The sequence below is a fragment of the Mustelus asterias genome, unplaced genomic scaffold (genome assembly GCF_964213995.1).
Source record: "Mustelus asterias unplaced genomic scaffold, sMusAst1.hap1.1 HAP1_SCAFFOLD_94, whole genome shotgun sequence".
Taxonomy (NCBI): domain Eukaryota; kingdom Metazoa; phylum Chordata; class Chondrichthyes; order Carcharhiniformes; family Triakidae; genus Mustelus; species Mustelus asterias.
Window position 1 is genome coordinate 43,608 of NW_027590142.1, and position 50,650 is coordinate 94,257.

A 50,650-nucleotide genomic window follows, 5' to 3' on the forward strand; every position below is an offset into this window, starting at 1 on the left:
AGTCATCAGGCCGGACAACCATTTCTCCTCGATTCAAAGGCCAATGATATTCAGGTCCCAAGGAATGTGACTGTCAGATCTAGATGTGACGTTTGAGATTTCAGCCTGTGATTCCTCTTTCAATATCCTGTAAAACAAGTTTAGAGAAGTCATCAGTGTCAGTGCAGGATAGAAATTCAGAACACACAATTCTAGTTTCTATGGAACATTCTTTCCTCTCTCCAGACTCGAAACATTGGCTCTTTTCTCTCTCCATCTGGTGGATAGCGTGGGAAATGATGCTGTGGTAGATCAGCCAATTCTCAATGAATGGTTGAGGCAATTCGATGGGCTGAATGGCCAACTGCAGCTCCTGTTTCTTATGATTTGTGTGTGGTGGACAGGAAGCAGTGAGCATGGATCCGTCAATCAGCCTCAATCAGCACCTTCAGGAGAATTGGGAGGGTGGATATTAGATACAGCAGAGTGAGAATGGAGGGAGAGTGTGTGGAATGGAGATTTACAGCTTTTGGGGAATGAGAGAGGAAAGAATGTTCATTAGAATCATAGAGTTCTTACACCTTATCAACCGTCCCTGAGCTTTCACAATGAATCTCTCTTCTCAGGACACTCTTATCTCTGACTTGTCTGTGCTGCTCGCAGTCTCACAAAGCAGCTGCCTGTGTGTTGATACAAGGGGCCCTGCGAGGCAAGTTTAATGCTCCATGACTGTGTCTTTAATGACTGAATAACTATAGGAATATGGTCAAGTCAGCTAAATCACATGATGCTTTATATTTCGGTTAGTAACGGTCCATTTTGTTAACATAGCACATTTGGATATATAAATACATATAAAAGCAAAATATTGCGGATGCTGGAATCTTAAACCAAAACAGAAAATGCTGGAAAATGTCAGCAGGTCTGACAGCATCTGTGGAGAGAGAATAGAGCCAACATTTAAAGTCTGGATGACCCTTCATCAGAGTTCTGACAAAGGGTCATCCAGACTCGAAACGTTGGTCTATTCTCTCTCTATAAATATATATAGGACAGCTGCCTCAGCCTTGGCCCACTCTAACACATGCACGAAGCAGGGCTGACTATGTGGAAATGCTCAGATTATAGTTTCCTGCCTTCTCTGTAACAGCGAGTGAAAATGTTTTTCGGCTTGCAGACCTTCAAAGGAGTCAGTGTCTGCTATTTCAGCACGAACAGGCTAATCTTCACCTACGTAGGCCCCATAACATTCTGCTTTTCGGCCTTCACCAGAGGGTGAGCAAGACCAGATTTCTCCATAACAAATACCAAAGGCGAGATATGGGGATATGCTATGCAAATAAAAGATGAGCAGAAGTCAATTTTGAATGTGAAAGAGTGAAAAGCTAGGATTTAATTGGCGAATATGTCCGTCAATGAAGGATTAGAAACATTCCTGGTTTCTGATTTGCTGTAATTGACTATTATTGCCAAGTTATTTTTCTGTAACATCAGAACCACTTGCGGGACAGCTGCACAGGGTTTCTCATTGTGCACAAGTTATTAAAGGCCCCACATTGGATTGTGCGTGGTGTCCAGTGCTGTTTGTACTCAAGTCGACTAAGAATGCCTAAAGTTGCTGTGACCCAGGATCTTTGACAACTCTCCCTAACCAGACCTTGACTATCCAAAGGTTGGTCAGAATCCTCTCCAGTAACTTACCCGCCACTGTTGTCAGGCTCACCGGCCTGTAATTACCAGGCTTCTCTTTGCAACCCTTCTTAAACAATGGAACAACATTAGCCAATCTCTCGTCTTCCAGAACTTTGTCAGTGGAAAGGGATGAAGCAAATACCTCTGCAAGACCCTCTGCAATTTCTTCCCCAAACTCCCACAAGATCCAAGGATGTACTTGATTTGATTTATTGTTGTCACACGTATTAGTATACAGTGAAAAGAATTGTTTCTTGTGGCTATACTGACAAAGCATACAGTTCATAGAGAAGGAAAGGAGAGAGTGCAGAATGTAGTGTTACAGTCATAGCTAAGGTGGACAGAAAGATCAACTTAGAGCGAGGTAGGTCCATTCAAAAGTCTGATGGCAACAGGGAAGAAGCTGTTCTTGAGTTGGTTGGTACGTGAGCTCAGACTTTTGTATCGTTCCCTCAAAGGAAAAAGGTGGAAGAGAGAATCTCCGGGGTGCGAGGGTTGATTATGCTGGCTGCTTTTCCGAGGCAGCCGGATGTGTACACAGAGTCAATGGATGGGAGGCAGGTTTGGGTGATGGACTGGGCTTCATTCACAATCCTTTGAGAAACACTTTGTTGAGAAAAGCATGGATATTAAGGAACTCGAGGAAATAAATCGTGATGACTTGAGGAGTGCACATATAACAGAGGTGGTGCTGAACGTTTTAAAGCGCATCAAGGTAGATAAATCCCCGGGAACTGATGAAGTGTATCCCAGGACATCGTGGAAGGCTAGGGAGGAAATTATGGGTCCCCTAGCAGAGATATTTGAATCATCAATAGTCACAGGTGAGGTGCCTGAAGATTGGAGGGTGGCAAATGTTGTGCCTTTGTTTAAAAAGGGCTGCAGGTAAAAGTCTGGGAACGAGAGGCCGGTGAGCCTCACATCTGTAGGGGGTAAGTTGTTAGAAGGTATTTTGAGAGTCAGGATCTGCAGGAATTTAGAGATGCAAGGACTGATTAGGGGCAGTCAGCAAGGCTTTGAGAGTGGAAAATCATGTCTCACAAATTTGATTGAGTTTTTTGAAGAGGTAACTAAGAAGGTAAATGAGGGCAGTGCAGTTGATGTTGTCTACATGGATTTTAGCAAGGCCTTTGACAAGGTACCATATGGTAGGTTGTTGCATAAGGTTAAATCTCACGGGATCCAGGGTAAGGTAGCCAAATGGATACAAAATTGGCTTGGTGACAGAAGACAGAGGATAGTTGTGGAGGGTTGTTTTTCAAACTGGAGGTCTGTTATTTGTCATTTATATTAATGATTTGGATGAGAATTTAGGAATGATTTGGATGAGAATTTAGTAGGCATGGTTAGTAAGTTTATAGATGACACCAAGATTGGTAGCATAGTGATCAGTGAGGAAGGTTATTGAGGATTGCGATGGGATCCTGATCAATTGGGCCAGTGGGCTGACGAATGGCAGATGGAGTTTAATTTAGACAAATGCGAAGTGATGCATTTTGGTAGATTGAACCAGGGCAGGACTTACTCAGTTAATGGTTGGGCATTGGGGAGAGATACAGAACAAAGAGATCTAGAGGTACAGGTTCATAGCTCCTTGAAAGTGGAGTCACAGGTGGACAGAGTGGTGAAGAAGGCATTCGGCATGCTTGGTTTCATTGGTCAGAACAGTGAATACAGGAGTTGGGACGTCTTGTTGAAGTTGTAAAAGACATTGGTAATGCCACACTTGGAATACTGTGTACAGTTCTGGTCACCCTATTATAGAAAGGATATTATTAAACTAGAAAGAGTGCAGAAAAGATTTACTAGGATGCTACCATGACTTGATGGTTTGAGTTATAAGGAGAGGCTGGATAGACTGGGAATTTTTTCCTCTGGAGTGTAGGAGGCTTAGGAGTGAACTTATAGAGGTCTGTAAAATAATGAGGGGCATAGATCTGCTGGTCAATATCTTTTCCCAAAGGTAGGGGAGTTTAAAACTAAAGGGCATATGTTTAAGGTGAGAGGGAAGAGATATAAAAGGGTCCAGAGGGGCAATTTCTTTCACACAGAGTGTTGTGAGTGTCTGGAATAAGCTGCCAGAGGTAGTAGTAGAGGCGGGTACAATTTTGTCTTTTAAAAAGCATTTAGACAGTTACATGGGTAAGATGGGTATAGAGGGATATGCGCCAAACACGGGCAATTGGGACTAGCTTCGGGGTTAAAAAAAGGGGCAGCATGGACAAGCTGGGCCAAAGGGCTTGCTTCCATGCTGTAAACCTGTATGACTCTATGACTTTGTAGTTTCCTATGGTCTTGGGCAGAGCTGGAGCTATACCAAGCTGTGATACAACCAGAAAGAATGCTCTTGATGGCGCATCTGTAAAAGTTGGTGAGAGTCGTAGAAGAAATGCCAAATTTCCTTCGTCTCCTGAGAAATAGAGGCATTGATCAGGCCCAGAAGATTTATCCACCTTAACGCACTTCAGGGCTGCAATACCTCCTCCCTAGTAATATGCGTGTGGCCCGAGACATCACCACTTGTTTCCCTTATTGCTTTAGCACCCATCATGTTTCCCTCAGTAAACACCAAGGAGAAATATCCATTAAAAATCTCACCCATCTCCTGTGGCTCCATGCTCAGATGGCCATGCTGATTTTTAAGGGGACCTATTCTCTCTCTCTCGAGCCACCGTTTTACTCTCAGTATAGTTACAGAACCTCTTGGGATTTTCTTCAACCTTACCTGCCAGATCCATATCATACCCTCTTTTTGCCCTTCTGATTTCTTCTCAAGTGTTCCCTTACACGTTTTATAGTCATAGAGGTTTACAGCATGGAAACAGGCCCTTCGGCCCAACTTCTCCATGCCACCCTTTTTTTAATGACTCAGCAAATCCCAATTGCCTGCGTGTCACCCATATCCCTCGATAGTCATCTTACTCATGTCACTGTCTAAATGCTTTTTAAAAGACAAGTGTACCAGTCTCTACTATTACCTGTGGCAGCTTGTTCCAGACATTGAGGGATTTACTTGTCCCCGATTGCCTAAACCCAATGTATGCTTCCTTCTTTTACTTGGCCAGAGCCTCAATATCCCTTGTCAGCCAGGGATCCCTATATTTATCATTCTTTCCCTTCACTCTAACAGGAATATACTACTCTTGGACTCTTTATCACACTTTTAAAAGCCTCACATTTGCCAGTCATTCCTTTCCCTTCAAACAAACTCACCGAATCGAAATCTGCTGGATCCTACCTAATGCCGACAAAATTGGCCCTCCTCCAGTTTAGGGTTTGAACCTGTGGACACGCCTTATCTTTTTCCAGAACTATTTAAAAACTAATGGTGTTTTGCTCAGAGTCTGCAGCCTCCCTGGATTCACTTCCTTTTCTTTCCCTTCAGTTGCTGCAAGTCCCCAATTTCCCCCAGAATGAGAAAAGAAATGGAAAGGGGGGACAAAAGAAAGTGTTTTACTCACAGGATAAAAGCAAATTACTGCGGATGCTGGAATCTGAAACCAAAAGAGAAAATGCTGGAAAATCTCAAAGCTTGGACTCGAAAGGTCAGGTCTTTTCTCTCCTTACTGATGCTGCCAGACCTGCTGAGATTTTCCAGCACTTTCTCGTTTGGTATTTTACTCACAGATGTTGGAGAGGGGAGGAAGTTTCAGTCTGTCTGAAGCTCAATCTTCATTCACACAAAGCCTGCGCTCTGATTGCTGGAGGACCAGAGTCCTTCCGGTCCTCCAACTCTTTCCATTGGTCAACACTTCAAGCATAAAGGTCGGGGGGGTGGGCACTCCCCGGAACATGCGCAGCTTCCCCTCTCCCTTGCACAGTCCAGTTTTTTGGGTGGGGAGGGGGGGGGGGGGGGGGGGGCGATCACCGAGCAGCTTCTCGCTCTGGCTGGAGCCGCCAACCGGTTGCCTGGAAACCTTGGCTCGAGTCGGTGGAGGGGGAGGGGAACAATGGGTGGGGGCGGGGCTCCCGGGTCCGCGCGCCCGGGCCTGCGCACTGGAACCCGGAGACGTCACCGCGGAGCACAGTGATTCCTATTGGCTGATTCAGGCATGCTCCATTGTGATGTCACAATACGGAAGTTGTCCAATGAGCTTCAGAGTGAAATTTCCTCCTCTGGGCAACATCTGGGAGGAAATCAATGTTTCCCCCTTTCCATTTCTTTTCTCATTCTGGGGGAAATTGGGGACTTGCAGCAACTGAAGGGAAGGGAAAGGAAGTGAATCCAGTCTGTATATTCCACACATTGTTCGGCCGGTCAGGTAGACATGTTCCTGTTTGGCAGCCTGCATGGAGATTTCCAGCTCTCTGTGTCCAGAACAGGAAGCAGTGAGCATGGATCTGTCAATCAGCCTCAATCAGCACCTTCAGGAGAATTGGGAGGATGAATATTAGATACAGCAGAGTGAGAATGGAGGGAGAGTGTGTGGGATGGAGATTTACAGCTTTTGGAGAATGAGAGAGGAAAGAATGCTCCATAGAAACTGGAACTGTCTGTTCTGAATTTCTGTCCTGTACTGACACTGATGAATTTTGTAAATTCCTTTTGCAGGATATCAGAAGGCGAAAATTTAAAGACGAATATCAAACCAAACTTCACATCGAAATCTAACATCGTCACTCAGTTCATTGGGACCTGAATATCATCAACCTTTGAATCTAGAATGGAAATGTTTCTCTGCTTCAGGAGATTTTGAACATGTGTGACTGGAAAAGCACCGAGACACACACACTGAAACATGCACACACCTGAGTGACTGTGGAAAGAACTTTAACCAGTTAAACAGCCTGAAAATACATTGCAGCAGAGAGACCGCACCCATGTTATGTTGTAACTGAACTGATTGTCAAGCCTGGAGAGTCACAAGGACACCCGCACCATGGAGAAATTGTGTAAATGTGGGAACTGTGGGAAAGGATTCAGGTACCCATCTGCACTGGAAACTCATCGGTGCAGTCACACTGGGGAGAGACCATTCGCCTGCCCTGTGTGTGGGAAGGGATTCAGTCAGTTATCCCATTTACAAACACACCAGGGAGTTCACACTGGGGAGAGGGCATTCACCTGCTCTGTGTGTGGGAAAGGATTCACTCAGTTATCCAACCTGCTGAAACACAAGATGTCAGAAGCACTGGAATCAGAGAAAAATTGCAATCTTCAAATATTCAAACTCCCTGCAAAAGGAGATTACAAGAGTCATGTGTCAATTGTGGCTTGAAATTAAGAAATACACATTTTTTGGGGGCTTGAGATTGCTGTAAAAATCCTCTTTTTCTAACCATCTGTAAAAGGAGATTCCAAAACCACAGAATCTCTGCAATGCAGAAGGAGGCCTTTTAGCCGATCGAGTCTGCACCAAGTTTCTAACAGAGCACCTTTACTCAGGCCCTATCCCTGTAACCTGATGTACGTACATCACTAATCCTTTCCTTCCCCCTCATCTTGGGACACAAAGGGACAATTTAGCATAGTCGATCAACCCACTCTTTGGAGTGTGGGAGGAAACCAGAGCACCCAGAGGAAACCCACACAGACAGAGGGAGAATGTGCAAACTCATACAGACAATCACCCGAGGCTGGAATTGAACCGGGTCTCTGGCGCTATGAGACAGAAGTGCTAACCACTGTGTCACCCCCAACAGTCATTTGTCAGTCCCGAATATAAATCCATAACATTCTCCCCTCCTGTTTTCTAGCATAAGATTACTTAAGATGGAATATACTTACATTGGAAGCAATTCAGACAAGGTTCACGAGCTGATTTCGGGCATGAAGGGGTCTGTTTTATGAGGAAAGGTTCGGCAGGGTACATCTATGCTCATTGGATTTTAGATAAATGAGATGTGATTGTTGGAGTGAAATTAAGACTGTGACCTTTGAAAGTTAATGCGTGCGTGACTACAGGGACCGGCTGCACCCAGCACTTATCCTGTGGTTAACAAAGATCATTCTGTTGCTGACTAAATAACGAACTAACCTTTGAGCTACATCCTGTTATTGTATAAAAAATACGGAACAGACTAAAAAAACCAGACCGCGAGGTCCAGATGGTCCGTTTAGCTTCAGATAAAGCGGAACCGAAACAAGAAGTTGTGGGTTTTTGCAAACGGCTGTTTTTGAAGGAATGTGATTGGAGGTCAGTTGTTGCTAGGGGAGCCCAATTGGCTAAATACATGTAATCACCCAAAGTTAACGACGAAGTAACCGCTAATGTCTGTATGATTAAAGTGTATAAAAGACGGCGAGCCGCCGCTCCAAATTGAGAAGGTGAAAGGCAGCATCCATGAACCCGGCCTGTCAGTCAATGACTCAAACATTGTCTCTCCTGGTCACCCAAATCTTGAAGCTCCGCCCACTGGCCGCGCATGCGCTCTGCTCCCCGCTAAACAAAGATGGCGGCCGCGGCACTGGGCCTGATCCCGGATAAAATCCCCGCAGCTGCAAACCCGGGACCGGAAGGCTCTTATTCAGACCTTGCAGCCTACAGCAGATGTTTATGAAGCCTCTGCTCCCTCCCCACCCCAACTCCCGGCTCCATTCCTCCCTCCGCCCCACCGACTCTCACCCCTTGAAATAAGCATCTCCACACTCGCAGGGCTCCGAGCAAAGTGACTATGCGCATGCCCCAGATACAACGCTGCGTCTGCGTACTGGGCTCCTGTAGCGTGAATAGGGCACTTTCACACCCGCAACGGATGCTGGGTAATAACCGCCATTGAAACTACATACAGTTAATTCAAAATAACATTGTTAGCATTTGAGGTAAATTAATGAAATATTGAGAATTGGTGATCTGCTGTGCTCCATTTCTTAAAGTTCTGCTGCAGGACCATGCAATGGTTTCAAAGCTTTTATAACGTTTCCCCTCTCACTCCTTTTATGGCACTGATTCTGGCTGGGTTCAATCGCACAGTCACTGGTACTTCTCTCTGTCCCTGATACTGAATATTCACTCTTTTCGAGAATGATACAGCACAAATAGAAACCATTTGGCCCATTGTGTCTCTGCTGGCTCTCTAGGAGATCTATCCAATTAATTCCACAGCCCAGCTGGTCGAGTCAGAACAATGCATATCTGCTGTAGTAATCTGAGACCTTAATGGAAAAGGGTTTCCACAGTTAAGCATATCAGGTGCCTGGTAGAATTTAGTTGAATGTTTCTGCAGATCCCATATACTGCAGTGACATTATCCTAAAGGGCCAAGGGAGTATTCCAGTGTGTTAACCAGAATCATCCAGGGCACAACCTCAGGCGAAAGAGGGCACAACCTCAGGCGAAAGGGACGATCCTTTAAACAGAGATTAGGAGGAATTTCTTCAGTCAGAGATTGGTGAATCTGTGGAACTCTTTGCCACAGAAGGCTGTGGAGGCCAGGTCATTGAGTGTCTTTAAGACAGAGATAGATTGGTTCTTGATTAATGAAGGGATCAGGGGTTATGGGGAAAAGGCAGGAGAATGGGGATGAGAAAAATATCAGCCATGCCTAAATGGCGGAGCAGACTCAATGGGCCGAGTGGCCTAATTCTGCTCCTATGTCTAATAGTTTTATGGTTAAGAGTGGATGAATGTTAGAATTACAAAGAACAGGCATTCATATCCTGAATTTTCATAATTATCATTTGTCTGGTATGTTTCAGTATGAAAGAATTCCATGTACTTATCAGGTGAGAGGTCGTGTCCAAATGACCTGAAAAAGACAAATCACTGTTAGATTGCACTGGGGTTTATGTGATCAGGTTTTGGTTTTATGAACAAGGTCTGTATCAGACTGGAGCTGTGTCTTTGATTCTCCACAACAGTTGGAGTATCCTTACTAAATATCCACCACAACCACAACAGTCCGGAAGACTGAGGTTATTGTGATCACAGCCCTTCAAATTGGATGCACAAATTCTTTCCCACACGGAGCAGGTGAATGGTCTTTTCCCTATGTGTGTACATTTAGGCAGTGGCATAGTGATATTGTCACTGGAGCAGTAACCCAGAGACCCAGGGCAATGTTCTGACCATGAAACCATTGCTGATTGCTCACTAACATCCTCTGGGGAAGGAAATCTGCAGTCCCTCTCCCCACCCTATACCCGTAATCCCATACATTTACCATGGCCATTCCACCTAGCACATTTTTGGAGTGTGGAAGAAACCGGAGCACACGGAGGAAATCCACACAAACACAGAAAGAATGTGCAAACTCCACACAGGTTGAAATTGAACTCAGGTGTCTGGATCTGTGAGGCAGCAGTGCGAACCGCCATGCCACCGTGCTGCCCAAATAGGAGACCAAAAGTCTCCTTGGGAGACACCAAGTTCAAAGACTTTGGAGAGGAAAGGGAGGCTGGAGATGGGGCCATAATTTGCAAGCAAAGTGGGATCAAAGGGTTTTTTTTCAGAAAGGGTGATGTTTGTGTATTTAAAAGTGAGAGGAACAAAACCAGAAGAGAGAGAGAGAATCATTAACAATATCAGCCAATATGGGGAAGTTGGATGGTCGGCAATTTAGTGGAAATAGAGTCAGGGCAAAACAGGAAAGAAACTGTTGAAAGATGTGGGTTTGGGGCTCAGACAGGGAAAGGCTTTAGATACATTAGTTTGGCTCAGTGGGAGGGTGGAAGAGAGGGAAGCAGCAGGGGCAGCTGAATGGGTTGGCTCAATCCGAGTGACAAAGAAGCTCCATGACTTCATCATACTTTTTGTTGGGGGTCAGGATGGAGGAGACAGGGGAGAGGGAGAGCCATTCGAAAGGAATGGACTTGAGTCAGAGATAAAAAAAGTTTCAACAGATTGTTTAACATAAAAGCAGATTTATTTGACTTTCATCCAGGACATTAGTATTTATATGTGGGCTCAAATTTATTTACATCAGAGGCAAATTACCACAATCAACATGTTTGTGATTTGTGATAAACAGCAGAATCAAACTCCAGCAGTCACTTGTCAACTCGCTGATGGCTCAACAGGTTGTATTTCTGAGTGAATCCCTTTCCACATTTGGAGCAGGTGAACGGCCTCTCCCCAGTGTGAATTCGCTGGTGGACAGTGAGTTGGGATGGTCGCCTGAACCCAGTCCCGCAGTGAGTGCACTTGAACGGTCTCTCATCAGTGTGACCACATTGATGAGACATCAGATCACTGGAGCTTTTATAGCATTTCCCGCAGTCTGGACATTTAAAAGGTCTCTCCTCACTGTGAACACGTTGATGGGACACTAGATTGCTGGAACTTTTACAGCACTTCCCAAAATCTGGACATTTGAACGGTCTCTCATCGGTGTGAACTTGCTGATGTGCCATGAGGTGTGATGTCCGAGTGAATCCCTTCCCACAGTCGGTGCAGGTGAACGGCCGCTCCCCAGTGTGAATTCACTGGTGTTCAGTGAGTTGAGATGACCACCTGAACCCAGTCCCGCAGTGAGAGCACCTGAACGGTCTCTGGTGTGTCAGCAGGGTGGATGACTGAGTGAATCCTCTCCCACACTCAGAGCAGGTGAACAGCCTCTCCCCAGTGTTACTGTATTGGTGAATTTCCAGCTCAGACAGGTCTCTGAATCCTTCCCCACATTTCCATGGTTTCTCCTCAGTGTGACTGCACTTGTGTCTTGACAGGCCAGATGATTGTCTAAATCCTTGTCCACACACACAACACATGTACAGTTTCACCCCATTGTGAACCGTGGTTTTTCCTTCCATGCTCAAGGTTCAGTTATATTCAGGTTACAATAAGTTGGGCGACTCAGTCAAATCCTGATGTGATGTTTGGTTTGAGTTTCCTGACTGCAAATCCTCCACTTCTAAAACCCTGTGAAATTGATTTAAAACAGTGAAAAGGGAGTGAGAGAGATCCCACAAAAACACAAAGGCAGGTTGTGAAATTGAGCTGAATGAATCTGGTCATTTGTGGGGCCGGCACCAGAAAAAAGTGACCATGGAAACTGCTGGATTGTCATAAAAACCCAACTGGTTCACTAATGCCTTTCAGGGAAGGGAATCTGCCATCCAGTCTGGGACTCCACAAGGCTCTGGCCTCAATGGATGGAGAGAGAGGTGGGGGCAAAGGAGGGACTTTATGTATCTACAACTCAACCAGTGGTTTGAACCTTAAAACCGTTAACCTGCACACCGAGAAGGATCAGGGTAAGAGGTGTATGTGAACACCATCATCTCCAAATTCCCTCCAATTTTACACACCATCCTCCCTTGTCTGACATCCAGGACTGGATGAGCAGTAATTGCCTTTGTTAAATATTGGAAGATGAAGGCTGTCATCATCAGCCCTGCAACAAATCCCACTTCCTAACCACTGACTCCATCTGTCCCCATTGCGACTGTCTGAGGCTGAACCGGAATATTCACAACCTCAGTGACATGTTTCACTTCAAACTGAGCTTCCAAACATATCCTCATAGAATCTACCGCACGGAGACAGGCCCTTCGGCCCAAACTGGTCCACGCTCACCAAAAATGCCCATGTGAGCTAACTCCATTTGGCCCATATCCCTCTGAACCTTTCCTATCCATGTATCTGTCCAAATGCCTTTTAAATGTTGACAATGGCCCTGCCTCAACCACTTCCTCCGGCAGCTCATTCCACATACGTACCACCCTCTGTGTAAAAAAGCTGCTCCTCAGGTTCCCATTCATTCTTTCTCCTCTTAACTTAAACTTATGCCCTCTAATTCTTAATTCCCCAACCCTGCGAAAAAGACTGAGTGCATTCAACCTATCCATGCCTCTCATGATCTTACACACCTCTATAAGATCACCCCTCAGTCTCCTACGCTCCAAAGAAAAAAGTCCTAGCCCGTCCAATCTCTCCCTGTAACTTGAGTCCTGGCAACATCCTTGTAAATCTCTTCTGCACTCTCTCCAGTTTAATAACATCTTTCCAAATCAAGGTGACCAAAACTGAACACAATATTCCAGGTGCAGCCTCACCAAAGTCCTGTACAACTGCAACATAACTTCCCAACTCCTATACTCAATGCCCTGACTGATAAAGGCCAGCATGCCAAAAGCCTTCTTCACTGCCCTATCTACGTGTGACTCCAACTTAAGAGAACCGTGTACCTGAACTCCAAGGTCCCTCTGTTCCACGATACTCCCTGAGGTCCTCCCATTCACCGTGAAAGTTCTACCTTGGTTTGACTTTCCATGATGCAACACCTCACACTGATCTGTATTTAACTCTATTTGCCACATCACCATCTACACTACCTATTTCCACCTCAGTGACACCGCCCCACTTTGTCCTGGCCTCAGCTCACCTGCTGCTGAAACCGGGTGGAGGAAGAAATTGCTAAGCAGATTATGGATAGGTGTGGGGGTCACAGGGTAGTTGTCATGGGGGACTTTAACTTTCCAAATATTGATTGGAACCTATGTAGGTCGAACAGTTTGGATGGGGCAGTTTTTGTGCAGTGTGTGCAGGAGGGTTTCCTGACACAATATGTGGATAGGCCGACAAGAGGTGGGGCCACATTGGATTTGGTACTGGGAAATGAACCGGGCCAAGTGTTAGATTTGGTTGTGGGAGAGCACTTTGGAGATAGATATAAAAGCAGGGATGTCTTGATATAAAAGCAGGGATGTCTTGATGCACCTGTACAGGGCATTGGTGAGGCCGCAGCTGGAATACTGTGTGCAGTATTGGTCCCCTTATATGAGGAAGGATATATTGGCATTGGAGGGAGTGCAGAGAAGGTTCACCAGGTTGATACCGGAGATGAGGGGTTTGGATTATGAGGAGAGGCTGAGGAGATTGGGTTTGTACTCGTTGGAGTTTAGAAGGATGAGGGGGGATCTTATGGAGACTTATAAGATAATGCGGGGGCTGGATAGGGTGGAGGCGGAGAGATTCTTTCCACTTAGTAAGGAAGTTAAAACTAGAGGACACAGCCTCAAAATAAAGGGGGGTCGGTTTAAGACAGAGTTGAGGAGGAACTTCTTCTCCCAGAGGGTGGTGAATCTCTGGAATTCTCTGCCCACTGAGGTGGTGGAGGCTACCTCGCTGAATATGTTTAAAGCGCGGATGGATGGATTCCTGATCGGTAAGGGTATTAAGGGTTATGGGGATCAGGCGGGTAAGTGGTACTGATCCACGTCAGATCAGCCATGATCTTATTGAATGGCGGGGCAGGCTCGAGGGGCTAGATGGCCTACTCCTGCTCCTATTTCTTATGTTCTTATGATAGTGACCACAATTCGGTGTCTTTTGTTATTGCAATGGAGAGGGATAGGGCCTTACGGCAGGGCAAGGTTTATAATTGAGGGAGAGGTCATTATGATGCGATTAGGCAAGAATTAGGGGGCATAAAATGGGAACAGAAACTGTCGGGGAAAGGCACTAATGAAAAGTGGAACTTTTTCAAGGAACAAATACTGTGTGTCCTTGATAGGTATGTCCCTGTCAGGCAGGGAGGAAATGGCCGAGTGAGGGAACCATGGTTCACAAAAGAGGTGGAATGTCTTGCAAAAAGGAAGAGGGAAGCTTATGAGGAAACAAGGTTCAGATGGCTCGATTGAGGGTTACAGGTTAGCAAGGAATGAGCTGAAAAAGGGGCTTAGGAGAGCTAGGAGGGGGCATGAGAAGTCCTTGGCGGGTCGGATCAAGGAAAATCCCAAGGCCTTATGTGAGGAATAAAAGAATGACCAGGGTGAGGTTAGGGACGGTTAAGGACAGTAGTGGGAACTTGTGTATGGAGTCAGTAGAGATAGGAGAGGTGATGAAAGAATACTTTTCTTCAGTGTTCACCAAGGAGAGGGGTCATGTTTTTGAGGAAGAGAAGGTGTTACAGGCTAATCGGCTGGAGGAAGTAGATGTTCGGCAGGAGGGTGTACTCGCAGTTTTGAATAAACTGAAGGTCGAGAAGTCCCCCGGGCCTGATGAAATATATCCTCGGATTCTTTGGGAGGCAAGGGATGAGATTGCAGAGCCTTTGGCTTTGATCTTTGGGTCCTCACTGTCCACGGGGATGGTGCCAGAGGACTGGAGAGTGGCGAATGTTGTTCCTCTCTTTAAGAAAGGGAATAGAAATGACCCTGGTAATTATAGGCCGGTTAGTCTTACTTCGGTGGTTGGTAAGTTGATGGAAAAGGTCCTTAGGGATGGGATTTACGACCATTTAGAAAGATGCGGATTAATCCGGGATAGTCAGCACGGATTCGTGAAGGGCAAGTCGTGCCTCACAAATTTGATAGAATTTTTTGAGGAGATAACTAAGTGTGTTGACGAAGGTAGGGCAGTTGATGTCAGAAACATGGATTTTAGTAAGGCGTTTGATGAGGTCCCCCATGGTCAGCTTATGATGAAAGTAAGGAGGTTGGGATAGAGGGAAAGTTGGCTGATTAGATAGGTAACTGGCTGTCTGATCAAAGACAGAGGGTGGTGGTGAATGGAAAATTTTCGGACTGGAGGCAGGTTGCTAGCGGAGTGCCACAGGAATCAGTGCTTGGTCCTCTGCTATTTGTGATTTTTATTAATGACCGAGAGGAGGTGGCTGAAGGGTGGATCAGTAAATTTGCTGATGACACCAAGATTGGTGGAGTAGTGGATGAGGTGGAGGGCTGTTATAGACTGTAAAGAGACATAGATAGGATGCAAAGCTGGGCTGAAAAATGGCAGATGGAGTTTAACCCTGATAAATGTGAGGTTTTTCATTTTGGTACGACAAATTTAAGTGTGGATTACAGGGTCAAAGGTGGGGTTCTGAAGACTGTGGAGGAACAGAGAGATCTTGGGGTCCATATCCACAGATCTCTGAAGGTTGCCACTCAAATGGATAGAGCTGTGAAGAAGGCCAATAGTGTGTCAGCTTTTATTAACAGGGGGTTGGAGTTTAAGAGCCGTGGGGTTATGCTGCAACTGTACAGGACCTTGCTGAGACCAAATTTGGAATATTGTGTGCAGTTCTGGTCACCTCACTATAAGAAGGATGTGGAAGCGCTGGAAAGAGTGCAAAGGAGATTTACCAGGATGCTGCCTGGTTTGGAGGGTAAGTCTTATGAGGAAAGGTTGAGGGAGCTCGGGCTGTTCTCTCTGGAGCGGAGGAGGCTGAGGGGAGACTTAATAGAGGTTTATAAAATGATGAAGGGGATAGATAGAGTGACCGTTCAAAGACTATTTCCTCGGGTGGATGGAGGTATGACAAGGGGGCACAACTATAGGGGTCATGGTGGGAGATATAGGAAGGATATCAGAGGTAGGTTCTTTACGCAGAGAGTGGTTGGGGTGTGGAATGTACTGCCTGCAGTGATAGTGGAGTCAGACACTTTAGGAACATATAAGCGGTTATTGGATAGGCACATGGAGCACACCAGGATGATAGGGAGTGGGATAGCTTGATCTTGGTTTCAGATAAAGCTCAGCACAGCATCGTGGGCCGAAGGGCCTGTTCTATGTTCGATGTATGACTTACTCAGTTAATGGTATGTGTTGGGGAGTGTTACAGAACAGAGAGATCTAAGGGTACATGTTCATAGCTCCTTGAAAGTGGAGTCACAGGTGGACAGAGTGGTGAAGAAGGCATTCGGCATGCTTGGTTTCATTGGTCAGAACATTGAATACAGGAGTTGGGACATCTTGTTGAAGTTGTACAAGACATTGGTAAGGCCACACTTGGAATACTATGTACAGTTCTGGTCACCCTATTATAGAAAGGATATTATTAAACTAGAAAGAGTGCAGAAGAGATTTACTAGAATGCTACCAGACTTGATGGTTTGAGTTAGAAGGAGAGGCTGGATAGACTGGGACTTTTTTCTCTTGGGCTGAGGAGGCTGAGGGTGATGTTATAGAGGCCTATAAAATAATGAGGGGCATAGATCAGCTAGATAGTCAATATCTTTTCCCAAAGGTAGGGGAGTCTAAAACTGGGGGGCATAGGTTTAAGGTGAGAGGGGAAGATAGAAAAATGTCCAAAGGGGCAATTGTTTCGCACAGAGGGTGGTGAGTGTCTGGAACAAGCTGCCAGAGGTAGTAGTAGAGGGGGTACAGTTTTGCATTTTAAAAAGCATTGAGACAGTTACATGGGTAAAATGGGTATAGAGGGATATGGGCGAAATGCGGACAATTGGGACGAGCTCAGGGGTTTCAAAAAAAGGGTGGCATGGACAAGTTGGGCCGAAGGGTCTGTTTCCATGCTGTAAACCTCTATGCCTGTTTGCCATGGATCAAACTGACACCCAGGAACTCCCAAATGCTGCAGCTTGAATGTGTACTAATAAACTATTTCTTTTATCCAATGATAATTTATTTTTGTTTTTAAGTATTTTATTAACCTTACCACCTGTTGCTATACTATTTTGATCCTTAGGAACAGAATAAATCTTAGTTACTTCGCAGATACTCACCAAAAATCTGGCTTCTTCTCCTGTAGAAGAGTAAGATCACTTCCCAAAGGCTGAGAAAGTTGGAAAGCAAAAGGGCACCCCCTTCCCTTCCTTCCCTAACTCCCTTAATTACCCAACTCCCAGAACTCTATTCTAAGCTGCACTCAAGTGATGCCGGTTCAGAGCTGTTTCTGAGCTGTAGATTCAATACAATACTCACTTGCAGACATGGACATCAAGGCCTGTATGGGTCTCCAGGCCATCATGCACACCATCATGATAGGGAGGATGGAGATGGTGTTGCCAGCCATGTACATGATGAACAGATTCATGGGCAGCTGTTTCAGTGGGTCCAAGGCGGTGTCCCAGCAGGACTGAAAACAGAAAGTGAGCAGTGTATCAGTAAAGGGGGCCGGTTAGGGGAGGCCATATGCTGATCTTATACCCAGGCCTGGAAGTAAGGATGATGATTAACCCTTTATCACACAGGCTGCTGTGGTTCACCAAGGTACTTCACCACCGTGGACAAACCAGGGGCGTTGTCAGTCACACACTAAAGACACATTCAAATCCAACTTACTTTCTCGACCAGGATCCGGTCTGTTTCTTGGACGCAGATGTCCGGTAGCTGTTTGTCCGAACATGCGACTGGGCACGTGGAGTCTCTCTGGCCACACTGTTGATCACGGCTCCTATGAGAAACAGAAAACACAAATTGGTCACCCTTTCAAGACCTTTTCTCAAGAGGGAGTCTCTCTGTTGAGGACCCCAACGTGGTGGCAATAGTGCCAGCACGAATTAAAGCTTGGGCAAACCTCAGACACACACTGCCATTGCGTGTACCAAACTGCCAGGGTAATGGAGGGATGCAGAAGTGGATTTAGTGTGAATTGATAATCAGGATGCCAATCCGCTTGCCCTCCATTTAGGGACAAAGCGACAAATCACCAGATGTACCAAATTGTATCTTGAAAACAAACACTGCGGGATATTGAGAGAGATCCAGTTCAGCACCCGGCCCTGGAAACGAGCAATCGTTCCTCCAACCACCACCGCAGTTGGCACCTGATCAGGTGGAGGGGCTGAAACCAAAAGGGCATCTCAGGGTTATGACCTGGGGAAAAGATGCCAAGTGGGGTCTGAGTGATTTCTGGAGGATTTGAGGGGCTGCTTTGTGCTGAGGAGCTCGGTGAGGGGTAAAAGAGGCGTGAATAACCCGAAGTTGAGAAGTTTTGGGTTGGTGTCACATCCCCAGGTCGCCTCCGCTGGAGAGGCGAGCTGACCCGGCTTGCCTCCTACTCGAGCCCCCGGCTCCCCGCGCGGCCTCCGCAACTGCTGCCACTGTCGCTCAGGTTGAGCTCGAGGGTCCACGTGTGCCAGCGCGCGCTGTTGGCGAGCCCCGCCCCTGCCGCCATGGCAACGCCTGCCACCGTTAACCGTTCCCCCTTTCAAATCTGATTCCGATCCAGAGAAGAACCCGCGCGCTTCCGTCAACAAAACACTCCGCTGCAATGCGCATGTGCGATCCCAACCTCCTCAGCGTTCTGCGTACACCGCCCATTGCCCCGCCCCCACGTCGCCGCCATCTTTGTTAAGGGCACATTGGTTCTTCATCTTCTGTCCAAACGGAGGACGTCTGCCCCACACAAAGATGGACATCACTTAATTTCAGAGATATTTAAAATATTGCTTTTATCGCTTCAACCGTAACACCGCATAAAACGTCAATAAAACCGAAAGGACCTTGTCTACTCATTCAGCAACCAAAATTATAAGAATCCATTGTTAATAGGTTTCTCCACAGATGCCGCCAGGTCTGCTGAGTTTATCCAGTATTTTCAGTTTAAATTTCCCAATTCCAACATCCGCAGTATTTTACTTTTATTTCCTTCCCATTCTACCTCCAGTGCAACTGGATATCATGAGTAAAGCTACCACCAGGCTGATCCTTCCGGGTGGAACAGTGGTTAGCATTTACAGTGCTTGGGATCTGGATTTGATTCTTGCCTTGGGTGACTGTGCGGAGTCCACCCACTGTGGTTGACAGGGCTCTTGACTGTGTCCAACTCATGCCCCAGGCCACTGCTTGCACCCCCTCCCTCCTAGAAAGAGGACAGGGTTCCCACGTCCTCACGTTTTACCAGACCAGAGACCAGCCTCCGTGTTCAAAGTATCATCCTCCGCCATTGCTGCCAATTCCAGCATGAAGCCACTCCTCAACACATCTTCACCTCACCCCTCACACCCAACAGCATTTCACGCGGAAGGTTGTCTCTGGGACAGCCTGGTCCACGCCTCCATCCCACCCAACATCCCATCCTCTGCCCACAGCATCTTCCCATGCAATGGTAGAGGGTGCAACACCTGCCCCCTTTACCTCCTCCCTGCTCACCATCCCAGGTCCTAAACACCCCTTTCAGGTGAAGCAGCGCTTCACATGCATCTCCTTCAGTCTAGTCTATTGCATTCGCTCCTCCCCATGAAGTCTACTCTCCTACATTGGAGAGACCAAACACAAACTGGGTGATCGCTTTGCTGAACACCTTCAGTCCGCCTGCAAGCAGGACCCAGAACTTCCAGTTCTTGCCGCTTCAACACAGCACCCTGCTCTCCTGTCCACATGTCCATCCTTGGCACTTTGCAATGTTCTAGTGAACCCCAACGCAAACTGGAGGGACAGCACCTCATCTTTTCATTGAACACTTTACAGCCTTCCAGACTAAACATTGAGTTCAACAACTTCAGAGCATGAACTCTCCCCTGCACGTTTATCCCCTTTCCATTTATTTCATTTCATTCTGTTTCTTCTTTTCATCTCATTCACCCATTTTTATCATACTTCTTTCTCGCTTCCATTTTTCTATTTCTTGATTCCTGCTCTCCTTCTTGCCTCCCTCCCACGCACCCCCCGCCCCCCCCCCCCCAACACTCCTCTTTCAGGGCAACTGCCTTAACCACATTTACCTCTGCTCTGCCATTCTGATTGCTTAATGGACATTTTTAGCATCTCTCTCAGCCGTCTTTATCCTAATTTGGATTCCCTTTGTCCACTTACAGCACCCGCCTTCCACCCATAATTTAAATCTTTTCTGCTTTTCTTTGCTCTTAGCTCTGACGAAGGGCCATCCAGACTTGTATTGTTGGCTAGTTACTCAATATTTGTTTTGTTATTCGATATTAAATATTAATACATGTATTTAATACATACGTCTTCATTCTGAATTGAATATCTCGGGAATATGCAACATTGAATTGCAAACTTGACTGACCAATAAAAGAAATCGAGTCACTGGGTAATACACATCCCATGGTGCCTATTTGAGACAGTCAGCTTTTAAACAATATCAAATATCTTTAAAGGGAAAAGATTTAATAATGATTTGCTAGTTATACTTGATCCCTCTTTATTCTGCATGTGAAACATTCTGGCGCCTAAATCCCGTTCATCTATAGGAAAGTCCAGCAGATCTACGCTGAGTTTCGATTTACTCATCTGCCTCAGTGATTTTTTTTCCATTTCTTTATTATGAAGAACAATTTTAAAAATATGCTGCCGGGAAATGTGCGCCATTTCCTCTAGTTCAGTTACACTTTCACTTGTGTCTGTCTTTATGAGCACACACTACTATTACACATGTTTCAGATGGTGATTAACTATGTTAGTCTGCATTTATACATCCTTTAAATTCTGTTATGGACTGAACAAGTTGCTAATATGCGCACGGTGTTAAAAGTACAAACTTTTATTTCCTCATTGCGTCTTAAAATACAGCATTTCTGATTTTGCTGAAAGCATTTGTGGCCGAGTTCCGAGCAAAGATAACACGGCTGCAACATGGAGAATCGGATAATGTTCAGCAACAACGACCATGCAAAACTTCCCTCACACTAAATAAAGTGAATGTTTCTGCCCAGTTTCGAACCGGGGACCTTTCGCGTGTGGGGTGAACGTGATAACCACTACACAACAGAAACAACTGATTGCATAGCGCCGCCAATTGGCCTGGCCACAATGTTCAACTCCACTGTGTTGCTGCAGGTTCGAATGGTTATACTGAGAGCCCATGTCACTGAATACAAGACAAAAATCGTTTCTTTCAACCTGATTTCTCAAGTTATCTTGAACTTCAACCTTTAAAAGCGGTCGTCGGGCAAATATCGAAGGAAGCAATGATTTCTGCTCAATCATTAATGCATCATTCTCATCTTCCTTCGAATAATTTCAACCAATTCTACCCAGTATTTGTTCGTTGTTCAATGTTTAATATTAATATATTTTTATTAATTACATATCTCCTCATTCTGAATGACATATCTCCGAAATAGACAACATTGAATTTCAAACATGGCTGACCAACGAAAGGAATCGAATCACTGGGTAATACACATGTCACGGTGCTTCATTGAGATTGACCACAATCAGCTTTTGAACAAAATCAAATATCTTTAAAGGGAATAGATTTAAGAATGATTTGTTAGTTATACCTGACCCCTCTTTATTCTCTGTATGAAACACTCAGACGTCTAAATCCCATTCAGCTGTAGGAAAGTCCAGTACATCCGCACTGATTCTCGATTTCCTCAACCGTCTGAGTCGTTTTCCCTCTTTGTTTACTCTGAAGAACGATGTTAAAATAATGGTTCCGCGCAATGTGCGCCAATTCCTCTAGTTCAGTTACAGTTTCACTTGTGTCTGCCTTTTTGAGCACACAATACTATTAGACATGGTTCAGATGATGATTCACTTTGTTAGTCTGCATCAACAAAGCCATTAAATTCTGTTGTGGACTGAATGAGTTGCTGATATGTCCACGGTGTCAAAACAGCAACATTTATTTCCTCTCATTAAGTCATAAAAATACAAGATCTCTGATTTTGCTGAAAGATTTTGAGGCCGAGGACAGAGCAAAGATAACATGGCTTTAATATTGAGTTTCGGATAATGTTGAGCAACAAATTTCAATCATGTAAACTTCCCTCACTCTTAATGAACAAATGTTAATAATATTTCGGCATGGTTTTGAACTAGGGACTTTTGTGTCTGAGTTAAATGCAACCACCATTACACTACAGAAACTGCTGGCGTCCGTAGGACACAATGGAACTCTCTTGAAATGTTGCAACATTCATTGGGACTGCTGTAGACATATTGATCCAAGAATGACTTTGATTTGATTTATTATTGTCACATGTATTAACATACAGTGAAAAGTATTGTTTCTTGCGCGCTATACAGGCAAAACATACCGTTCATAGAGAAGGAAATGAGAGTGTGCAGAATGCAGTGTTACAGTCATAGCTAGGGTGCAGAGAAAGATCAGCTTAATGCAAGGTAAGTCCATTCAAACGTCTGACAGCAGCAGGGAAGAAGCTATTCTTGAGCCGGTTGGTATGTGACCTCAGACTTTTGTATCTTTTCCCCGAAGGAAGAAGGTGAAAGAGAGAATGCCCGGGGACATGGAGTCCTTAATTATGCTGGCCGCTTTGCCGAGGCAGCGGAAGTGTAGACAGATTCAATGGATGGGAGGCTGGTTTGTGTGATGTATTGGGCACATTCACGACCTTTTGTAGTTCCTTGCAGTCTTGAGCAGAGCAGGAGCAATGCCAAGCTGTGACACAGCCAGAAAGAATGCTTTCTATGGTACATCTGTAAAAGTTGGTGAGAGTCGTAGTTGACATGCCAAATTTCCTTAATCTTCTGAGCAAGTAGAGGCGTTGGTGGGTTTCTTAACTATAGTGTCGGCATTGGGGAAGGGGTGGGGGGGAGGAACCAGGACAGATAGTTGGTGGTCTGGACACCTAAAAACTTGAAGCTCTCGACCCTTTCTACTTCGTCCCCGTTGATGTAGACAGGGGCATGTTCTCCTTTACGCTTCCTGAAGTCGATGACAATCTCCTTCGTTTTGTTGGCATGGCGGGAGAGATTATTGTTGCTGCACCAATTCACCAGATTCTCTACCTCATTCCTGTACTCTGTCTCATCATTGTTTGAGACCCGACCCACTATAGTGGTGTCGTCAGCAAACTTGAAAATCGAATTGGAGGGGAATTTGGTCACACAGTCATAGGTGTATAAGGAGTATAGTCGGGGGCTGAGAAAACAGCCTTGTTGGGTACTGGTGTTGAGGATGATTGTGGAGGAGGTGTTGTTGTCTATCCTTACAGATTGTGGTCTGTGAGTTAGGAAGTTCAGGATCCAGTCACAGAGGTGGTGCAGAGGCCCAGGCCACGGAGTTTGGAGATGAGTTTCGTGGGAATAATAGTTTTGAAGACTGAGCTGTGGTCAATAAATAGGAGTGTGTCCTTGTTATCTAGGTGATCCAGGGTTGAGTGCAAGGCCAGGGAAATGCCGTCTTGCTGTGGACCTGTTGCGGCGATAGGCAACTGTAGTGGATCCAGGTAGTCCGGGAGGCTGGAATTGATTCGTGCCATGACAAACCTTTCAAAGCACTTCATAATGATGGATGTTAGAGCCACCGGCCGATAGTTATTAAGGCATGCTGCTTGATTTTTCTTAGGTACCGGGATGATGGTCGTCTTCTTGAAGCAGACAGGGACCTCAGATTGTTGTAATGATTGAAAATGGTTGGCAATGGCAAAGAACAATAAGAGTCCCTTCAACCCACCATGCCTATGCCAGCTGTTTTATGACGAGCTACCAAACTGACGTGTCGGTGCGGGCTTGGTGGGCCGAAGGGCCTGTTCCTGTGCTGCACTGTTCTTTGTTCTCATTTCAATTTCCTCCTCTCATTCCATGAAGTTGATTTTTCTCCCTTTCAAGTCATTGTCCAATCCCCATTTGAAGAAGGAGTTTCTGTGGAATCCATGTACAGTTTGCTTTAAGTAACAACGTTTCGCTGACCCAATGGCATAAAGTATTGGATATAGCTTCCCAATATAGTTTTCAATGTAAACATATATTTATTTATGCAATTGATTTCAAATCGAATTTACAAAACGAGTTTAATCGGATAAAGCATCTCCTCATTATTTCTGAATTATATATAATATTAACTCCGCAACTTTCCACAGAGTGTGGAATATAACAGAGGAGAATGAATCACCTATACCTGAAGCAGTCTCCTTGTGTTGTCCTCCTGTGTCCCGAACATCCGATCTGGCAACCTCGAGAATGGTGGGGAATCTGTCTTACCTACACCGACCTCATACGGGGTGGCACGGTAGCACAATGGCACGCTGCTGCCTCACAGCGCCAGGGACTCGAGTTTGATTCCTGGCTTGGGTCTGAGTGGAGTTTGCACGTTCTTCCTGTTTCTGTGTGGATTTGCTCCAGTTTCCTCCCACAATCTGAAACACGTGCTGGTTAGGTGCATTGCTATGCTACATTTCTCCCTTAGTGTACCCGAACAGGTGGCGGAGTATGGCGACTAGGGGATTTTCACAGTAACTTCATTGCAGTATTAATGTAATCCTACTTGTGACATTAATAAATAAACTTTAAACAAGATATGTGTTTGGCTGTTAAAATAAGTACATCCATTATTGCTTATTCTCCAAAAGTGTCCACTGTGGAGTCATCAATTAATGATCACCATTGATGAGAAATAGATTTCTGGCTGTTCCTGTTGTTAAAATGGACAGTTCCATCGCAATGAATATCTAACACGATATTGCCGCACTGACATGCCTCTAGGGAATTCCAGTTCAGAAAGTTACTCTGGAGCTGGTACGCTTTTGACATTGTCCATGGGTGCACTTCTCTTGAGTGTGTCAGTGGCTGTGTTAATCTGATTGTTTATCTTCCTCAGTGATTGTCTGTGTGTCTATGTTTGAGTCGATCAGTTTGAGAATCGATCACTGTGTTTACTTGTCCCTGTGTCTATGCTTTTGTTGATTCTGTGCGGTTCACGAGGCTTCCAGTGAACACGGAGTTGGAGTTATTCATGTATTTTCATAGTTAGCAACTCAGACTAATGTGTCAGAAATCTACAGAATAATTCTGGATTTATAACGAGGGACGTTAGAATTGATGTCAGTGTCTGGGCATATATCTATATGGTTATATATCCTTACACGTGTTGGTCTTTGCACGTGGCCGTGTGTGTATCTGCTCTCTCCGTCTCTGCGTGGGTTTCCTCGGGTGCTCCGGTTTCCTCCCACGGTCCAAAGATGTGCAGGTTAGTTTGATTGGCCATGCTAAATTGACCCCAGTGTCAGGGAGATTAGCGGGGTTAATGTATGAGGTTACGGGAATAGGGCCTGGATAGGCCCTATTCCCGTAACCTCATACCGTACAAACCTCATACCGTACAAATTCTATGATTCTATGATTCTATTATCTAGATATGTGTCAGTCTTTGCAGGTTGCCGTGCGTGCGTCTGTTTCCAATATGCAGCAGTGCGGTCCACGGGAGGGCGCTCTCTGATCACTTATGAAAAATCACGATTCCCTTCTGGAGGGAGCGATTGTTGGAAGATTAAAAATGGGCGGAGAGACGGAGTCACATTGGACGTCATTACACTCCACTGACTGTTTCAACTTCTCAATTTCCAGGTCTTATGCAGACAGTCTGTCTCTGGTGTTCAGACTGGAACTATGGAGCTATGACAGCTCTGTCTGTCTCTGGTTATTGCCCTGGTCATAGGTCGGTCATTTTGAACCTTTGAATGAAATCCGCCAATCACCATATTAATTGCCCATTTCCATTTCTCGGCGATTATTCCGTTGTTGTTACTCCTTCTAACCCGCTGCGTGTCTGTTGTCTATTTTCAGAGATGAGTAACGGTGACTCAGTGTCCCAGTCAGAACCAGGAGTTGAAGCAGCAGAGGGTGAAGATTCAGCAATACCCTGCAGTTACTCTGTATCGAGTTCAGTTGCAGTCTATGTCCTGTTCTGGCATCGCCAGTATCCACACCGAGCTCCTCAGTATCTGCTCAGAGCCGATAGTTATGGATTTACCGACACGGCTCCCGGCCTTAAACATTTCAGCGGGAATCTCAGCCAGACACAAAACACTTTTCACTTGTCCATGAAAGATTTGAAGATGTTAGACAACACCGTGTATTACTGTGCACTCAGACCCACAGTAAATGAGGCTCCCGCGGACCTCGTACAAAAACTGGCGCAGGTCCACAATCAATGGTTCCTTGTCCGCAAAACACATTGCGTTGAATTTCAGAGAAAATGAACCTGACAATGCAGCCTCATCTGAGTGGCTTTCCCTCCCTAACGTCAGTGATTGTCACAGTTGGGAAAATGTGACATTTGGCGCTCAGATTACTCCTGGATAAATCCAATCACAAAACCCACAGATGTCTCGGGTGAATAACTTAATAAATCAATACTTCTAATCTTTCTGCATCAGATGCCTATCTGTCAGGGGAACCTGTTAAATGTGATCCAATATTAAAGGCACACTGAGAGTTGTCACATTTTGAAGTTTCTGGACAGAAATAATGACTGATTGAATCAGTACTTTCCCAGTATAAGAGTAATCCCAGTGGAAACGCAAGTCAATGTGGACTTGGGTGAATACTTATCCCCGGTATAAATAAAGCAGTGACTACTATTATGTTCATGCAGTGGATGCACTCATTAATACCCGCAGAGTAAATGAGGGTAAATTATTTATTTCATTTTAAACTTTATTTAGAAAGAAAAATCTATCTATAAAAAGGGGGATATTGAGTTCGAACGAAAGAGGGTTAACCGAGAAAGAGACAGTGTAACTGATAACGTTATTCACCTTTCATGGAGAGAGAAAGAGAGTGAGAAAAACACACACAGCCCGGGATGGAATGTGTTTGGAGGGAGCCAGCTGTGTTTAGTCCACCACTAACAGTGTTTGGTCCACAGCTGACGTCATCTCAAGGCGACCAGCCAATTGCAACACTGGGAAAACCCCCCAATTTGCCAATGATTGACGCTGCCTCTGATCTGAGTTTACTCCGTGATATAAGACTAGAAGCAACAACATATTTTAAACAGTGTCGCTGTTTACTGTCCATTCAGGAACCACATGTTCCCTGCGTGTTCTACTGATAATAATGGACATGCTGCCCCGTGAGTCTGAGCTCAAATCCTCAGTGTTTGTTCAATGGGTTATATTCACTCACAGATTTCTCACACAGTCTATATGTTGTTACAGGAACCAATGGCCAAACTTCAGTTTCCCAGGAGCCGCCTGAATGAACGGTTCAGGAAGTACAGACGGTAATTTTGAACTGCAGTTATAAAGCTAAGTACGTTGACCAAACTCTATTCTGGTACATCCTGTACCCCGGAGAAGCTCCGAGATATTTATTGAAAAGTTACGGCCAGGGGAAGGGGGATAAGTCTCCTGATTTTTCGGACCAGTTTTCTGCTAATTTGGACAGAGACAAGAAAACAGCTCCATTAAATATCACCGGGGTCCATGTCTCTGACTCTGCCGTGTATCTGTAACAGTGTGCGCTGAACCGCAGTTACAGAGACGCAGTTAGTCCGTACAAAAACCAGCAAAGGCATTCTCACCTCCTCTCACTGAATCCGATCTCTGAGCTGGATTGTGAACAGTTAATAGAAACAAAATCATCTCATTAAAACCAATTAAACCGAATGATCAGGTTCTTTGTGCTGAATGTCTGTCAGTGTATGTAAAATCCCTCTTTATAGTAGTTTCTGTCGTTTACGAGCAACTCTGAATAGGAGACTCTGGTGCCGTTATTACAACATGAAATAAAACTAATCAGAGTCATATCTCAAAAATCATCTCAGTCAAAAACCATACATTCGCTTTAATGCACTCTATGTGTCAAAGAGAGCAATGATTGTTCAGTCGTTTGATTTCTTGATTTGTGGATATTCAGGGAAATAACGGATATGGAAGTAGTCATAGAGGTTTACAGCATGGAAACAGACCCTTCTGCCCAACTTGTCCATGCTACCCTTTTCTAACCACTATGCAAGTCCCAATTGCCCGCGTTTGGTCCATATCCCAACAAAATATTTGTCTGAGCATAAAGACTTATCCCGCGGATTCGATTTCCCAAAGCACTTCTGGTGATTACAGCAGACTTTTAAAGAAAGACTTTCGGGCATGTGGGCTTTGCTGGCTCGGCCGCTATTTATTGCCCATCCCTAGTTGTCCTTCAGGAACTTTCTGACGCTCTTCTCAATTAGGTTTTTGCATTCAGTCGATTTTCTTACCAAATGTTCCAGTGTCTAGAGTACACCAAACCTGTCCTCCGAGATTATTAATAGAGATATTAATCATTGTTCATTGGATTCTAAGCATGCATTGAAATAAACTTTTGTACCTTTACTGTTAAGAATTCTGAGTTTTAATATGTGTCAAGTGTTCATTGTGTTAATATGAGTCACATTCTTCCGAACTCTTTCCAATGAAGTTTCTCTTCGATTCCCAGTTGATATTTTTATTTAATTACTGTAACATTGAGAGATGTTTAATCAGGCTGTTGTGATTATGAGGATTTGCCGCAGCAGGCGGGCATCAGTTTACACTATTGACTGACATATCAAACCGAACAGTATTGGTTTCTTTGCCCCGAGTGTTCTTTGAAACATCAGAACAAGGGTACAACTAGTTCAAGGCTACCTGCAGCATTTTGAATTCTCAATGTTCGTGCCGATTTCCCGGTGATTCCAAATAAACAACAGCTAATTCTTCCCTCGCACAGCGAATGTAATAATCAGACGGATTCTGCGAACGATTTTAGATGGTGTTTGTGTGAATTGTGGTCTGGTTTGCGTTCACAGGAATGTATTGACGTGTTAGTGTATAACCGTTTTTTTTTAACTGGTCGGTGCAACATCGTGGGCCGAAGGGCCTGTTCTGCGCTGTAATGTTCTATGTTCTATGTTCTAACCCGCTGTTAGAAACAGCTCTCGACAGACAGCAGCTGTGACTCAGAAACTTGCGGCAGTTTTTGTACGAGGAGTTCACTCGTTCTCATCACTGTGAGACTCTTTGCACAGTAATAGACCGCAGTGTCAGACAACCGCAGCTCCGAAATAGTCACTCGGTACAAATTGTCTGACTGCTGGACTGAATCAGAAAACCGGGTCCGAGCGAAATCCGCCTTTAATTCAAAACCGCCGTTCTTGTCTCTCCGGACTGCAAACTCGGGCTGTTTTCCTGGGTATTGACGATACCAAATAAATAATAAGCATCGTCGGTAAAGGTGCAGTTTAAAGTGACATCTTCTCCCTCTGTCCGTGTGAGTGAGGATTCCCGCTGAGTAACAGAATCTCCATCGTTCAGATCTGAAACACACGGTTAAAGAAAGGAAAAACATTGATTAAAAGTTCAATTGAACTAAGGGAGAAAATTCACTGACAGTGTAACGTAAAAATATGTATTGAATGTATTGAATCATACCACATTCTCTCCAACTGATCTCTGTTCCCGTTTACAATCCCCTGGAGATTCCTCCTTCTCGCCTCTTCTCAATGCATCTGTCCCTTTCTTCCTCAGCTGTTTAGTTTAGTTTACCTTTAAATTAGTCTTTGCTCCTCTCCTCAAGTGTTCATTGTGTTAACATGAGTCACATTCTACCCAACTCTTTCTAAAGCTGTTTCTCTCCGATTCCCAGTTGATCTCTTTGTTTCATTGGAATTGTGGGACATATATTTGGATTCCTCCCACAAGTGGAATCATCCTCTCCCCGTCCACCACACCAATCCTCGTTATCATTATAAATAGATCAGTCAGAGTTGCGTTAGTTTCCTTGGTCAGTCGAGAAAGTAATCATAATCTTGTATTCTGATAGCTCTCATCTCCCAATCCGAGTACCATTTCTCGAAATCGCCTTTTCAGTGTGCTTTTCGAAACTATTTTCAAAAGACTAAAACCACTCGCAAGGATTCATTTGTGTTCTACGGCATGTCCAATGCCTGTATAACACGAATGTCCTGCTTTTCAACTTTATCTCTCCAGAAAATAACTCATTTTTAAAGTGTTAAACTTACCAACAATGAATGTCACCCAGATCAGAGTGAAAACGAGGAGCCGCATTGCTGTTGCTCCTGGATTCCAGGGACCTGTGTCTCCGAAAGCTGCAGAAGATCGAACAAGATAAAGCTGAGAGCATTGGCTGTGGCCGGTCTGACGTCACATCCTGCAGAACCTATGGTCGGAAGAGTGGAGATCACTGAATAGAGAATAAAGTGCTGATTGGATATCACAATCCACAAGTTGATTTATTCCTGACAGCGTCATCAGGTGATAATCCAATAAGCTCCTGGGCTCTTTACTCTGGATTCATCCAATCAGCCGAGAGCTCCTTTCGGCTCTAATTCATGACAGTAAGAAGCCTCACAACGCCAGGTTAAAGTCCAACAGGTTTATTTGGTAGCACAAGCTTTCGGACCGCTGCTCCTAGAATCAGACAAACTGTGAGCACCAGCTCAGTACAATATATTTTCAGCATTCTTAATATCGCAATCCGTCATCATAGTTTAAAATTTAAGAAAATGCTCATTAGAATGAATGCCTCTATTTCAGGTTTTATTTCTCTCATTGTTTTTCTGAATTAAATAACTGAATATTGTTTCAAAAGATGTGAAGGAGGAATTGTCTTGGGTTTGGGTAAATTTGATTTGATCTGATTTATCATTTTCACATACACTGGTATACAGTGGAAAGTATTGTTTCTTGCATGCTATACAGACAAATGCTATACACAGAGAAAATAGGGGAGAAGGACAGGAGAGGGTGCAAGATGCTGTGTTACAATTAACGCCAGGGTGGAGAGAAAGAAAAGCTTAATGTATGTTAGATCCATTTAGAAGTCCGATGGCCGCAGCGAAGAAGCTGTTCTTGAATCGGTTGGTATGTGATCTCAGACACCTGTTTCTTTTTCCCAACGGAAGAAGGTGGAAGAACGTATGTCCGTTGTGCGTGAGGTCCTTGATTATGCCGGGCGCTTTTCCGAGGCAGCGGGAAGTGTAGACATAGTCAATGGATGGTCGGCTGGTTTGCGTGATGGACTGGGTTTCTTCAGAACTCTTTGTAAAGAGCAGAGATGTGGAATTATTTGGATAGCTCATGCGAAGTCCTGGCACAGGCACAATGGGCCAACAGACCCCTCCTTGTCTGTACGGTGTACAGATCTCCGTCTGCAACTGAAGTGACTGAACTAATAACTGCTGCTGGTGCAGACCTGGCTCAAGATCGCTGTGTTGATATTAATTTGGATTAACCTTTCCCGCACAAGAGTCAAGAGCTAAAGGGTAACAAAATGCATCGAAATAAAGAGATGTAAAATACTGACAGGTTTCAAACGGCCCGAGTAACAATTTTCCAGAGGAATGGCTAGCACCATAGAGTTATAGAAGTTTACAACATGGAAACAGGCCCTTCGGTTCAACTTGTCCATGCCGCCCTTTTCTTTTAACCCGGAAGCGAGTCCCAGTTGCCCGCATTTGGCCCATATTCCTCTATACCCATCTTACTCAATCAACAGTCCAAATGCTTTTTAAAAGACAATATTGTATCTGCCTCTACTACTACCTCTGGCAGCTTGTTCCAGACACTCACCAACCGTTGTGTGAAAAAATTGCCACTCTGGACACTTTTGTATCTCTCCTCTCACCTTAAACCTATGCCCTCTAGTTTTAGACTTCCCTAACTTTGGAGAACGATATTGACTACCTAGCTGATCTATGCCCCTCATTATTTTATAGACCTCTATAAGATCACCCCTAAGCCTTCTACGTTCGAGAGAAAAAAGTCCCAGTCTATCCAACCTCTCCTTATAACTCAAACCATCAAGTCCCAGTAGCATCCTAGTAGATATTGTCTGCACTCTTTGTAGTTTAATAATATCTTTTCTATAATTGGGTGACCAGAACTGTACACAGTGTTCCTACTGTGGCCTTACCAATGTTTTGTACAACTTTAAGAAGACATCCCAACTCCTGTATTGAATGCTCTGACCAATGAAACCAAGCATGCTGAATGCCTTTTTCACCACTCTGTCCACCTGTGACTCCACTTTCAAGGAGCTGTGAACATGTACCCCTCGATCTCTTTGTTTTATAACTCTCCCCAACGCCCTACCATTAACTGAGTAAGTTCTACTCTGGTTCAACCTATCAAAATGCATCACCTCACATTTATCTAAATTAAACTCCACCTGCCATTCGTCAGCCCACTGGCCCAATTGATCAAGATCCCGTTGCAATCCGAGATAACCTTCTTCACTGTCCACTATGCCACCAATCTTGGTGTCATCTGCAAACTTACGAACCATGTCCCCTATATTCTCATCCAAATCATTAATATAAATGACAAATAACAGTGGACCCAGCACTGATCCCTGAGGCACACCGCTGGTCTCAGGCCTCCCGTTTGAAAAACAACCCTGTGCAACCACCCTCTGGCTTCTGTCATCAAGCCAATTTTGTATCCATTTAGCTACCCACCCTGGATTCCATGAGATTTAACCTCATCCAACAACCTACAATGCGGTATCTTGTTAAAGGCCTTGCTAAAGGCCATGTAGACAACACCAGCTGCACTGACCTCATCTACCTTCTTGGTTACCCCTTCAAAAAACTCAATCAAACTTGGGAGACGTGATTTTCCACTCACAAAGCCATGCTGACTGTCCCTAATCAGTCCTTGCATCTCTAAATGCCTGTAGATCCTGTCTCTCAAAATACTTCCAACAACCTTACTCCACACAGGTGTGAGGCTCAGTGGCCTGTAGTTCCCAGGCTTTTCCCTTCAGCCTTTTTTAAACAAAGGCATAACATTTGCCACCCTCAAATCTTCAGGCACCTCACCTGTGACTATCGATGATTGAAATATCACTGCTAGGGGACACACAATTTCCTCCCGAGCCTTCCACAATGTCCTGGGATACACTTCATCACGTCCCGGGGATTTATCTACCTTGATACGCTTTAAGACTTCCAACACCTCCTTCTCTGTAATATGTACACTCCTCAAGACAGCACTATTTATTTCCCCAAGTTTCCTAACATCCATGCTTTTCTCAACAATAAATACTGACGAGAAATATTCATTGAGGATCTCACCCATATCTTGTGGATCCGCACATCGATGACCTTGTTGATCCTTAACTGGCCCTACTTTCTCCCTTGTCACTCTTTTGCTCTTTATGTATTTGTAGAAGCTCTTTGTATTCACCAGTAGTTCACAACTTATTGAAGGGAGCAGCGGTATCTGTGGGGATTGTGTACTCGCAATGACTGGGACGCTGTGTTTTTGGCAAAAAAAAACTTATTCATAAAATATCTGAAAGTACATTACACAATATTTCAAAATGGCCATAACAGCAAGTGCAATAACATTCAAGTTTTCGACAATGAAGCTGTTGCACTCTGTGTACAATTAAAGGAACATTACAGAACGTTTCAGAATAGTCTTTACAGAAAGTACATTGACGTTCAGGTTTCGTACACAGATAATTTTGCACGTTGACGTGCTTCAACACATTCAATGAAACATTACAAAACTTTGCAAAATGGTAATTTCAGAAAGTGCAGTGATACTGAAGATTTCTGCAAAGGTATTGTTGCGCATTGAAGATGTTCAGTGGAACATAATACATATTTTAAGATCGTCAATACAGGAAGGACGTTGTCATTTAGGTTGTCTACGTTGAACAATGTGCACGCTGAGGTGCTTCACTAGAATTGCGAGACGTGTAATATTCACTGCATTCCTTCAATGTGAGTCCTACAGCAAGAGGGGCTCAGAATGAGTTCTGCTCCCCTCAGTTCACAAGGGCCGAATGGTCTCAGTCAGCGGGTTTTCCCCATTGCGCCTTTGCAGCAACTGCCCCAAGGTTTAGTGCGTCCCTCAGCAGGTAGTCCTGCGCCCTGGAATGTGCCAGTCTGCAACACTCGCTCGAGGACAATTCTTTGCACATGGAGATCAACCAGTTTCGAGAAGGCAAAGAGTATATTTTACCGAGTTGAAGATTTTCCAAACAGCAATTGGTGCTTGTCTCGGTTTGTGTCCCTGGGAACAGTCCGGAGAGCACAGAGTCCTTCGTCACAGAGTTGCTTAGGATGAACATATACCAATAAAAAACTTCTCATCACCTCGGGATATAAATGGATAGTTTATCTGCTACGTTCGGGTTTGATGTCTCAGTGACTCACAGCCACAGTAATACACCCCAGCGCCTGATACCGATGTGCTGTCTCCATTAGGACTGGTCAAACGTCTTGTTGAGTGAATGAAGAGTTTGAAGAGTCTGTGGTGTTTCTGCTAACAGATGAAATGACAAATTTCAGGCCACGGTCCTGTGGCATGTTGAACGAGCGGATGCTCTCAGGGCATCAGGTGATTGTATTTCATTGGATTTCAATCGATTGTCACTCTTGTGTTAATATGTGCTGTCATTGAGAGATTTCAGACGCTCAACCGATAATTGTCCATGCAAAAGAAAGTTATTATATTCAACACTCTCCTTCAAAAAATACTCACTTAAAATCAAAACGTGAAGCTGCAATTACACTGATTGCCGTTTCCTGGTTTCTGCATTCCCTGGATCCAGAATATTAAAGGAGAATGGCGTCAATTAAGGTTTAATGGAATACGTAATCATGTATATAACTTCCATGGTAAATACCTTGCATATCGTCACCGAGGACAAAGTAGAAATGCAACACTGATGTGCGGTTTTCGATTAGTTGCCTTGGGACAGAATTTTCATATATCCTTTTCAGTAAAAGGCAGAATTATCTCCTTTGCTCAGCCAACTCGGAGCTTCAACGTCGCAAAAGTTTAGCTCAGTTTCTCTCTCCACAGAGTCTTTACAGCAATTTTCTGTTTTTATTTCAGATCTCCCCTATTCCCGGTATTTTATCATATGTACACATAGACATCCATTATTTCATATTGGCACCGAGAACATTCCCGTCGGTTTAATGTTGCAATTCCTCCTGTTTTTCATTATACCCAAGGAAATTACTAATAACGGCTTTTGGTGTGGAAATTAATATTTGATATTAACGCGGGAGTGTTTGAAGTCTGTCGATATGTTGGGCGTTGGATATACATGATTTGCACGATGTGTATTGGTTGCAAGTTGTTGATTAATCTCATTCCTTACAACAGCAACATGCATCACATTCTGGAGTACTTCCATGGAGTGGAATGTAAAATGACCACTTGGATTTTTTCAAAGTATCAAAACATTACGGTGGACCTGAGCACCAGCTGATGGCCCATTATGCGGGATATTTGTTATTGAAACCTGTAAGGGAGAGACAAGGGAGAAATGTAGGTGGAGATATGGGAAGAAAACAAGAGGTATTGAATAATTGGAAATGGAGGCGAGACCTGGAATTAAGCAGAGCAAGAAGCGGTGATATAAATGAATGAGACAGGAATAGATTTAGAGGAAGTTATAATCAGAGAAACAGCTGCAGCAAAACAGACATATACGAACTAAAACATGGGGAATATTTGTTCCAAGTGTTATTTTCACTCCCAGATATTTGATACATTCTGTGTTTTGTTGCAGAAACCAATAGTGATGATTCTGTGTCCAAGGATCAATCTGAATTAAGGGTTCTCCAAGTACAGAGCATAATGTTGGATTGTAAATACTCGGACAGCGATTCTCCCTACTCTGTTCTGGTATCCGGGCGAAACTCCGAGATATTTAATGAGGATTTATAGCTCGGAGGATGTGAAACAATATTGTCTACTTTGTACAAAGGAACACTGTTCCTCAAATGTCACCAGGACGCTTCTCTCCGGTACCGCCTTATGTTTCTGGTGCAGAGATAGAGCGGATCACCGCACTGATAGTTCCAGTTCGCGCTCACACCGAAAAGCAGAAATAATAAGTGAGAGTAACAGAAATGTATTATAATTCCGAGCCAAGGCACTCACCAAAGTGAGTTAGTGGTTCGTCAGCTGACAGTTTGTCTCTGGTGTTATTTCCTCGTCTGTATCAATTATTGGCCAGCCCTTTCCCTTCCGTTTCTCGGTCCATTTGATCACAGTCGGTACACAGCGTGTGTGTGATCAGAATGCTTTTTTGCGAATATTACTGAATTTCCCCACAATGCCACTGTCATATCGAGCGTAATTTTAGAGCTTTGTTGTTTCCTGACACCTTTTACGGACCAGAATCTCTGCCTTACCATAACTAGATCAGGATTTTCTTCTGATTTGATCAACGCCAAAGGACACCTTGCCCTTATAAGGAGATTAATTATATCCCAGTTCAATGGTCTTCCATTGACTCGCAGTCAGCTCACCAGACAGGGAATCGTGGACAAAACATGTCGCACGTTTTCTCTTAGCTCGCAAGCATGGATTGAATCACAAATTTAAACTCACTACCGTCTTATTTCTTTTTTTCGGGGTTGGATCTTGGAGATTCTGTCACTCAGCGACTGTCCTTCGATGTTATCAGTGATCGGTGGATATGTACGCCCAGGTCTCTCTGCCTGTCAATATTCCTAAGGGTTCTACCTTTCCTGTATAATTCCGACATGCATTGGACCTTCCAAAATGCATTATCTCACACTTGTCCAGATTAAACTCCATCTGCCATTTTCCCGCTCAAGTCTCGAACCGGTCTATATTTTGCTGTAGCTGTATCCTCTAACAATCCTCTTCACTCTCCGCAACTCCACCAGTTTTTGTGTGGTCTGTGAACGTACCAATCATACCAGCTACATTTTCCTCCAAATCATTTATAGGTCCCAGAACTGATCCCTGTGGATCATGGCTAGTAAGAGTTTTAACAACACCAGGTTAAAACTCTTACTGTGTTCACCCCAGTCCAACGCCGGCAACTCCACATCATGACGATCATGGCTAGTCACAGCCTTCCAGTCAGAAAATCACCCCTCTACCGCTACCCTCTGTCTTCTATGGCCAAGCCCCAGTTCTGTATCCATCTTCTCGCAGAGAACATAAGGCGCATGTGCAGTTCCGCCTTCGGCATCTTTTATATTAAATTAACAATTGTATTTTTATTTACATATCAATCACCTCCCGGTGGCGTGTCTGGGTCAGAATTTCAGTCACCTTCTCCATTTCTGAACAGTGTTTTTTTTCTTTTAAAATAAACGGTGGGTGTCGGGGTTGGTGGTGACGTCACCGAAACAGGACGGCCTGTCCTTCCCCGCCTCTGGCTGCTGATGTTCCGCCAAAGAGCTGCACCTAGTCCAGGGTGCGGCCAAGATGTGACACTGTGAGGAGCAGCAGCAGCTGCTGCAGGGAGTGGTCAAGTGGCCCCTGGCGCCCCGAGGGGAAACAGCAGCAAGCAGAGTCTCTACCCAATGACTTCCCCAAGTTCAGTTGTTCAGTGACACTGGGAAGCTCTTCAAATCTAATCTTTTACATCTCAGATTCATCCCTCCATCCATCACTCCTTCCCTCGATCGGTCTCTCGATTCATCCATCCGTCCATCCCTTCCTCCCTCCATCCATCCCTACATGTGTCCCTCCATTCACACAAGAAGAACTATTCAGTCTGCACAGCAGCTTCAGTCTCATTCCCCCAGTTTGTTTTCCACCCTTTATCACTCCAATTCTTCTCCCACATACTTCACATCATAACATTATAATTCAAATTTGATAATCTCTCCAATTTGACATTTGTTCAGGGGTACAGACAGCAGATACATTATCAATTACACCCCAACCTGGGCTATGGTGATACATTTACACATGATCTCATTTCACAATAAAACCCACACACCGGTTTTAAGTTTGCTTCCGTTATTGCTGTTGTGCCCAGCAGGTTGATTAAAGTGAAATTGACATCAACACTTTATGGTCTCTGTCTCTCTCTGCGTTTGTGAGACTGCCCGTAATAGTGTGTGTGTGCGTGTGTGTGTGTGTGTGTGTGTGTGTGCGTTCTTCTGAAAGTATATGTTTTTGGTTTTATTTTATTTATTACTGTCACATGTATTAGTATACAAAGAAAAGTATTGTTTCTTGCGCGCTATACAGAGAAAGCATACGTTTCATAGAGAACAATAAGAAGTCTCACAACGCCAGGTTCAAGTCGGACATGTTTATTTGGAATCACGAGCTTTCGGAGCGCTGCTCCTTCATTAGGTGAGTGGAGAGGTAGGTTTTACAAACACAGCATTACACGTACATGGAGAAGGAAAGGAGCGAGTGCAGAATGTAATGATACAGTCATAGCTCGGATGTAGAGAAAGATCAATTTCATTAAAACATTGTAATAGAGTTCAAAAGAGTTAGAATATCGTTTTAAAAGCATAGACCAAGAGTAAAAGATAGCATTAGAGAGATGATGGGCACAGCTTGCAACAAGTAGCCACGGTCCGACGCCATCTTGATTTTTTTGGTTTGTCTCTGTTTATCTGAGGGTGTGTGTCTGTGTTTGTTGTCTGAGTGTTTATGTGTATGTGTCCATGTGTGCGACTTTGCTTGTGTCTATTTGTCTGCAATCGTGTGACTGTTTTGCCTGAGGCTGTGTGTGTGTGGATGTGTGCCTGTGTATGTTTGCTTGTCTGGTCATGTGTGTATATATGTGTGTGTGTTATGCTGAAAGTGTGTGTCTGTGAGTTTGCGAGTTTGCCTATGTTGTTTGACTGAGATCATGTGTTGTGCCCATGTTTGACTGTGTGCATGTGTTGCTGTGTGCGTGACTGTGTTTGCCTGAGTGTTTGTGTGTGTGTTTGTGCGTGTGTGTTTTTCTGTGATTGTATGTATGTCTGAGTGGTTGACTGAGACTTGTGTCTAAATGTGTGTGTTTTGTCTGAGAGTTTGTGCATATCTGTGTGCTTGCATCAGAGTGAATTTGTATGCATATGCGTGTTCGTTTGATAGGACATCTGTGTGTGGGTCTGTTTCTGTATGTTTGTCAGCGTGTGTGTGTGTGTGTGTGTGTGCATGCATGTCTGAGAGCATATGTTTTCTTTGTGTGTTTGTCTGAGTCTTTCTCTCTATATGTCTATGTTCACGAGTTTGCTTGTGTGTGTTTGTCTGAGTGTGTGCTTATGACTGTGTGTTTGTCTGTGAGTGCATGTGTATGCCTGTGTTTTTCTGAGACTGTGTGTCTGTGTGTTTGCAAGATTTCCTGTGTCTGTTCGTCTGCGAAATGTGTGCCTGTATTTGCCTGACTGTGTGTTTGTGTGTGTGTTTGTCTGGACTTGTCTGAATGCGTGTGTGTGTTTGTGTCTGTGTGATTGGCTGTATGTGTGTGTGTGCTTGTCTGACAGCCTGTCTGTGTGTCAGAAAGAGAGAGAAAGTATGTGTGTGTCTGTGTGTCTGAGCGTGTATGTCCATGTATGTGCCTATGCGTGCGAGTTTGCCTGTATCGGTTTTTCTGAGATCCTGTGTGTGCGTGCTCGTGACTGTTTGTTTGTCTGTGTGTGTGTGTGTGTGTGTGTGTGCTCGTGACTGTTTGTGTGTGTGTGTGTGTGTGTGTGCGTGTGTGTTTTTCAGAGGTGCATTTGGCTGTGTGTGTGTATGTGTTTGCGAGTTTGCTTGTGTCTGCTTGTTTCAGAACTTGTGTGTTTGTCTGAATGTGAGTGTGTGTATGTTTGGGTATGTGAATTGGTCTCGGATTGTGTGTGTGTGAACATTTAAAATAAAAATGGATAATAGAAAAGCTACAGCACAAACAGGCCCTTCGGCCCACAAGTTGCGCCAAACATGTCCCTACCTACTAGGCTTACCTATAACCCTCTATCTTACTAACTTCCATGAACTTATCCAAAGGTATCTTAAAAGAACCTATAGAATCCGCCTCCACCACCACTACCGGCAGCCGATTCCACGCACCCACCACCCTCTGAGTGAAAAACTTACCCCGAACATCTCCTCTGTACCTACTCCCCAGCACCCTAATCTCAAACCATCAAGTCCTGGTAGCATCCTAGTAAATCTTTTCTGCACTCTTTCTAGTTTAATAATATCCTTTCTATACTAGGTTGACAAGAACTGTAAACAGTTTTCCAAATGTGGCCTTACCAATGTCTTGTAGAACTTCAACAAGACGTCCCAACTCCTGTATTCAATGTTCTGACCGATGAAACCAAGCATGCCGAATGCCTTCTTCACCACTCGTCCACCTGAGACTCCACTTTCAAGGAGCTATGAACCTGTACCCTTAGATCTTTTTGTTCTATAACTCTCCATAACACCCTCCCATTAAATGAGTAAGTCCTGTTCTGGTTCGATCGACGAAAATGGATCACTTCGCATTCATCTAAATAAAACTCCATCTTCCATTCACCAGCCCACTGGCCCAATTGATTAAGATCCCATTGCAATCCTTGATAACCTTCTTCACTGTCCACTATGCCACCAATCTTGGTGTCATCTGAAAACTTACTAACCACGCCTCCTAAATTCTCATCCAAATCATTAATATAAATGACAAATATCAGTGGACCCAGCACTCATTCCCGGAGGCACACTGCTGGCCATAGGCCTCTAGTTTGAAAGACAACCCTCTACAACCACCCTCTGTCTTCTGTCATCAAGCCAATTTTGTATCCATTTAACAACCTCAACCTAGATCCCGTGACAGTGTTTCCAGCTTCTGCTCCAACCGAACCATGCGGGTTGTGAGGAGCTGCCCCTGGTCACACAACCCGCAAACATAGCCGCCAGGGACACTAGGAAGTTCCCTGATCTCCCACATCGAGCAGGAGAAACATATCACGGCCCTAACTGCCATCTCTGCACTTGGACACTGAAAAATAAAAGAATAAGAATCTTACTTGCTTTTGACAAAGAGGGACATTCCCAAACTCTGGGTGGCAACAGCCAGAGGGGTCGCGGGACGAGATTCTGGGGTCGGGAGCTCCGAGGCAGCGATAACTATGGAACCTCGACTGAATGTTCATAGCTTTCCGCCACCTTTAGATTCTCGAGATTTATTTTAAACAATGGGCGTGGCCTAAATTGACGACGTTCGGGCCTGATGTCTTTCAGTTCAGCTCTGAGATCCAGTGTCCCAGAGGAGTCCAGCTCTGCAGTCTCCAGCTCCCCGTCATATAAACCATCAGGTCCGGGCAGCAGAGCGATGGGCATTCTTCTTGTTTTCAGCCTGTGTGTCTATTTACCCAGTGAGTACTGATCACACTAAACTACATTGTGTGGATTGAATATAAAGCTGCCCCAGTCCATCCCAATTACAGACATTGTCTGGAGTTTTAGCCCCGTTGTGTGGTTCAGCTCTGATGGGCCTTTAAACTCTCTGTGTTTAATTTCCAGGATCTTTCAGTCAGTCAGTGGTACAGAGCCCGGCAGCGGTGACCAGAAAGGAATGTCAGTCCCTCACCATCACCTGTGTTTTCTATGGTGGATTCTACGCTCGTGCTTTGGAGAGGGCGGAATTCTTCAGGCAAACACAGGCTGGGACAGAGCGGGAGCGGATCTCCGGCGGAGGGAGATTTGTTGAGTCGGTGAATAAAGCAGAAAAGACATTTTCGTTGGAAATTCGGGATGTGAGAGTTGAAGACGCCGCCACCTATTACTGTAAAGCTCATTACAAAGGAGACGGCTGGGACAGTCACAGTGAAAAGGAGCTGAGCAAATACCTGTGCACAATTACCTTATACATTCGCAGAGCCCAGAGAGAGAATTATGGGTTGATGTTATTAGCGCTGCAATCTGGATTAATTACATTGCACTTTCCATCACTCACATCTTTCTTTGATATTTTTCTCAGTTAATATGAAGCGACTATCTCCTACCTGGGGATATTTACTGAGAACGCGGGGCCTCAAAAAGAACAGTTTGAACTGACAGAGACTTCAAAACATTGAATAATATTTATTGATTTAAATCCCCCGAATAATGGGAACTTCCAAATGACTGTGATGATTTCCCGTCAAGTTGAGCAGTCGGTAGTTCTTGTACGGGGAGACTGAGATCGGTATCAGTGTGTACGACCTGGTATGAAGCCGATGGATCAGGGACGGTGGTGACTGTCACAGCCGGTAAGTTACTCCAACCCCGCCGTGTTACAAAATGTATCGTGTAACGCTCACCGTCATTTTATTATCGTGATCTGTATCGTTTCAGTCCAATTGATACGGATAAGGATCTGTTTACAGATCCGTTACAGATTTTGATTTGGGGGCAGGACGTGATTTGGGAGTCACTCATCTGAAGAAGGGGCTTGCAGCTCCGAAAGCTTGTGTGGCTTTTGCTACCAAATAAACCTGTTGGACTTTAACCTGGTGTTGTTAAACTTCTTACTGTGTTTACCCCAGTCCAACGCCGGCATCTCCACATCATGACGGGTGTATCTAGGCAGACATCAGTGAGTTAGGCCGAATTGCCTGTTCCTCTTCTGCAGTTTCTATACAATGTAAAACTTAGAGAAAATTCCGCCCAGAGAGAGCAGAAGAGAATCAGTTAAAGAGCAAAAAAAGAATTGAAATTGTCAGAGAGCCAGAAGAGGCAGTTCCCAGTGAGTAACTGTAAAACCACTGCAGGAACTGAACAGAATAAACCCAACTGACAACTGAGAGACTTTGGGAGAACTTTCCACAATTGCAACGAACCCAAACAGCGCAAAATAAATGTTGAAACAAAATAAAACTGACTGTAAATATTTCCAAGTAAAGAGAAAAGGAGAAAAGATGTTCCTGATAGTTAGATAGCAGAAGAAAACCAAATAGATGAATAAACAGAGATTCCCGGGAAGTGTTAAACAGATATAAAGGAAAGGGCGGCACGGTAGCACAGTGGTTAGCACTGCTGCTTCACAGCTCCAGGGTCCCGGGTTCGATTCCCGGCTCGGGTCACTGTCTGTGTGGAGTTTGCACATTCTCCTCGTGTCTGTGTGGGTTTCCTCCGGGTGCTCCGGTTTCCTCCCACAGTCCAAAGATGTGCGGGTTAGGTTGATTGGCCAGGTTGAAAAATTGCCCCTTAGAGTCCTGGGATGTGTAGATTAGAGGGATTAGTGGGTAAAATATGTGGGGGTAGGGCCTGGGTGGGATTGTGGTCGGTGCAGACTCGATGGGCCGAATGGCCTCCTTCTGCACTGTAGGGTTTCTATGATTTCTATGACATTTGAGCACCGATGTTCAACATCATTCCATCCCCATTGGAGCTGATGAATCACAGTCATTCCCTGTTGGATCTTGCTGTGCGCTTCGACGTAGCGCAGCTGGGTTAGTCACTTGGAACGGATTACCTCACTGATAATAAAATGTTCCCTCGTGTCTGTCTCTTAGGAAGGGAAATAGAAAGTGAAATGTAACATACATCATTGAATCCTGGAGAGCGAAAGGGTGACATTCGGCCCCTCGAGTAGATGCAGCCCTTTATAAGTGAAATCCAGTTCTTCCCCTCAGTCATGAATTTTCCCCATAACCCTGTTTTATTCCTGTTCCGGCGCTTGACTATTCCCGTGTGTTTGTCACTGTTGATTCAGCTCCCACCATCATTCTGACATTGCATTCCAGACCGTTGGATCTTGTTGTGTAAAGAAAACCTCATTTTCCACTGGTTTACAATAATAATAACAGTGAATACAGTTCCATCAGATTTAAAGTGATAATAGCACCGAATAAAACTGAGCTACTCCCGCAATTGACACATTCCCCTGGTAAACAATGACTGAAACACAGAAGAAAACGCTGTTTCTTTTTTTATCCTCCAGATTCTAGTTCCCTGGTGTCGAAAAATCCGCCTCTCCAAACCTCTGCTGCTGGTGACACGGTTGCTTTAAGCTGTGAATATTCAGGGTTCTGTCAGTACACAGTACACTGGTACAGTCAGTCCGCAGGGCAGGCTCTGAAATACCTGCTTCAGACACACACTTCAGGAGAGGAGAATAAAGAAAATGCTGCCGGGGGGAGAATTTCTGCTTCTATCGATTCTGCCGAGAAAATCAGCTGGTTAAAGATCTCCAAACTGGAACTGAGCGATTCCGCTGTGTATTACTGTGCACTGAGTCGGAGCACAGCACAGTGATACAGAACATGGAGAGAGCTGTACAAAAACCTGGACATGGTGCGTATTACAGACACAGTGATACAGAACACAGAAAGAGCTGTACAAAAAAATGAACATGGTGAAAATCACAGACATAGTGATACAGAACACAGAGAGAGCTGTACAAAAACCTTAAAATGGTGAGGTCTGCAGTGAGTAAACTGTTAGAAGGTATTCTGAGAGACAGGATCTACAGGCATTTAGAGAGCACGGACTAATAAGGGACAGTTACCATGGCTTTGTGAGTGGAAAATCATATCTCACGAAATTGATTGAATTTTTTGAAGGAGTAACCAAGATGGTAGATGAGGACAATGCAGTGGATGTTGTCTACATGGACTTTAACATGGGGCGGCACGGTAGCACAGTGGTTAGCACTGCTGCTTCACAGCTCCAGGGCCTGGGTTCGATTCCCGGCTCGGGTCACTGTCTGTGTGGAGTTTGCACATTCTTCCTGTGTCTGCGTGGGTTTCCTCCGGGCGCTCCGGTTTCCTCCCACAGTCCAAAGATGTGCGGGTTAGGTTAATTGGCCATGCTAAATTGCCCCTTAGTGTCCCGGGATGCGTAGATTAGCGGGTAAATATGTGGGGATATGGGGATAGGGCCTGGGTGGGATTGTGTTCGGTGCAGACTCGAGGGGCCGAATGGCCTCTTTCTGCACTGTAGGGTTTCTATGATTTCTATGGTACCACATGGTGCATTGCTGCATAAGGTTCAATCTCACGGGATCCACGGCGAAGTAGCCAATTGGATGCAAAATTGGCTTGATGAGAGAAGACAGGGGGTGGTTGGAAAGGGTTGTTTTTCAAACTGCAAAATGGTCCAGAGTGCATTTTTCTCACTCAGAGGCTGGTGAGTGTCTGGAAAGATCAGCCAGAGGTAGTAGTGGAGGCGGGGACAATTTTTACTTTTAAAAAGCATTTAGATACTTCCATGGGTAAGATGCGTATAGAGGGATATGGGCCAAATGCGGGCAATTGGGACTAGCTTAGTGGTAAAACCTGGATGGCATGGACAAGACGGGCCGAAGGGCCTTTTTTCAACGCTGTAAAGCTCCATGACTCGAGAGCATTAACACTCCAGTACCGCAGGAGGAAACTGTTACACTGGTACCGACTCATCCTGAATCATGCTGGAACCAGCGTCTTGGCAAATCACACAGCTAGGGCTGCAGATATGGCATTTAACTGAATAATGGGGCAGGGGGGAGACAAGGACCTGTTGCATGAAAAATTTTTAAAAATCGAAGATGAAGGAGAAGGTTGGACTGCAGGTGAGCGAACATGAAGGCACAGAACATGTGAACATCATATTGCACCAAAATCGTGCAAGAATGGGGAAATTTGAAAACAGAACAAACTTCAGGGCTTTGTATCTTTGAATGCGTGAAACATTCTGAATAAAATTAATGAGTTAACAGCACAATGAGAGACAAATGGACATGACTTAGTAGCGATTCCTGAGGCGTGGTTGCAATGAAAACCAGATTTTGGAATTGAAGATCCAAGGGCGCTCAATACTTCAGACGGATAGACAGAAAGGAAAATGAGATGGTGGAATAATGTATATGTCCCCAAACAGTCGGTCTGTAGTTGGGCACAGGAGAAATAAGAAGATTTTGGGGGCTTGTGAGAAAGGTGTTGCAATAATTATGGATTATTTTAATATGCATATACATTGGATTTAACAAATTGGCAAGGCAAGCCCCGAGGGAGAGTTCACTGAATGCATTAGGGATTGTTTGCTGCAACAATATGTTGTGGAACCAATTAGGGAGCATTCCAATCGTGGATTTCCACCCACTGTGGTGGACAGGGCTCTTAGCCATGTCCGACTCATCTCCAGGGCTACTGCTCTCAGCCTCTCTCCTCCCTCCCAAGACCAGGATATTGTCCCCTTTGCCTTCGCTTTTCAGCTCATCAACGTCCTCATTAAAAGAATTATCATCTGCCATGTTTGCCAACTCCAGCATGACGCCACCATTCAAGCTATCTTCCCTTCACTCTCCCTGTCAGCACTCCACAGGCACCGCTGCCTCCATGACACCCGTGTCCACTTCTTCATCACACCTAACAACTCACCTATCGCCAATGGCAATCGTAGAAGGTGCTGCACCTGCCCCTTCACTGCTACCTCCTCGGCATCCCAGGGCCCAAACATTCTTTTCAGGTGAAGCAACGCTTCATGTGCACTTCCTTTAATCTGGTCTATGGCATTCGCTGCTCCCGATGCGATCTCATCTACATTGGAGAGTCAAATGCAGACTGGTTGAACGCTTTGCAGAATACCTATGGTCAATCTGCATGCAAGACCCAGACATTTCTGTCGCTTATCGTTTGAACACACCACCCTGGTTGCCTCTCCACAGGTCATTTCTTTGTTTTGCAAAATTCCAGTGAAGCCCAACGTAAACTGGGCGAACAGCATCGCATTTTCAGATGAGGCACTTTACAGACTTCTGGACTGAGCATTGTATTCCACAAATTCAGGGCATGACCTTTCGCCTCCACCTCCACTCCCTTTCCATTTATTTTATCTAATTTCTTCTTTTCATCATATTCGTCCATTTTTATAACTTTATTTTCTTATTTTTAGTTTTCAACTTCTAAAATCTCGTTTTCAATCCTGCTTCATCTCTCCCCCAAACCCATCCTCCCCATCCCAATGGGGACAACAGTTACATTCATATACTCTGCAATCTCTGTTTTGCCATTTATCCATCGCAATCTCTTAATGGACACTCTCAGCACCATTCTCAGCCTTTATCATCACATTTACATTCACTTTGTTGTTCTCTCTATGCCATTCGTTTCAACTACATACCGCCCCCCCCCACCCCCCCCCCCCCCCCCACCACCACCAGAAAACAAACCCATCCTCCCAGTACAAATCTTGTCCACATTTCCTTGTCTTCAACTCTGAGGAAGGGTCATCCTGACTCTAAATGTTGGCTCGATTCTCTCTCTACATATGCTATCAGACCTGCTGAGAGTTTTCAGCATTTTCTGTTTTTCTTTCAGATTCCTGCATTTGCAGTACTTTGCTATTATTATAGGGAGCAAACTGTTCTGGATTTGGTATTGTGTAATGAGCAGGGATTAATTGATGACCTCATAGTTAAGCATCCTCGAGGGAAGAGTGATCTTAGCATGATATAATTCCAAATTCAGTTTGAGGACGAGAAACTCAAGTCCCACACTAGACTTCTCGTGTTAAGCACAGGGAATTACGTAGGCATAAGGACAGAATTGGCCCGAGTGGACTGGGCAAGCAGACTGAAAGGTAAGACAGTTGATGATCAGTGGCAAATGCTGAAGGAGGCAAACAATTCCTCCCAGCTAAAATACATTGGTGAGACGAAGAAAGATTGTAAGAGGGGAAGAAACATCCATGGCTAAGCAAGGAAGTTAAAGACAGCATAAAGAGAATATCTAATGCATACCATATTGCAAGGGCAAGTGGCAGACTGGAAGATTGAGAAACTTTTAAAGATCAACAAATGGTTACTAAAAAGTAAGAAAAAGATCAATGTTAAATTGTGAAAGAAAACTCGCACGGCGTTAAAGAAAACGTGCAGCAAAGGCATCTGTAAGAATCTAAAAGTGAGGAGTGGAGCTAAGGTGATTGCTGGACACTTGGAGTATTCCACTGGGGAGTTAACAGTGGGGAGAACAGAAAAGGTGGAAACGCTTCATCGATATTTTGCCTCAGTTTTCACGCTGGACAACACGAGTACCATCACAATAGTAACAGATAATGCAGAGGTAATAGAAAGGAAGGGATTTCGAACAATTATGATCAATAGGGAAAAAATGTTGATCGAACAATTGAGATTGAAGGTAGTCAAGTTCCCAGAGCCAGATGGCTAATATCTTATTGTCTTAAAGGAACCGGTAGTGGGGATAGTGGGTACATTGGTTATAATAATCCAAAATGTCTTGGATGCTTGAAATGTTCCAGTGGTTTGGAATAAATGGTAATATAATGCCCATATTCAAAAAGAGAGGGAGGCAGAAGGTGTTAAACAAGACACCAACTAGTTTGACATCTGTCTTTGGAAAATTGTTAGAATCCGTTATTAAGATTGTAGTAACGGGACATTTAGAATGCCACAAGGCAATTCATTAGAGTCAGCATTGTTTTACGAAGGGCAAATAATTTTGACTAATTTGCATGGAATTCTTCGAAGATGCAACAAATAAAGTGGACAATGGGGATCCTGTATGAAGACGGGAATGGGTTAATGAACTTGTAACACTTAAACATTGAGACACGAGCTCTGTGATTTTGTGATAAACACTGTAGAGCTTATGTTTACGTTAGGGCTCAGTGTTTTCATGTCTGTGGAATTTGTTTTCATGTATCCAAACCAGATAAGAGAGACAGCTGTCCTTGCTGTTCCCAGCTAATTGCGTATCAGGAATGTGGCTAAGCAGAATTAGCTAAGCAGACTCCATTTTATGTTCCTTTCTATTATGTACCTTTGTTTAACACGGTGGAGCTGACATGTATACCTTCTGTCATTGTATCACAATAGATTCATATATATTCATTATATATGCTGTTCATCTGCACTATTTATACTGATATAAAGTGCTACGTAGGCACCTGTATCTTAGTTAACCTGTTTATGCAAACTTATAATGTTGTGTGATGGATAAACAACGCACAGGTGGCGACAAAACAGACATTCGCAGCCTTGAGGATGGCCACGGTTACACGGAAAAGACGGAACTTGCCGAGACAGCAATAATCGTGGGAAGATGAGGACGTGACCAGGGGCGAAAATATATGTATAAATGTTTGCTCTTGACCTGAATTCAGTAAGAAGTCTGAGACCGTGTTAGGGAGGACCTCTTCCACAATTGTGCAAATAAACCAATGTACTTTGACTCTAAAACTAGTCTCAGAGATATTATTTTACCTACAACAATTGGTGCCGAAACCCGGGATCTGATTACGGGTCCGGTCGAATGGCCACGACCGGGACACCGGAATAGATTACCGAACTTAATACAGTGGGTCAAAGTACAGTGGGTGATCATCTGTGATGAGAGGTTGTCTGAACTAATGAAAGATGGCTGAACTGATCACATATGGACAAGGAGGCAATTGACTCTAACACCCAGCCTTAGATTGAATGTTAAGAGGTGAAATCTCCCACGCTGAGAGCAGGATTTGAAATGGGTGTTAGGGTCTAGAAAAAGGTTGCCTGAGGTGTGACGTTCAGACGTGAGTGAGAAAGAAACTGTCTGAGTGATCGCCGAAGTTGAAGGAAAAGCCTTCATGTGAAAGCCGGCTTAATAAAAGTATAGTATAAGTGGTGGTACGGAGGGATCTGATCACCCCTGACAGGTATCACCGAACTCGGATAAGAGCAACCTAGGAGGGGGAGAGTGAGAAAGGAGAATAGAAGACTCCAGGTGGTGAGTATAAATTTATCGATGTTATGGCGGGACAAGGACAATGGGGGGCCCCGGGGTCCCTGATAAACGAATATATGGCTAAGAGGGACAAAGTCATTAAACAGATGAACAAAGGGGGTGGGATTTAGACCATCGACTAGACCAACAACGAAAATGGTTGAAAAAGGAAAAGAAAGACAGAAAGACGGAATAATTGAATAGGTCGCAGTCTTGGGTAAGAAATGGGCTGATGACAAAGCGAAAAGAGAATTAGAAAATAGAAACTAATGTTTAGAGGGCCCCGGCTGGGGATCCTTGCCTCCCTATGGGCCGGTCGTAGAACCCACGGCACCAGTGGGAGACCCCGATGAGGAAGAGGTCCATGATCTCGGCCCATAACTCGGGGCGGGACATTACAGAGTCCCACTGCCCGATACAAACCCTTCACCCCAGGAGAAAGACAACATGTTTTGGCATCTCTGGGAAGGCTCCATTTACATTTGCAGGATATACACCAGTTGATACGGGCCGCTTGCCCACAGGATAAGTGGAGACTGAGTTACGGAGCGGGTAACGCACCAACCAATTGGTCCAGAATTACCCATATTAAACGTTAAAGGGGTGAAGGAGCCTCCGAATTTGGGGAGCGACTCTTTCGAGTATACCATGAATGTTCGGGGATGCCCAAAACTGCCCGAACAGAGAGAGCCTTTTTAAAACATTGAAAGATGGGCTGTCGCCAGCTCACCAAAAAATCCTTAAAATGGGAGTTCTCAATACCCAGACTTATGATGAATTAGTAGAATGGGCATCTGGAATTAGAGACGGACCAGATGAGAAACCATACCCACAAATAAAAGAGGAAAATGTTAGTGCAAACAGTGGAGGAGCTAAACCAAAGGATGCGTGCTATAACTGTGGGAAACCGGGTCACTTTGCCAGAGTCTGTGGGGTTCCAAAGGGAGGTAGAAGGAAGGACCCTGCCGGCCAGTTTTGCAATAAGTTGGGGGGGGGGGGGGTGGGTGATGCAGAGGGGCAATAAGGGGCCCCCGCAAGTTAGGGTAGGAAGGAAGGTAGAATCTACGTGTCTGCACTGGTAGGGGAGCCTCCATATCTATCACTGACCTACCCTTACCCATAACGAATAAAATGATCTATGTGAAAGGAATTAACGGACAGAACACCCCTGCCTACTAAAGAGAAACAAAACAAAGAAGATAGGAGTATTCTTAATACATCAGTTAGCTGGACTAATTGAGCAAGATAAAGAAAAGATTAGAGAGTTAGAATCCAGAAGAAGGGAACAAGAGAAACAAAACCACGTATTAGAAGACAAGCAATGGAG

General features: G+C 44.6%; 1 protein-coding gene across 1 annotated transcript; it reads right to left on the minus strand.

Moving 5' to 3' along the window:
- Positions 1–10,460: 10,460 nt before the first annotated feature.
- On the minus strand, positions 10,461–26,122 carry LOC144484169 (uncharacterized). The gene is made up of 5 exons (XM_078202711.1): positions 26,027–26,122; positions 18,213–18,502; positions 17,577–17,688; positions 17,217–17,370; positions 10,461–11,468 (listed from the first exon to the last, which is right to left on the minus strand). The coding sequence occupies exons 1-5, from the start codon at positions 26,120–26,122 to the stop codon at positions 11,461–11,463; spliced, it is 660 nt and encodes a 219-aa protein (XP_078058837.1). The 3' UTR covers positions 10,461–11,460.
- Between the last annotated feature and the right edge of the window lie 24,528 nt (positions 26,123–50,650).

Excerpts from the sequence above, each read along its gene's own strand:
- LOC144484169 (XM_078202711.1), bottom strand. The coding sequence starts at position 26,122 with ATGTGTTTTGCGGACAAGGAACCATTGATTGTGGACCTGCGCCAGTTT. Across the intron at positions 18,503-26,026 it reads ACTGTGGGTCTGAGTGCACA|CGGAGTGTTTTGTTGACGGA; the intron begins GTAATACACGGT and ends TGCGCATTGCAG. Across the intron at positions 17,689-18,212 it reads CCAAAACTTCTCAACTTCGG|GAGCCGTGATCAACAGTGTG; the intron begins GTTATTCACGCC and ends TGTTTCTCATAG.